The sequence below is a fragment of the Aegilops tauschii genome, chromosome 7 (genome assembly GCF_002575655.3).
Source record: "Aegilops tauschii subsp. strangulata cultivar AL8/78 chromosome 7, Aet v6.0, whole genome shotgun sequence".
Classification (NCBI taxonomy): Eukaryota; Viridiplantae; Streptophyta; class Magnoliopsida; order Poales; family Poaceae; genus Aegilops; species Aegilops tauschii.
In genome coordinates this window covers 606,406,444-606,478,532 of record NC_053041.3, presented here as the reverse complement: position 1 = coordinate 606,478,532, position 72,089 = coordinate 606,406,444, and the positions used below count along the sequence as shown (strand labels likewise).

Genomic DNA, 72,089 nt, shown 5'->3' with positions numbered 1-72,089 from the left:
TAATTTAAACACGGAGGCAGAAGCACACAGCAAGAAGACCTTCTTGATAACCATCTTATCACGCGTAGGCCATAGTCCATGTGATCGCCGCAAATACCAACTAGAAGAGGTGCCTCCTCCTACCAGTACGGTGGGCCTGGGCAATTAGAAAATCACCCAGGCTTGATACCTTCGATTCAGGCCCCAGAGCCTCACGGATAGAACACCGCAAGATCCGGGCAGCGACATATATAAGCCAAGGAGCTTCGAAAGAAAACATTGTTTACGATGTTTTTTTGTTGTCTCAACAACTAACCAATTGATGTAAGGTATGAAGGTAAATTTTATCCTAGAAAGGTTTTTTAATCATATCAGTGTTTTCTTGTAAATGTTACTCATTTGAGACATCAGAAATGCAATAGATATAGTGTGTTACAATTGGGAGACAGAAAGAGAGCTCTTAATTAGATAGCGGGGCACACATAGCCCCATTAGTAAGGCTACATAGTTTACTCAAAGTTTAGAGTCCTCATTAATTGTATGAGACATGAACCTATATTGTGCCGCTCATGTATACATAATTCTAGTGGAGGTTCTTATACTTGAACTGTACTAACCGTCTAATACTGCTAGTAGCATCAGTTTTGTGATGATGTGAGTGGAATGCTTCTTCTTATCTTGGTGAAAATAATCAAAGCACTTGCAAAAACTGTTGTATGTTTGCAATGTTCTCTTTATTATCTTATTAAGTCAATGCTACGGATAACGGCCATGGCCTTTTATGCAATGACTTTGTTTTCGTTGATATAATTATAGTATGTTAAGTTCTTATTCTAGAGATTGTGTCACTACATTCTTCGGATCATGCTATATATATGCGAAGATTTCATACAGGTTGACATCTAGTCGCGGGCCCAACTTTAAAAACAAGAATTTGGTAACAATAATCACAACATCTTTAGAGATTAATCACTGAGAGGAAACATCAGAGATTTATGTATATCGGATTTCCACATTAAATTCTAAGTTGGGGCACTGGATAAAGCAATTTTGAAGTATTGTGTAAAGATCATCCCCCACAAGGATAAGAAACGCCAAATGATCTTTTCCAAGATAATTATGTTTGATTAAAGCCGCAATCACCTAATATAACGCTTTGCTTTCCTGATGGCGACCTGCACTAAGCCCAGTGTTACTTATTCCCCTTCAAGTTAGTGACAAGAGATTTGCATCAAATCTTGTTCTACTACTCCTTTTACATGGTCCTGCTGCATGAAGCATCATCTGTTAGTTACATCATCAATTTATCTCTTATGGCGGATGATCCTAGAGCTGCTGCATAAAGATTTGGTCTTGCTTTTTAGCGTTGTTTATTCCTGTTCCCCGCAAGTGCAGGTGTCACTAGTAGCAGTGAAAGGGGCGCGCTGAAGGGGACATGACAAATTCCATGGATAATGCTCCTCTCCTTTCTTCATGTTAGGGGAAAGGGTTTTCTGCAGAATAGCAGTTGAGCACAAGGGCTGCATGATCTAGGGTTGATGTTTCGTATGCGGTATCGTATGTGGTACACTGAACGAAGTATCAATCGTTTTTCAAGGCGGTAAGTATGCGCTTGGAGTGGGTGTGGTATCTCGTTTCCTTATATGCTCCGTTCAGTGTGGCGGGAGGGGAATTCTCACACACGGCTTTACTGTTGCTAGTATATCGTTTGTTATATACTTTGTTGCAAGGTTTGTTTCCGACTGTGTGCATCTTACCAATGTATTGATCAGGTGTCGCTCATCATGTTGTATCAGCTTGATGCTATATAAATTTTTTCCAAAAAGGCTGATGCACTGGAGAAGTTTATGGTCGACGGTATGGTCGTCGTCACACATTGTGCTCGCGGCCTCGGTTCGTCATCTCGACTGTGACTGTTCATGGGAAAGGGCTACAGGGCAGCAGCCATTCCAACGGGCCGGCGACGGTGAGGCTCAGTTGCATTATGGCGCCACGATTTTCAGGTACCAAAAGGGGGGCACAAGTTGATGATGATGATGATGCAATAATGCGCCGGTGGTAGTGAATGGATCTGGACCTCTTGTGATGAGCAAAGCAGCCCTTCGCAACATGTGCAACCGCCTACTCTGGATATTGTTTTATTTCTTAACCCCAACGGGATCCTCCTGGCTGGTATCCTCTGAAGCATCAGATGCTCGCTCATTCTTTCATCATGATCAGCGAGAACTCTCCAGGAAGTCACCGGAACAGCTGTCCCCGCCACCTTTCGCTTTGCATCTGCTACAGTCTCGGAACACCTGAACACTGTTACTATGGGGAGGTTCTCATACCTGATTCCTGCAGCCCATAGAGTGATACAGCTCAGCCGCCGGCCGGGACACTACACTGGCGGGGGCCGCCGTGGATTGTTTTGGCCAGTCGATTCTCCACAGACCACTGACTGCTCCACGCTACCCAAGTCGACGCCGACACGTCGCCGTCGCGGCAGATTACTGGCCGTGTGTGCTCAAGATGTTGTCATCCAGGATGACTGTGGATCAACCCAAGACAGTGCAGTGCGGCGAGTTGCACTCGCTGGGTATTATTCTCTGGAGACAAGCTACCTAGGAAAATGACGGGACGTGGATTCAGTACATACGCCGATGGAGAATGGTGTTCGATGGGGCTCTCGCGTGCATGTTGTAGGATTCTTCGCCACAAGTGGGCGAGACATGTCGGGTTTACTGCTGCACCACCACGACCTGGAGTTCGCTGGCTCTCTCTCTCTAATTCTCTCTCTCTCTCTCTCTCTCTCTCTCTCTCTCTCTCTCTCTCTCTCTCGTCAGCAGAGCTGCATTGGCACTGGTGCTTTTATCTATTTTTCTTCTTCGCTTTTCTTTCCTTTCTGCAAGGTGGAATTTGTGGGCATAGTGCACCACAGGATATGCTAGTGAATTACCTACGGTCATGTAAAAAGTTTGTCGTTTTGGATAAGGACAGATAACAGAAGGTGTTGGTCTCAGTGACTTCTCTGACAAGCAAATAAAGTATGCACTAATCACCATCACAAAATATAGGACGGATATGGGGCGTCCGGGCACGCCTGTCATATCGGACCCGACAGCCTGACCCCGCCCCAAATTGCCCAAATTCACCACGAAGACCAACCGGATCTATTTGCTCTCTCCTCTCTTCTTCCTTCTCCGCGCCGTCCGTTTCGCGCTCCGCCGCCAGCTCCAGCAGAGCCCTCCCGTCCCCGCCGCGGGGGACGTCGTCGCCGTCCCGGACGCCACCGTGGTACGTCCGACAACTCTCCGGCTCCGGCTTGCACTTGATGTGTTCGACACATTGTCTATGTTAGGTAAACGAAGGATTTCGATGCTTCGTCGGACGAGGAGTATGGACCAATGGAGCTTGACCAAATGATTCAAGATGACTTCTTCGATTTGTCGGATTCAGACGAAGAAATGGACATGATCATGCTCATGAACATGCAAGAGGAAATGGACCGACAAGTGGAGCATATTCTCAACTTTCAAGGGCTCAATCAAAGGGAGAAGAGTGATCAACCGGGACAAGGTGTCCGGAGAAAAAATACTACACAATGACTACTTTGCTCCCAAACCAGCTTTCCCGGATGATCCATGGTTTCGTCGCCGTTTTTGCATGCGAAAACCATTGTTTTTGCGCATTGTGGAGGGAGTGGACGCACACAACGACTACTTCAAGCTCAGAAGGGATTGTTGCGGCGAACTCTCTTTCTCGGCCAAGCAGAAGTGCACGGCTGCTCTGAGGATGCTCGCACTTGGTACTGCTGCATACGCCATTGGTGAGATGGTCAGGATGGGGGAGAGCACGTGTCTGAAGGCTACTTTCAAGTTTGCCCGCGCCGTGGTGCAGGTGTTTGGACCTGAGTATCTCAGAGAACCAAATGTGCAGGACACAGAGAAGTTGTTGTCTATTAAAGAGGCAAGGGGGTTTCCATGAATGCTCGGATCAATTGATTGCATGCATTGGCAATGGAAGAATTGCCCCAAAGGTCTGCGGGGAATGTATCAAGGTCACACCAGAGAGACCGCCATCATACTAGAAGCGGTGGCATCACATGACTTATGGATTTGGCATGCTTTCTTTGGAATGCCCGGTTCTCACAACGTTATCAATGTGCTTCAACGATCTCCGGTGTCCAGGAGGCTTTACAATGGGGAATCACCGCCGTGCAACTACACCGTCAACGGCCGAGACTACAACATGGGGTACTATCTTGCCGATGGTATCTATCTCAGTGGGCAGCATTTGTGAAGACCATATCCGAGCCGTGTGGCAATAAACAAAGCCACTTTGCAATAATGCAGGAAGCGGCTAGGAAGGACGTGGAGAAGGCATTTGGTGTGCTTCAGGCTCGTTGGGGAATTTTGCGGAGCACTGCAATGATGTGGGAATCAGAAACTTTGTGGCAGCTGATGACATGTTGTGTTATTCTGCACAATATTGTCGTCGAGGATGAGGGTGATGGTGTACTCCAAACCCATGATTTCGAACCACCTGCGGAACAAGTTGAAATCCCGAAAGATCAAGATGCGGCTCAGATTATGAACTTTTTGCAGATGCATCAGAATCTTCGAGATCAGCAGGTGCACACATAGCTACTCAATGATCTTGTAGAGCACATGTGGATCCACAATGACAACCAATGCGGCAATGCTTGAGTTTGGCACTTAAAATAAATTTTATGTAAACGCTATCTATACTTGATACCAACAATTGCAATTTACGTGCGACATTATATTGCATGATCGACGTGCATGTATTTAAAAGTCTGGATTTGAGATATATGAATGCCCGAAAGGAAATATGAGAACCCGTTCGGATGCGCCCGCGGAAGTGCCCTGTTGCGTCTATGGATATTTGAGGGGCCGGATTTGCCAAGTCCGACTGTAGATACTCTAATGGGTCAAGGTTGTGCTTGCAATTGCCGTGTAGGTGGCAGCAAACTGGTGTATGTTTACCTGCGTTTTCTATTTACCTTGGTGGAAAACATAATAAAATAAGAGCATATACTCTGGAGCTCTTATGCATGATAAATTAGACCCTGATAAGGCGTGAACTTTTGTTTTTTTACCATGGCAAATGGAACATTTTGGATGGCAATTTTTGTGACCCGAGGTCTGAGGATGACAAGTCTAGTTGACACGCATGGAAAATTTGTGCTCATTGTATTTTTTGTCAGGAAATTACCGTGCGCATTAGCTAAACTTGCCATCCTCGTATCTCTAAAATTGCCATTGAAAACGTTCGCTTGATTCAGATTTAGCAGAAAGCAGTGGAAGAACAACATGGTGAAGATCCGAAGATCAAAGAAAAGGAAAAACAACATCCCTATTAGCTATAGAACGACACTACACTCATAAGGCGAAACGCCTTCCACCCACGACACAACAATGCAGCTCCGACAACGACAGAGAACTACGAAGAACTAGGCAAGGTTGGCGTCGCGGAAGATTGCCGAACGGACCACCTATCACGCGTCATCGCACACCACCCGGGGCCTCACCGGCGTAGTTTCGACTTCACAACAACAAAACGGCCGAGGCAATCCCACGGACATGCCGGAGAAGAGCCGACTACCATGACCAATGCCACGCCTTCGACCTCGCTCACCCTCATCATCGTTGCCACAGAAGCCACCGTGCACGTCCAGCCTGTAGGAAGCACCCATGAGATCCAGATCTTCAAGACGGTGCCCTAAAGCGGGGAAACAACGTTGAACACGACGCCAACCGTCCGACCCTGCAGTAGGATCTTGGCTTTCGCCCGAAGATCTTGATCCGGGAGTAGAGGTTGTGTGGATCCCGACGGCGCCTCCAAGGAGTGTGTTCTTTTAAATTCCTTATTTATTACAGACATATGGAAAAGGAAAAAGGAGCTGCTACAAGCTTGAGATATTTTGTCTTTCATACCAGCGAGATATTTGCTAGCCGAGTAGACTGGACGTCCGACGGGACGGAGGTCAGCGGTGCAGCACACACACAGGGGTGGAGGTGGCCGGCCAAGCCGTGGAATCCACCTCACGTCGGTCACGTCTTGCACAAATATATTCGGTTCATCATGCAGCGTGAGCCTGGATTAATCGGAGAGACAAACTATCGAAGAGACAGGCTAGTGGATGGTGCGTGTGATCTCATCTCACCCACCGTTGTTCCGTTGAGGTTGAGGTGGCCGCCAGCTGCTACGTGACGCCACCGTACCCGATCGACTACCCGTTCTCGTAGGCTAACCGAACCCGGCCCCTCCCTTCTCTGTTTGTGAGAACTTCTCGTAGGCTAACCTAACTAACGGCATCCCCTCTTCTTCTTTTCGCTAACGGCCTGAGACTTGGTGAGAGCCGCCATGCTATCATCATCGGCTGGCCGTCGACGTACGTGACAGCTCGGTCCCGTACTAGCCACGGACTCTGGCCGGTGGGCTCGGCGCGCATTCCGCCGTCGCCCAGCACCCCTCGGATGTGACGGGTGCTGCTGGCTTGGTGACCTGCTGCTCGCTGTTTGTGCGTGCATGCATGCACTCCACAATCATGATATGCACTCTACTCCCTCCGTTCACAAATATAAGGTGTTCTAGCGTTTTTGTTTGTCGGATAAATATACACACGTTTTAGTGTGTTTGTTCACTTTTTTTAATTTGTATGTAGTCCATATCGAAATATCCAAAACATAATGAAATATCGATAAGTTCGTATATATTTGTATGGATAAGTTTCATTTTCCCAAGGAGAAGGAATATGGTACTGTATGTACGTAAATGAAGAAAGGTTCCATAAAACTGGCAACAGATAAGGGATTGGGGACTAGCAATGTGACAGTATGGACATGCATGCCTAGCTCTAGTGTAACAGGTGTATATACTTCTGGAGAACTCGATCATCTCAGATGTGTACTCTTGTAGCCTTGTAGGAGATCCAAGATGAGACCAACTTCCAGTAGGCAACTCATGATTGGGACCTTTATATCTTATCACATTAATAAAAGACAAACATATTCTTTTCTCGGAAAAAATTGTTTTGTTGGCAGCGTCATCCTATTGGCCGGCCATTATCCGGCCGGACATGTGTATGATCTACTTTACCCAGACACGCCCTCTCATTTGAAACTGTGCCACCCCAGGGAGATTTATGCATGTACGCCTATTGATTGGTTGCCACCCTCATGTATCCACATCGAATATCTGAAAGACAAGGTATCTTCAATCCGTGTTCCTCCTGGACCCTAAGTGTTTTTGCCACGAGGTGTTCTCGTGGATCCGACCGGCCATCCAACCCCCGTTGTTGGGAATGACTCTGTGTATTGGTGTTGGCAGGGCATTCACTCCACATCCGCCTTCGCAAGAGAGGGCACCTCTTCGGTGATCATGATCACGGCATGGTGGTTCTGGAAGCAAAGTACCGCGATTATCTTCGGTGGCGTATAACCCAAGATTGCTAGCATTGTTCATACGATTAGGGTTGAGCCCGATTGTAGGTGAGAATGTGAGCATTGGCCTCATGACACTCTCCCGATGGCACTTAGCACTTAGGGGCATAGTGTTGTATGGTGTTGTAAATCCGGGTGTGTCCCATTTTCAGGCTTGTACATATTTCTCTTTTTTCTACCGATGCGTCGAGGCGTAAAGCTTATTGTGTCTTACAAAAATTTGTTTCTCTATGTCAAGGATTAGACCTGATCATACCCTAGGTCGAGATGAGCTTGGTTTTGGACTAGGCTTGACAGCTCGTTCTGAAAATCCAAAGCATGAGCCTGACTTGGCTCATTTTTTAACATCAATAAGTTATTATACCTGTTTTTTAATAAATCTTTTGAAGTTCACCCTCTTCAGGCTTTTTTCGGACTTTCCTCGAAAAAATTGAGCATGATAAGTTATTATACATATTATAATATATATGTACCCAGGACACCAGGTTAGGATGCCCATGATCAGGCATGGCTAGGATAAATGGCTGCTAGGTAAAATGCTTTGCCACCTCAGTGTGGGCTGTTTGGTTTCTAGCCACATCTTGCCACACTTTGCCACACCTCACCTTAGGCAAGTTTAACCAAGTTAGGTGGGTGTTTGGTTATAGCCACATCTAAGGCAAGATTTTTTTATGAGAAGTGAACCCCACATGTCATAGACACAAAAAGTGTGGCAAGATTCCCTTAGGCAAGCCAAAGTGTGGCTAACAATTTGAGCAACTCAAGTTAGGCAAGTATGGCAAAAATAATGTGGCAATATGTGGCAAACGTAGTCACAATCCAAACAGCCCGCCCCATGCTCCTGTCGGTCGTTCTTGACGTTAAAGAGTATGTGCTCCTAAGTGCTTCTCTCCGTCGCCCCCCTGGTGTCGATCTTCTTCCATTTGCTGTCCTTTGTATATGTTACTTACCGCCAGGCAATGGAATGAAAATAATAATCCGGTGAACTAACGCCCTGGTAGACTTTTCCAAAATAAATGTACGTAAATGAAGAAAGGTATCCACAAAACCTGCAACAGATAAGGGATTGGGCATGGACATGCATATGCATGCCTAGCTCTAGTGTAACAGGTGTATATACTTCTGGAGAGCTCGATCATCTCAGATGTCTACTATTGTTCTTGTAGCCTTGTAGGCAGTCCAAGATGAGACCAACTTCCAGTAGGCAGCCCATCATTGTACCTTTATATCTTATCACATTAATAAAAGACCAACATATTCTTTTCTCGGAAAAAAATGTTATGTTGGCAGCGTCGTCCTGTTGGCCGGCCATCATCCGGCCCGACATGTGTATGATCGACTTTACCCAGACACACCCTCTCATTTGAAATTGTGCCACCCCCGGGAGGATGATGCATGTACGCCTATTGATTGGTTGCCACCCTCATCTATCCACATCGAATATCTGAAACACAAGGTAGTAGCTTCGATCCATGCTGCTCCTAGACCCTAAGAGTTTTTGCCACGAGGTGCTCTCGTGGAACCGACCAGTCATCCAACTCCTGTTGTCGAGGATAACCCTAAGAGTTTTTGCCACATCGAATATCTGATCACGGCATGGTGGTCCTGGAAGCAAAGTACCGCGATTGTCTTCAACAGCGTATAACCTAAGACTGCTAGCCTTGTTCGTATGATTAGGGTTGAGGCCCGATTTTGGGTGAGAACGTGAGCATTGGCCTCACGACACTCTCTTGATGGCGCTTAGCACTTAGGGGCATAGTGTTGTATGGCGTTGTAAATTCGGATGTGTCCCATTTTCGGGCTTGTACATATTTCTCTTTTTTCTACTGATGCATTGAGGCGTAAAGCTTATTGCTTCTTACAAAAGATTATTTCCCTGGGTTGGGATGAGCCTGGTTTTGAGCTCGGCCTTACAGCCCATTCTGAAAATCAAAAGCCCGAGCCTGACTTGGCCCGAAACAAGTAAGCAATACACCTTTCTATTTAAGTAATCATTTTGAACATAAATACATTATCATACATGTTTTTTTAATAAATCTTTTGAAGTTCACCCTCTTCAGGCTTTTTCTGGACTTTCATGTGAAAAATTTGAGCATGACAAATTATTATACCTATTGTATTATTTTTGGACCCATGACACCAGGTTGGGATGCCCATGCTCAGGCATGGCTATGATAAATGACTGCCAGGTAAAAAGCTTTGCCACCTCATTGTAATCTTCCGCTCAGCCCGCCCCGTGCTCCTGTCGGTCGTTCTTCACGTTGTAAAGAGTATGTGCTCCTAAGTTCTTCTCTCCGTCGACCCCCGTGTGTGGATCTTCTGCCCTTTCTCGTCCATTTTATATTTTGCTTGCCGTTAAACAATGGAATGGAAAAAATTCCGGTGGACCAACCCCCCAGTAGACCTTTACAAAAAAAATGGTTGCCGGCGATGTTTAGTGGTATTAACTTCTATTCTTTTTACGGGGTTTACTTGAGAAAGGTCGGTGTTAATTGAGACCAGTTGTAAGTGAAAGTTATGATTGAATATGTGTGGTATGGTTGAAGTATATTGTATTTATCTACCCAACTGTTTCCAAATTTCTGAGAATTTAAAGCATGGATTTCTATTGTTACCAGTTGATGCCGGGTTTTTTTTACATTGTTTATTTTGAGGTTGCTTGTCACATACACCATGTGGTAGTTGATGTTGAGTTCTCGTCGCGAAAATCCCAAACATACGTTTTTGTTGGTGGACCAAGCAATGGCGCCCTATGCCCTAGACTTCCTTCTCTATGGCATTTGAAGCACGATTATGCTTGAAAATGCTCCGCGAGGCGAAAACCGCCTTAAAATCAGGCAAGAAAAAAAAACGGTCTTAAAGTTCAGTTTTTCTTTCTTTTACAGATCAACACTGGAATTCAGCTTTGCGCTCCTGCAAAGTGTCAATACGGAACGTGACCGGCGAAGTTAATTCACAGCCTGCCCAAGATGGACTTGACCTTTGCCGGATGGATGTAAACTCTGATGTAGCTCACGTGTCAAGGCCAAGTTGATGTTTCTGCGGGAGGAAAGTCAAGGCGGGCAATGATCTCAACGCCAACCGGAACCGAGCGCGACACGTACGGTGCCCAGCAACCCAATTAGCGCCCGTAACATGTGATTGAGTGAGCCCAGCAACCAGCATGCATGCATGCGCACACAAAACCCATCTCGTGATCTCCTTCCTTCCTTCCACCACTTGAACTCTTGAGCCGAAACAAAACACATCGATGGATGTTAATCAAAGCAGATTTGTGTTAACCACTACTGCGTACATACGTATGTACCAATTGGACCCCGCGAGAGTGGAGGAAAAAAGGGGTGGAATCCATCGATCGATCATGCAGACATGCACCATGGCAAAGTAACTAAAGGGAGATGCCATACTTGAGAGAATGGATTGAGGTGCCGTGGACGCATTGGTACAGCTTATAATTAATCATGGGTACTCCATTAGGGAATATGGATAGATACTTGCCGTTTTGGCTACGTACGCGACGTACTAATGGCGCGTGATATTAATTAAGTAGCTAGTAGTTGACGCTCAGAGTAGGCCATTATTCACTCATATGCAATATTAATGGACCCCAATGCAGAAAATTGATGCCCTCAGGTACGTCCCGATCGAAAGCATGGCAATTAGTCGCTGCAACATGGTAATTATTTTGACAATTTTTTACACTACATGACAATTTTATTTTAGAACATGGCAAATCCTATACAACATCATGGCAGCTTATCTGTTTTCGCATGGTGAATCTGGAGCGTTTGCTGCGAAGCATTGAAAAACTGACGTCAGATTTTTAATATTTCCCATATTAATTAATAGATGCACTGTTTTTGTAGTAGTTTCTTCTTTCTTACTTTTCGGTAGTGTAGTTCTTTCTTTGCATTGTGTTTTGCTGTATTTGCGCCTTGGCGGTTTTGTTCCAATAAATATGATGTGTATTTCGATGTGCTCGAGAAAAGAAAAATAGGCACACGAATAGAATTGCTATGCATGTGACAAATTTGGGTCCGATCTTTGTACGACATCTAACAAGAGTCATCCATCACATTTTTAGTCTAAGCTAGATGATCTGATGACACATCTTACCAACATCGGACTCAAATTCATCGTACATGCAGTATTACCAATCGTTGCTACGACTTGAAGCCTGGACTACGAAACCGACCATATTAAACCTTTGCCCTTCAAAAAACTATTTAGTCCAAACCCTATTCTAATACTGGGTGTGGTTTCACATTTTGTGTTTTTTCAAAGAATGTGAATATTTCATGGAATGCGACCGATCGGAACACCATATATATATATTTGTGCAGTGTGAAAAAAATATAATAGATGAATAGGGATTTTCATCCTCGCATTGATGAAAATTTCACCCTTTTTTCTCCGCATCTTGAATTTTCAGTTCAAATTTGGCCAAAATATTTCAAACATATGCCTTCGAAATGGCTTCAAAAAAGATCTGTACAATTCCTAGAATACTCAGGCAGCTTGCATTTCAACTTTACCAGAAATATGTGAAAACATTCAAATCCCATAAATATCTAGGGAAATAATTTTTGTTTCCTAACACGTTAGAGTAATTAGTTCTATTTACTAAAGAATTCTCACGCTCATGTAATCATAATAATAGAAAACAAATTCAAGTAGTTATCCAATAATTATATTAACTTTGTGACAAATAATCTGCAAACTATGAGATTATTAATTCATAGCCAAACCTCGATCGCAGTTTTATAATTCTAATAGGCCTTGTATATTTAGATAAAAGGTTTATTAATTTTCCCTAGGTGGCTAGCTCACATCATGTCATGTATTGAATGTACGCTGCAAATGATAGACACAAACCATACATCACGACGATAAGTGGGAGAGGTGACACAAGGAATTCCTCTGAATCATTGCCGTGATCACCATCGATATTAATTGCTAGTCCACACTTATCCTTGCTTCTAGCAACAAAATATGTACACACTAGGGCAGACACGAATCTACGCGTGCGGCTGCAGCAGGAGCCGTTCTGGAAGAGCTCACTGCACACAAGACATCATAATGTTGAGTTGGCATCCATACAAAAGACATGCATCCCTATTCAGCTAACCCCCAAACGCATGTGGTGTGTGACCCATATGTTGTTGTTTTGTCCTGGATCAGCCACCATGGCGCGGTAGCGAATGTACATTTGGGTTCGTGTGTGCACACTCGAGACATATTGCACCCCTTTTCTCCCGCGCAATCATGCACGTTGCACAAAATACTGACCTATTAGCCCGGGACCATCATTCTTTTGGCGTGGATAAGCTCACACCAAGGTAGAGCAACAGAACAATTTTTGTAGAACTTTCTATGAGCGTTCATATATATCTTGTTTTCGCTAGGCACCTTTCTGATTAGTTGATGCACTATGTGTGTTAAGGTCACATACTTTATGAGAGATGGATACTCCCTACCAAAAAGTTGGTTATGAGGGAATATGTTTTGGTTAAAAAGCAAGCTTAAAGGAGCACGACACTAACAAGTAGAGTAACTGATGGAGTTTCCTTGGATATAATCTACGGAGTAGTACCCTTCTATTGGCCATGCATCGGGCCCTCCGGCCACTCACAATATGTCACGCCAAGCATAGCTCTAGGCTAAGTAAAGCTTGCAGACGTCATCCGCATTCATTTGGTGCTGGTAAAGGTCCACTAAGCGATGGATTTAGCTAGCTAACTGGATGCTGAAGGATAAGGACGCGACATGTTATTTAGTTGTAGTAATTAACAACTTCTGCCACATGTTGATTTCAGCTAAACTTTGCACCGATGCTCTTCGCATATAAATCCACCTATCTTGATCTGATTGTTGTGTGCAATGTTTTTTTTACCGTTTCTAAAGTTGAAAGGAAGATCCTACAAATGTGCTGGTACAAATTCATATGCGTTTGGCAATGAGGCTATCATGTGTAATACTCTAGCTATTTAACCTAGCTGGAAATATTCGCCAATTATGTTGGCTAATAGGATAGTACTAATATTACCATCAACATCGGGACACATCCAGATGCTCCCCTTTATTGCTATTAACATATCTCTGACTTTACATTAATTTACTCCAAAGAAAGAAGGACGATGCTTACGTCCGGCCCAAACCATACCATTAACTTCCTTCTTGTTTCTGGTTTGGAGTCTCCTTATAATAAGTGCACAAAGTAATAATTCTTGTAGAGTCCTAGATGATCTCTCCCTCCCGTGTATCCGCGTCTATCGGTGTCACACAATCAATTAGTTTTCTTAACCCTTCGAACAAGCTTACTAAGAATATAGTAGCACCGCAATTAAGGAATCTTCTCAAGAGTTGTATCAAATACTAATTCCAATGAACTCCCCTCCAATAAAAAAGACACAAGGCCAGACTATTCACTGATTAAGGAAATGTGCACTACATAATTAAGAAGGTTTCACTTAAACTTTTGTTATTACAAGGATTTATTCACTAACACGTTGTGTAGAATCATGGCCAAACTATTCACAACCCCACACCATAGGAAACTTCTACAGTTCTAATTAATGTAGTTGTAGTGACTAGTGCATGAATGATTGGTCCACCCGACGTTCTATCTTGCCTAGTTACTTGATCCCTACGTAATATACATTGTAATTTAATTAACATATATGCTAATTCCTGACTATCAAAACTTTTACAAATCTTAGTCAGGTAAAAACATCACTAAGACCAAAATTGAAGTATTGAAAGTGCACAACTAGAGGAAAATTTACCTGATTTATATCGAAGCGCTATTAGGATAGCAATAGCCAGATGTTGATCCGAATGTCAAGCTGAGATTTACTCAATTTTAGGTAACTAATAAGTAGACGACTTCACCAATTAATGGATGGTTATCAAATATGAACTAGCCAGTCATCGCCATATGACATTGACCTGGATCCTTCGAAACCGTTTTGTTTATTTTAGAACTATGATCTTTTGCTCTAAAACAAAATCGTTTCACTGTATCTTTGAAAAAATTATGTATTAATACAAAAGAAGTTTTGAATTTTTTTTATTACTTATACTTTATGATCAAGCAATACTCCTTATTGATTTCTTCACAACAACTAGTTTTTTTTGCGAGAAAACTTCCAATCTATTCATCTTCAATCATGGCAATACAACGAACACAGGAAATAACAAAAATTACATCCAGGTCCGTAGACCATCTACCGACGACTACAAGCACTGAAGCGAGCCGAAGGTGTGCCGCCATAATCACCCCTCCCTCACCGGAGCCGGGCAAAACTAGTTGTAGTAGACAGTCGGGAAGTCGTCGTGCTAAGAGCATCTCCAGACGTTCAGCCCCCTAGGGCGCCGAAAAAGAGCGGCCTGGGGGCGAGCCGGCGCTAGATCGGCCCCTGGGGTTCGTTTATCCCCAGCCACGCCCCCAGGTGCCGCCCCCAAGGCGCCCCATATTCGAACTCCATCGTTCCCGCTCAAAGAAAAGCGATCATCGCAATAGTTCGGCGATTCAGTGCCACAGTTCGGCGATCAAATAAAAGGACACGCAGTAGTTCGGCGTACAGAAAAGGAAGGACGCGGAAGGAGTACATCAAACGTCGAGCTCAACCTCCGGCGGCGTCGTCGTCGGCGTACGCGGGCTGGAAGGAGTCGGCGCGGCTTCGGGCTGGTCGGCGTGGCTTCTGTGCTGCCGGGCGCGGCGGAGGCATCGTCGGTGGGGCTGGGCGTCGCGGAGGCATCGTCATCAGCCGCCGGGCTGGGCGGCGGCGTCGGCGTCGGCGTCGCCGGTATCTGATTCAGGATGAGGCCGCGCTCCGCCAAAAACCACGCCTTGAGCTTCTCGTCGCCGCTCTGGGGCATGTCAGCGCCACCCATCAAGAAGGCGAGGTCATTGTTCCTCTTCTTCGCGTCTTGAGCTTTGAGTTTCACGGCGCTGTTCGTCATCAAAACAGCCCACCTCGCCTCAGTTTTCTCTTCTCGCTGGGCGGCCCTGGTCTTGGCGTCGGCGAGGCAGTGTTCGATGGACTCTTGCATGCGCGAGGTAGCCGACTCGGCGTATTTCACCTTCTTGGCACCTTTGTTGCCGTCCGGTCGCCCGACAGCCGCGCCCGCGGTCGGCGCGTCCGGCTTGTACGTCTCTTTGGCTTTGGCGAGGGTGCGTCGGACGGCCGCCCATTTCTCGCACCTATCGATCCGCCTGAAGACGTGGAGGTACTTGAACTCTGCGTCGCTGTTGTCATCGCGGAACATGGCGAACATGCGTAGCAGCTGCGCCGAACGAAAGAACATCAGTCGGCGTGCTCGACGCGCACGCGGCGCGCACGAGGCGAAAGTGTGCGCGCACGGCGGAAGGCAATAGTATGAGATACCTGATCCTCGACGCTAGTGCCGCTCTTGGGCAAGCCGCGACCTCCTCGACGATCTCATGCCATTTGTTGCACGCCGTTTGGATGAGCCCCCAATGGTTCGCCATCGCCTTGGCCCATGCTTCATGTGCACGCTTTTGAAGTAGGGGTCGACGAGCTTCCGCTCGTCGAACTCGGCCTTGATGCGGTCCCAATACGTCTCGATGCTCTGGTTCGTGCCGGTGACCGGGTCGAGGCAGACGACCTTCCACGCTTCGGCGAGGCACTCCTCTTCCTTGGACGCCCACTTAATGCGTGGCTCGCCGGGCTTGGCTGCCTTCTTCTTCCTCTTCTTCTTGCCTTTCCTCGTCGGCGCCGGTTCCTCCTCCTCCTCTTCCTCCTCCTCCTCCTCCTCCGGCTCTTCCTCGCCGTAGTCGAGCTCGTCGTCCATATCGCCGAGGTCAATCGAGCCGTCCTGGGTAGTGAACCCGGGGGAGGCGGCGGCGGCAGCCGAGCCGGCTGCGATGATGTCCTCCATGTCGGCCTCCGTCGAGTCAGCGTCGCCAAGATGCGTCGAGGATGCGGCTTGCGAGTAGAGGACGCGGCGAAGAGGTGGCGTCGGTGAGGCTGCATAGTCCGGCGGCGAGTATGTGTATGGCGGGTACTGCACGCCCGCGAACGCTGGCGAGGGCGTGCGCTGGACAGGGCGCCCATGGGGGAAGGTGATGTTGGGGTTGAAGCCACCATGGGCGTCCACATCGGCGTAGCCCGGCGACGACGTGCTCCATGGGTGCGGCGACGACAAGAACCCGGCCGGAGAGCCGACGCTTTGCTGGCTCCAGGCCGCGTACGGGTGCCCACTGGGTGGATTCATCATCGCCCCGCGCACCGCCTCCGCTTGTTCCGCCGCCGCCGCAGCCGCAGCGTGCGCCGCTTTTTCCCTGGCCTTCTTGGCCCTGTTGCGCCTGTCGGCGGTGATGGCCTCCCGGCGCTCCACATCCACCTTCCACTCGGCGTTGCTCATGCCGGGGGGCTTGGATAGCGGAGCCCTCGGCTTCCTTTGCTTCGGCTGGGCGGCGGCGGCTGTGGGATCCGTCGCGGCGCGCGGCATCACGTACTTCTTCGGCGGCACGGCGGGCATTTGGCGGGAGGAGGCGAGCGTTTGGCGGGAGGAGCCGAGCGTTTGGCGGGAGGAATGGAGAAGAGAGGGGAGCCTAGGGGGAAAGTAGGAGAAAACGGGGGGAAAGGGCTTCAGTCGCCGACGGAGCGGCCCCACGCCGCTTTTCGCTTGTGCCGGCGCGCCCAGGCGACACCCGGCCGCTTGGGTTCGGGGCGGGATCGCCGGCTCTGTATTTCGCCCAGACCGGCGCTAAACGAGATCCTGGGGGCGTGACTGGGCCGATTTTCGGCCACCGGCGCTAAAAATTCGCCTGGGGGGCCTGTTGGGGGTGCGGCTGGAGATGCTCTAAGGCCCCATAGGACCAGCACAGCAGAACATCAACTGCCGCCAATGAAGAGTAGCGTAGATCGGAAGGATCCAACCTGAAGAAACACAAACATAGACGAACTACGACCAAATCCGAGCAAATCCACCAAGGATAGATCCGCCGGAGACACACCTCCACACGCCCACCAACGATGCTAGACACACCACCGGAATGGGGGCTAGGCGGTTAAGACCTTATTCCATCTTCACGGAGCCGCCGCCGTCTCGTCTTTCTGAGCAGGACATAAACCCTAACAAAACTTGAGGAAACATCTAAAACTGGAGCCCTCCCACCAGCAAGGGGCGGGATCCACCGCGCCGCCATGGTCCTAAGGCCACCGAAGACGAGGCGGATCGGCGGCGGAGCCGGCGGGAGGCAAAGGAACCCTAAACTTTTCTTACGGTATCACACCAACTAGTTATCACAAAAACCTTAGCCGATGATAAAATTGGAAACACACATAATCATCGGTAATCTTTTTTTTTTACTTATCAAATTGTCTTCGTTTTTTGCTTATACATATTTTATTTGCGGTAAAAATTGCAGTGGAGATTTTCCCGCGGTTTCACTTAAAAAAGGGGTGGTATCTAGAAACAGAGTACACACTCCAGGCAGAAAATGTCTCATTGGTCCTATGATATTCCTTGGCATCACAAATAGACAACCCTCCTATGTTTTGCAAGTAGATTTCTCCCCGGTCTCTTCCCCTATAAATACATCCTATTTCTCTCTCGCCCTTCCGCACCAGACACCACACCACCCTTGAAACAACAACAAGCACACGGAGGAGAAAAACAGAGAGAGCAGAGCAACAACAAGCACCCTGCAACTCCTCTGCTCTGCTACGCCGTGAAAGTGAAACACCAACACAACCATGAGGCCCGGAGCCGAGTTCGTCGCCATGAGCCACCGTGCGGGGGCGCCGACGGTGGCGCCAGCGCAGGGGCTGATCAACGGGACGGTGGCGCCACACTCGCCGTGGCAGTCGCCGGTGCCGTACCTCTTCGGCGGGCTGGCGGCCATGCTGGGGCTCATCGCCTTCGCGCTGCTCATCCTCGCCTGCTCCTACTGGAAGCTCTCCGGGTACCTCGACGGCGACCGGGACGGCCAGGCGACGGGGGACGCCGATGGGGAGAAGGCCTCGGCGTCCGGCGCGGCCAGGCCGGCCATGGATTTCCTGGAGCACGTGGTGGTCATCATGGCAGGCGACGAGCGGCCCACGTTCCTCGCGAAGCCGGCCGTCAGCCGGGCTGCCGAGGTGGAGCTCGCAACCGCGGCCGCGGCAGCGAGCGCGCTCGCCGGCGGTGAGGGGCAGGAGAAGAAGGTGGACGAGACGGGCACCGAGGCGAGCTCGCATCTCGGCGCTGACTCGGCGAGCCCCAGCCGTGATCACCACGACGCGACGAGCCGGAGCCACGTCCATGACCAAGACGCGGCGGGCCAGAGCCTCGACCACCACCACGATGACCAAGACGCGGCGAGCCAGAGCAGCAGCACGACGGCCCTGCAAGAAAGCTTGCAATAAAAGCAGCCGCCTTTTGTTCGCTACAGCTTTCCCTTTTTTGGGGCTGCTTTTCTCCCACCTCCTCCTTTCCCCACTCCTTCTTCCTCCTAGATTTAGGCTCGGCTGTGTAGATTCTTGGCGTGATTGGTTGAGTGAAAATTAATGGAGATATTTATGCGAGACTTGGAAATTTTGCCAATCGAAGGTCTCTTTGCACCCTAAATAATGGTTGATCGTAGCATCATGCTCTGCTTCAGTTACAGCCCTCTGAAGAAACGGACAGCACTCCACACCATTATTCCCCATCTTTCGGAAACTTACAATGAAATCCAAAGTGACTTGTGCCGGGAGACAAGAATAAATATTGATCGAATTCAGATTCTTTTGCTTTTGTGAATGCAGCTGTCCTGCAGCAAACAAGCAGCGCAACAGGGTCAAGCAACATAGGGACGGCACTAGGTCTGTAGGCCCAGCACTCACAGCCCATTTTTTTTATTACAAGGTAGGCCTCGGTCTGCTTTATACTCCCTTCACCCCATATAAAGTGTCCCTTGTATCTAGCACCGAAATACGACTAGATACGTCCGATTGAGCGACACTGAATATGAAAGGGAAGGAGTATATTCAAGAACCAAGGTGGTACGACACTGAATATGGAAGGGAAGGAGTATATTCAAGAACCAAGATGGTATGAAGCAAGCCTTGTCCAGGATACAAAAAATGGCACCATGCCAAAACATAAATAGACGATCAGCCCCATGAAGCTTAGCGATGCATCCTTTAGCGGTGCATCCGGTGTGTGCATCCTTTAGCGGTGCATCGGGTGCGTGTCACACGATATCAGCAGTTCATTGGCCACCTTTAGCGGTGCATCCGGTGTGTGCCTGCGGCTTCCACCACAATTGGTACTATATAAGGTAGAACCATGGCACAAAAATAGTATCAATAACAATTAAGCAATATTTAGAGTTGTATAAAAGTAATTGCATCTAACACAATTGATGATCCTTCCATCAACGAACAAAATTGAAGCATTGTACACACACAAATACATCAGAAGTAAAGTAATTTCTAGGTTGTAAGATAAATATAGAAACAATGATGGTGGGGGCATCGGTAAGAGGGACCAGTGGTTTTGCGGTGGTTGTGGCGGCCAGACTTCTGTGGCAACAATGATGGTTGGAGCGACGAAGGCAGCGCGACAATGGTTGCGGTAGACGGCTCTTCTCCAGCGTATCTGCGGTATTGCCACAGTTTGTTTCTTGTTGTGGGGTCGAAGCTAAGGCTCCAGGGCACTGTGGTATGTGATGACCGGCCACAGGTGGCCTGTTCGGTGATCTTCCGCAGCGCCAGCCGTGCCACGGCTGTATTTGTCCTTCTGAGCTCTCCATCGGAGTCGGAGTTGTGATTCCTGGCCACGGGTGGCTGAGTTTGGGCGTAGATCTTCATGCAGCTTCACGCATTCGCTACAATGTGGGTTGAGTCGACTATTGCATAAGGCGAAGTCAGAGTCATTTGCTCGAAGTGTAGGGATGGCGATGACGCCTCTAGGGGATGAAAGATGACGATGATGCCTGCGTGCTGTCTAGCTGAGGCCCTCTTTGGAGTGGTGTGTGTGTGTGGGGTTTCTTATTTGTGCCGCTCAGCGGTTGTAATGGTTTTCGCTTGGTCTACATAATTAACTGGGTAATCTAGTTTTTACTTGGTTTTCCCTAATTTACTGATCAACTCTTTTCTTCTTAATGAATGAAGGATAACTGCCATTTCCAAAAATATATAGAAACAATATTAGGATAAGTATGATCGGATGTTGTAGTGATGGTAACTAATAAGTAGACAGCTCCATCAATTAATGGATGGCTGTCAAATATGAACTGATATTTCATCGCCATATGGCATTGACCACGATCATCGTAAAACATTTCGAGTGCTCATTTTAGAACCACGATCTTTGACTCTAAAACAAAATCACAAAGAATTTCCGGATTAATACAATGAATATTTGGAATTTTTTATCTACTTCTGTTTTATGATCGAGCAAAACAAATCCTTGTTGATTTCTTCACGGCAACGAGCTAATACAAAGCTGAAAGGTAAATGTAAAACACATTTAATAATCCACATATACCTCTATCCACATTCCGCACACACGATCAATTTATTTTCTTAACTCCTTGAAAAAAACTTCAGTACAAATATAGTAACCCCACAATTTAGAAACTTTGTTAATTTCTATTAAAAAATAACAGCATAGGGTATTTAATGATATCCCTTAAGAATCCCCGCAAAAAAAAAAGACCTCCCTTAAGAAAAACAGGCCAAGCCCAAGCTATTCAATCAGCAGGTTTGCGGCTTAAGTTTTCTTATGTGCTTGGAATATATGCACTAACACACGTGGTAGAATCAAGGTGAAACCCAAGGCTAAACTATTCACAACCCCTTGCCAAAGGAAACTTTTAATGTTCTAGTTCTACTACTTAATACTTTAGTTGCAGTGACTAATGCATGAATGATTGGTCCATTCAATTGTCTCTCTTGCCTAGCTACTTGAACCCAACATGACATAGTGGATAACTTAGTTAACAGTATTGCCAATTCTCAACCGTTTATTTTTATTTACCTATGTTAGGTAAAAGCATAAACACTTGGTGCAAAAGTGATGTATTGAAAGCGCGCAACTATATCAAAATGTATATAATTGAATATTCTAGCAAGTAACTTATATATGGAGAGATATTAGGATAAAAGATGTTTGTAAGTTGATCAAGAAGTTATGACTGGAATTTAATCAATATTTAGCTAATTAATAAGTAATGAATCTTTAAATGAGCTTAGTTCACTTCTTGGTCAGAGTGGGTGTACAACCCAGGCATTCCAGTTCAAGTCCTCACATGCACCAAGGATGGGGTCTTATTATTGAAAAAAAGATGTAGGGCCACCCTTACCTCTTTCCTTTCCATAAAAAGTAACAACTTATGTAGTCATTGGGGACGAGGATCCCTTGCCGTATGGCAGGGTGCCATTCCACCACTGACATGTGGGTCCGCCTGGAACCTGGCCCACATGTCAGTGGCCCAACAACAGGTGTCGTGCGTCAGATGAGCTCTCTCTAGTCAATGGACGTTGTAAAATATGAACTGATGCGTCAGCAACATATGACATTTACCTGTATCGTCGGAAGCCGTTTGTAGTGCTCATTCTAGAACTTAGATTGTTGGCTCTAAAGATAGTTAAATTTATTCAGAGAGAACTTTGGATTAATCTAAAAGAAGATCTGGAGAATTTTCGTTACATCCTTTTGATAGAAATCTTTAGTGACTTCTTCTCAGTAGCTAGATTATGCAAAAAAAAGGAAGGTAAATGGATAACATACTTAATTTTCGTCATTGTGATGAATGATCTACAATTCATGGGCCCACCCCCATCATGAAATAGTGACTAACCAACCCCCCCCCCCCCCCCCCCCCTCCTAGGAAAAAATGCTGTACAAAAAGACGAAACGGGAAACCGTCTCGTCATGCCGAAATTACCCCCATATAACCACTTTCACCTCGACCATAACCCACCGGCATTCAACTCAGCCGTTTGTCTCGCCGTGCTTTTGGCTGAAACCGTGTGATGCAGTTACTAGGAGAGTCGAGCATTGTTGGCATAGAGTGGATTAAATTAACCATTTCCTCTATGAACACCATTTTTTGGAATAGAGGCAGTACCTCCGTGCGAAAATAACATGTCATTAGGAAATTCATACGGTCTTTGACATTTGATACGACAACTTGACACTGAAGGGATGTAGCTATTGCAAATATGTACGAGCAGAGTTCACAGCTCCAAACAAAAAAGATCAGTTTGGTCTTTTGATATTCCTTGGCGTCACAAATAGACAGTACCCCCTAAATAAATAAACAAATAGAGAATACTGTGATGTTCTGTGAATATTTCTTCTCCACCTCTCCTATAAATACATCCCATTTCCCTCTCACCCTTCCCAGTTCCCACACCACGCCTAGCACAAACAAGCCCCAACACAAGAGAAACAGCTAGCAGAAGCAAACTAACCAGGCGCAGCTCCTCTGATACGCTTCCGCACCAACACGACCATGAGACCCGGAGTCGAGTTCTTCTCCGTGAGCCACCGCGTGGGGGCGCCATACGGTGGCGCCAGCGCACGGGCTGATCAACGGGACGATGGCACCACACTCGCCGTGGCAGTTGCCGGTGCCGTACCTCTTCGGTGGGCTGGAAGCGATGCTGGGGCTCGTCGCCTTCACGCTGCTCATCCTCGCCTGCTCCTACTGGAAGCTCTCCAGCGGCGGGTGACGCCAACGGGGAGGAGGTCTCGGCGTCCGGAGCGTCCAAGTCGGCCCCGGATTTCCAGGAGCACGTGGTGGCCGGTCATCATGGCCGGCGACAAGCAGCCCATGTTCCTCGTCAAGCCGGTCACCAGCCGGGCTGCCGAGGTGGAGCTCGCGGCCGCAGCGGCGCCACCGAGCACGACGTCGATGGGCAAGAGAAGAAAGTGGACGAGCAACGCTGCGAGGTCAGCTCGAAGCTCCGAGGCAATGCCGCTGACGCGGAGAGCCATGACCATGAGAGCAGCAGCACGACGGCACTGCAAGAAAGACAAGAGACAAGAAAAGGAAGAGAGTATCTATAATTGCGGTAAGCTTACTCTTGAATAATTTTAAATTTATGTTAAACAATATCTCTGTCTCAGCTTTGTTTACTTCATGATTGTCCGATTTTGTGATAATACATTCATACGCAAAATGCCATGCAGTTAGGTGCGTGGTCTAGAAAGCATTCATAATAAAAATTTCAATGCTTTCAGTGCTCATATTTAGAGTGAAAGATATTAATAAATCCTTGTATCCAATATTTCAAATGCTCATGTTATCTCTGCCTTGCTTTGTAAGAGAAGTGCATGAATTCTGCGCCATTGCATAGCTGCATATATCACATTACTGTATCAAGTATTTAAGAACAAGTTGTATTTTCTCGGAAATTCGTAGGGGCATGTAAGTGCGGGGCGCATTCACCTGCCAAGCCCTGCCGCCTGCCCGATTTTCCTCGCGATTCGCGAAGTTGTTGAATCTCGCACGAGGGCACAGTAAAAAAGAAAACCCTCAAAAAGCTTTAACTTTTAATGATGAAACTTACTGTTTTTACATCAAAAAATGCCCAGTTTCAACAGGTTTTAGAGATATTATTTTAGGAAATTTTTTCTATCGTTCGTAGACACAAAATAACTGATTTTTATCGGTCACTCATACTGAGTTTCAAACATTGAAACTTCACATTTTTAAAAAAAATCATCAAAATATATTCAAAATTTATCTTATTTGAAAGCGTTGGTCGCGAGAAACACAAATATGAAATAGAACTTAATTCAAAATTTTCTTTTAAAAGATATAGATTTTTGAAAATCGAAAGAGAAAATAAAAAGCTGGTACTAGCGACCTGAGTGCTCCTGCACTTGCGTGTCGTAAATCTTCGTCCTGTATTTTCTGTATAACTACAGTGCTATAATTGGAAATGTGTTCCGTATACAATAACGTCACAAATGATATGTGATTCCACAAAAAAAAAGATATGTGATTAATATATGCACATGCACATTACAATTAGGTCTCCTTTGATTCGAAGGACTTTCGTAGGAATTTTGGAGGATTGGAATCTTTAGGAATTTTTCCCATGCTGGTTATTTGATTCATAGGATTCAGTCCTTCAGAAAATTACCTAAGGATTCTTTTGCACTGCGTTTCATATGAATTTTAGCATCCACTCAAAACTCTATGAAAGAATCCTTTGTTTTTCCTATGCAATCAAACAAGCAAAAACCCTATAGGATTGAGATGAGCCTGGCATTCCAATCCTATGTTTTTTCTGTTCCTTCATTTTTAGAATCATGTGAATCCAAGAGACCCTTAACATGGGACTAGCACCCTAGAGCGATCGAAGGAGCTCCTTTGAATCATTTTTTAGTAATATCATATACTTGCCCAGGTTTTGAAAGAACGCTTGTGACAACAACATTTCCTATTTACTAGTTAATAGTGGAAGTATTTTTCAAGTCTTTTTGCTGTATTTTTGTCCTTGGGGATTGACATACTTTTCCATCTGGCTTTAAATGTCAATGCAGAGGTTTTCCCCTTGGCTTCTAAATCATAGATGGTATGGCTCGGTTAATCCCCACATAACAATACATAATTGGAATTATGGACTATAATGTTAATTTGATTATTTCCAGATATTGTACAATAACCCCGGATATCATGATGCATTGGAGATGACAGCAAATTCATTAACGAGGAGTGCTTGTGAGTGCTTTGCTGCAAGCATGGATTCCTATATATCTCTCAAAGCAACGTCCACAGCCATACAACTAGAGCTGCAATTGTGAGTGCAAGAAAAAAATAGGCTTATTGGGGTAACAACAGAAGACATGCACCATGCTATCTGTCGACCACCTGAACACCATCCAGCATGTCTCCTAGACGGTCCCTGTCCCGCCGCTGCATAGTGGGTGGTACTACCGCAAATTTGCCAAGAATTTAAATATATAGTCGGGAGCATGTTGCAAGAAGACTCTCTTGATAACCACCTTATTACGTGGTACATAGGGTCCAATTCATCGCACTACCAGCACAAGAGCCGTCTCCTCCTACTGGTACGATGAGCCTACGCATTTAGGAAATCGCCCAGGTCTAAGGCCTACCACTCAGGCCCAGAGCCTCACGGGCAAAACTCCACAAGAACAGGGTGGTGGCATATCTAAACAAATGAACTTCCAAAAAACATAAAAGAGTGCCTGCAGTGCTTTTTCTTCCCGCAAAAAAAAAGTAGGAAGGTAATTTTTAGCTTAGTAATGTTCTGTGAAATCTTATTGGGTTTTCTTGTAAATATTATTCCCTTGACGCATCATAAATGCAATAGGTATAGTGTGTCTTTGTCTTCCAACTACTTATCTTACTATTCAGAGATAGAAACAAATCTCTTTTTTAGAGAGCAGGGTCAGTCCCATCAGTAAGGTCACATAGCTTACTCAAACTTTAGAGTTTTCATTAACTGTATGTATGAGACAGGAAGTGATATTGTGCCATGCATGTACATATAATTCTAATGGAGGTTAGTACCCTTTAGCAACTAACCGTCTACTACCTGAGTAGGTTCAATTTTGTGATGATGAGAGGCACCAATGTACGTATTGCCTAGATAACTGTGGATTAAAGTCATCATCTTTTTTACCCGAACTTATTCTAATAATATCGGCTCAAAGATTTATGCATCCCCCCCCCCCCCCCCCCCCCCCGGCCCCCTTCCCCCCGCGAAAATGATTGCCTTATCCCACTGTCCTCGTCTTGTTGTCAATTACTTCTTGTCTTGGTGAAAATAGTCACGAAGTACTTGCACAAACTGCTATTTGTCTGCATTGCTCTGTTTCATATCTTAGTAAGTGAATGTTGTGGATAACATGGCCATGATATTTTATGCAATGACTTTAATTTTGTTGATATGATTATACATTTGTAAAGTTCTTATTCTAGGGATTTTGTCACCACATTTTTCGCATCATGCCATATATGTGTGAATGTTTCTTACCGGTTGACATCTAGTCATGGGCCCAACAACAAAAGCAAGAGTTAGTTAATAATAACTGCAGCATCTTTAGAGATTTGTCACTAAGAGAAAACACCAGAGATTCATGTATCTCGGATTCCCGCAGTAAATTCTAAGTTGGAGCATTGCATAAAGCAATTTAGAAGTACAATTTAGAAGTATTGGGCAAAGATCATCCCCCACAAGGATAAGAAATCCCGAATGATCTTTTCCCAGATTATTATGTTGGATTAAAGTAGCAATCGCCTGATGGTGGCCCGCACTAAGCCCGGTGTTACTTATTCCTTTTCTTGTTGGTGACAGCAGATTTGCATAAAATCTTGTTCTGCTACTCCTCTTACATGCTCCTGATGCATGAAGCATCATCTGTTAATCTAATTACAGCATCATTTTTTCTTCTGGATGGTGATCCTAGAGCTGCTCCATAAAGATTTGGTCCTGCTTTTTTGCATTGTTTATTCCTGCTCCCCGCAAGTGCTGGTGTCACTAGCAGCAGTGAAAGGGACCTGACAAATGCCATGGATAATGCTCCTCTTCTTTTTTCAGGTTAGGGGAAGGGCTTTTCCTCGGCAGTGGTGCTGGTGCGGAGCAGTTGAGCACAAGAGAGCAGCATTATATAGGACGGGCTCCAGTTAAAAGTTTCCAAAAAATATCAATGTCTTTCTCTAAGTATGTGTAATGTTTCAATAACTGATATGTTTATTTGCAGACTACATAACAAAAAGATAAAAATCTGGCCCAGATTTTCCTCAAAGATAATCTGGCCTAGATACAACAAAGAAAAATCATATTTTAATCTATAAATTTGGCCAGTCGACCCTCGACCTCGACGCTCTCCGGTGGAACGTCGACACGTCGTCGTCGCGGTGGATTCATGGCCGTGTGTGCTTGAGATGTTGTCATCCAAGATGACTGTAGCGCAACCGAAGACAGTACGGCGAGATGCACTTGATTGGCGCGGGGGTATTATTCCGGACAGTGACTGGACGTGGATTCAGTACACTGAGTGAGAACGGTGTTCGATGGGCGTCTCTCTCTGTCTCGCGTACGCAGCAGTAGGATGATTCTTGGCCACAACGGGGCGAGACATGTTGGGTTTACTGCTGCACCACGACTCCATGGAATCTCGCTTGTCAAGAGGGCAGCATTGGCACTGTTGCTTTATCTATTTTTCATCATCACTTTTCTTTTCTTTATGCAGGGTGGAATTTGTGGGCATAGTGCACCACAGAATATGCTACTAGTGAATTGCCTACGGTCATGTACAAGTTTGTCGTTTTGGATAAGGACAGTTAACAGAAGGTGTTGGTCCTAGTCACTTCTATGACCATCAAGTAAAGCATGCACTAATCAGCATCAGAGAATGACACAATATTATCTTTTGTATTTTCGATGGGAACTATCTGTCAAAAGTAAGATCCCTCGCATGTTGATTGATTTCAGTCTGGACGAAGCGGTGGAACGAAGCGACCTCTCCGTAGAAGCTGCGGACTTTGTATCCCAGCATGCATGCACATTCAGCGTTGAACTAGGAGTAGTGTGCGCTAATCCTGCAGCTTCTGCCTTGGCTCAGACGCTGCTGCAGCTGCTGCCATGGCTGCACAATCCAAACACGGTCCAAAATAGTTGTCATTCCATGGAAAGAAAATACCGGTACAAATCTATAGGGAAAGATACATCGCTTTATTGATAAAAGGAAGAAGAAAGAGTATAATAAAGGATACAACACATGCCATGAACGCGAGAAGGCATAAGCATGGTGTCCGAAGCAGAGATAGACGGGGTGCTTGGCCCGAACAGGATGAAGGACACAACTAAACCTAAAACTAGAGGAGCAAACCAAATCAGCAGGACGCCGAATATCTTCAATTCCAATACCGGGACACCACGAGCTAGCAACATATTTGTTAGCTAAAGTAGAGTAGACTGGACGTCCGAGGGGGGGGGGGGGGGGGGGGGGGGGTGGCGGCCGTGGAATCCACCTCATGTCGGTCACGTATGTCCTGTATACATATATATGGTGTGCAGCGTGCTCGTGGAGTAATCGGAGGCAAATTATCGGAGGGTGGCGTGGACTATATAGTGGAGCGTGAGTGTGATCTCACCCGCCGCTGCTACGTGACGGCCGCTGCTACGTTGAGGTTCAGGTGTCTCGCGCCGGTTCCCCCAACTAACGGCACCCCCTCTTCTTCTCGCTGACGGCCTGAGACTGAGATAGAGCCGTCTTGCTTCTTTTTTTTATTCTTTGGATGACGGACAGGATCGAAGAGAGAGAAAGAAAGACGCTTCGGTGATCGGAACTAGCAACGGACTGTACCTACGTGACCTGCTGCTGGCTGTTTGCGCGTGCATGCATTCGATAATCGTGAGATGTACTCCCTTCCCTTCGTCTCATAATATAAGAACGTTTTTAATACTAGTGTAGTGTTAAAAACGTTTTTATATTGTGGGACGGAGGGAGTACTTATCAAGGTCAATGGTGATCGGTGAATTGCAATTGCTTTGACGTAAATTAACTCTCATTTATATATATATATATATATATATTCGTCTGGATAAGTTTTATTTTCTCAAGGAAGGTATGTACGCAAGTGAAGAAAGTTATCCACAAAACTGGCAACAGATAAGAGATAGGGGACTAGCAATGTGACAGTATGGACATGCCTTTACCTCTAGGGTAACAGGTGTATATACTTCTGAAGAATTCTGGCCATCTCACATATAGTAGGAGTACGCACGTAGGCAATGCAAGATGGGACCAACTTCCAGTAGGCAGCTCATCGTTGAGACCTTTATCTCTTGTCCTAATAATAAAAGACCAACATATTCTTTTCTTGGAAGAAAAATGGTTTCTTGGCAGCGTCATCCCATTGGCCGGCCATCATCCGGCCGGACAGGTGTGTGGATCACCTTTACCAGACACGGCAGACACGCGGTCTCATTTGAAACTGTGCCTCCAGAAGATTGATGAACACCTGTTGATTGGTTGCCACCCTCATCTATCCACATCGAATATTTGAAATCCAAGGTAGTAGCTTGGATCCATACTCCTCCTACACTCACAGCATTTTTGGCACGAGGTGTTCTCATGGATCCAATCGGCCGTTTGGTAGCGTTTGTTTTCTGTGTTTGGGCTAGCCGGACTCTTCCTTCGAGCGTTGTGAGCTGCAAAGCGTCGTGGCATCTTGATCTTTTGCCCACTTCTTCTAAGAAAACAGTACGCCATTTATGGGCATATTTGCGAAAGAAAAAGAAAATCAGGGGACTTCGGACTAGCGGTGCTCTTTGGTTAAACCAGTTCTAGAGTTCTCATGCCTGTCACCGACAGGTGAAGCCATCGGCGGATGCTACGCATAACGTCTTATGCGAAGACGTCAAGTCATGCCTGCTACTGGCTGGTGCTGCACGGTGGCTCTAACGGAGGTGTCATGTTTAGCCTGTTGATGTTGGATCGAAGGTGGTGCGATAGTATCGGGAGGCAGACGGTATGGGACGTCTTTGTCTTCCGGTGTCTTCTACAGAGGTATCCAGCTATCGAAGCGTTGGTAGCCGGATAAGGGATGATGGTACAAACGGATTCAACGACGAGTTTATGCACTCCGGTGGAAAACACATGATCTCTGATCAGGCTACGTCGATGCACGCATGCGTCGCGACCTTGCTGAAGGTGATGGATTGAAGCTTGGCTGGATGAGAATCTGGAGTTCAACCTGGTGTTGGACTCGCCATCATCGACGCACATGTGGCGATTCCCTCATGAAGGCGTAGCCTGGTAGTTGTGTATTTTTCTTTTCCGATGTCGCCTTGGAACATAGGGTTAGTGGCTACCTGGTGGAGCTACTGTCGTGAGGCATGAGGCATGAGGCATCAGGTTTTCTTTTTGCTTTTTTCGGGTCGATATTGTTCGGTTGCTGGATTCTGCATTATTAATAATATATGGTTGTATGCGTCGTCCTGATCCAGAGGCAGGGGATAATCCTCCTTTTCGAATAAAACCTACTCCCTCGATCCAAATATATAAAGGCTATCACATTTTTCGAGATTGCTTTTGTCTATGGACTAGAGCAACAAAACTCTCCAATAATATATAACATGCATGTTACAAAAATTGTATCATCAAATTCGCCTGTGAAAGGAGTTTTTTTTTTTGCGGAAATGTGAAAGGAATTTTTAATGATATATTATTAATCTTAACCGTAGCCAAAGGCAACCTCGAAATAGGCATTAGGTCTTATATATTTGGATCAAGGGAGTACTAGACTTCCATCTATATGGCCTTAAAGTTCAAGCTATGCTTAAACATGACGTGGCAAAAACTGCCTTATAATCTACCAACGATTAAAATGTGGACGTGTTTTTCTTCTTCTTTTTTTGCATGGGTGAAATAATGTATTACCCAACTCGGAAGGTTCATACAGTCAATCGTAGCTAATTCCGTAGCAACCAAAGGCCCAGAAATGTGAACGGTTTAACGAGTTTAGAATTTAGCTCCGGGCTACCTTAAAGTGTTTGAGCATCTCCAGCCGAGCCCCCAACACGCCCTCCCCAGGCGATTTTTCCGCGTCGGCGCACAAAAATCGGCCCAGCTGTGCTCCCAGAAGCCCAATTTTCACCGGCTCGGGCCGAATTTGGCGCCGGCGGACCCAGGCCGAACCCGGCGCGCTGGGGGGCGCTCGGGGGCGCCGGGCGAAACGGTTTTGGCACGAAAGAGCCGTGGGCCCGCCGAGTCAGCAACACTCGCCTCGTCGTCCTCAGAACGTCTTGGTTTCCCGCGGGGAATCAATGCCAAGGCTGCCGCCGGTCAGCCTTCCAGTGATTCCTCACGGGGCGGCGCGGCGACGCCTCACTCCCTGCCCCGCGTACACACGCCTCCCCGGCGGCTATAAGAAGCCCCCCCCCCCCCCCCCCCCCCCGCCGCTGGCCACAGACGCCGTGCTCTCTGCCTCTCTCTCTCTCTCTCCGCCGCCGAAGAACCTCTCCTCTCTCCCAGCCCCAGCCACGGCAATGTGCGAGCGGTTCCCCGGCGACGGAGCAGCGGCCAACGGCTTCGGCCGCCGCTCGCTGCAATCGTGGGAGGCGCACCTGCTTTTCGAGGCCAACATCCCGGGACATGCGCGCTGGGCCGACAAGAAGCAGAAGGCCGACGACGGCGACGAGGACGGCGGCGACGTCGGCGACTTCGCCACGCTGATCGACTTCTTCGCCCCGTAGATGCTTTTTTTAAATAATTTATGTAAACGCCGAACATGTTGAATATGAATGTCTAGTCTGCCGGATTTCAGCCGAACTTTGCCGAATTCAGATTTTTTAAAATAAAATAAAAAACGCGTCTGGGGCGACCGTGGGGCGAGTGGCTGCGAACCCGCTCGCCCCCACACCGATTTTAGCGCCGGCTTGCCCCCCGGGGGCGCGTAAAAGCACCGCCTGGGGGGCCAACGGCTGGAGATGCTCTTAGTACCGAACATGATCGCCCAAGTTCACATCCCATTTTTCTTTCCAAGAAAGTTCACTGCCTGCCAAAGATGGACTTGACCTTTGCTGGATGGATGGAAACTCTGATGGAGCTCACGTGTGGAGGTCAAGTCGATGTTTCTGCGCGGGAAAGTCAAGGCCGGCAATGATCTCAACGCCAACCGCAACCGAGCGTGACACGTACGGTGCCCCCGCATCGCCCCTGCAATCACCGCCCGCAACATGTGAGCAAGCACATGGAAGCATTGCATATGCTTGACCAAAATAAAGCAGGCCCGCGCGTGAGCATGTTCCCTTCCATCCAGCGAAAAAAGCCAAATTAAGTAATTAACTAGTGGTGCGTACGTACGTATGTACCAATTGGGTCCTGCGAGAGTGGAGCGAAAAAGGGGTGGAATTCATCGATCGATCATGATGCACCATGGCAAAGTAAAACGGAAGGGAGATGCCACACTTGAGAGAATGGATTGAGGTGCCGTGGGCGCATTGGTAGAGCCTATGATTAATCATGGATACTCCATTAGGGCCAGATACTTGCCGTTTTGGCTACGTAGGTAGTACTAATGGCACGAGATATTAACTTAGTTGATTGATTGATTGATGCTCCAGTAGGCCATTACTCACTCCAAAGCGATATCAATTACTCCCTCCGTCCCATAATATAAGATCATTGTGCAAACTAAAACAGCTTGCAAAACAATTTTATATGGGTGTGGCTAGATCTCGGACTGAGACTTAACGAATTCTTTGTCAAATGACAGAACATATAAAAAAGAAGAAATAAATTTTTTTAAGAAAATTTTACATGAATCTTCAGGTAGAATCTCACGAATATAGCATCGACTGAGACTTTGTTATGTCTTGAGATTTAGCAATCCCAATCTTATATTATGAGATTCAGCAATCCCAATCTTATATTATGGGATGGAGGAAGTAATATATAGTTTGATGTGCTCGAGAAAAGAAAAATAGGCACACAAATAGCAATGCTATACATACCTACGACAAATATTTGCCCGATCTTGGTACGACACTTAACATCAGCCATCCATCATGTTTTTAGTTTAAGCTACATGATCTGATTGCACATCGCACCAACATCAGACTAAAAAGCATTATGAACCGACCATGCTTGAACTTTCCAGAACCATTTAGTCTGAACCATATTCTAGGATTGGGCGTGGTTTTGCATTTCAAGCTTTTCAAGGAATGTGAATAATTCAGAGAACGCTACTGATAGAACATTAAAAAAAACCTGGCATGTGAAAAAAATATAAGAGATGAATAGTGATTGTCATTTTTTTATGAGATTTTTTGCCTTTTTCTCTACATCTTGAATTTTCAGTTCAAATTTGGCCAGAAATATCGTACCTTATGCCTTCGAAATGCCTGCAAAAAATGACCTAAATTTTTCCTAGAATACTCAGGTAGTTAGTTAGATTCACTAAAATGTTTCTATTTGTTCTTCTCATTTTGCATTTCTATTTCAACTTTGCCAGAAATATGTGAAAACATTCAAATCCCATAACAACAGAAGATGGTTAAAAAATCTCATTAGATTTCGGTAATTAGTTTGATTTACTAGAGAATTTCCAGTCTTTTATGTTCAATTTGAATACCTAGTTCAAACCAACATAAGTAAGAACATTCAAATTTCATAAATGGTTCATGAGGGGACATAATTCCTCTGAATTATTGCCGTGATCGCATCGATATTAATTCCAATCCATGCGTATCCTTGCTTCTAGCAACAAAATATGTACACAGTGGCCTTCCATATGCATCTATGATGGCACACACGAATCTCTACGTGTACTGTTGCAGCGGGAGCCGTTCTCAAAGAGCCCACTGCACACAAGACATTGTATTGTTGAGCTCACATGAATGGAAAAGAGGCATGCATCTGTACTGAGCTAGCTAATCCACATACACATGTGGTGATATATGTACGTGTGATCCATGGTGTTCTGGATCAGCTGCCATGACGCACTAGAAAACGTACATTGGGGTTTGTGTGTGAACTCGAGACATATTTGCACCCCCTTTTCTCCCGCGCAATCATGCACGTTGTACAAAATACTGACCTACTAGCTACCTTAGTCAGCTTGGGACCATCATACTTATGCTGTGGATAAGCTCACACCAAGCTATGGTGCAACAGAACAATTTTTCGTAGAACTTTCTATAAGTGTTCATATATATCATGTTTCCATGAGGCAGGAAAAGCACCTTTCTGATTAGTTGATGCACTGTGTGCGTTAATGTCCCATACTTAATGAAAGAGATGGATACTCCCTAACAAAAAGTGGTTTATGTGGGAGTATATGTTTTGATTAGAAAGCATGCTTAAAGGACCACTACACTAACAAGTAGATTAATTAATCCAGGGAGTAGTAACGTTCTATTGGCCACGCTTTGGGCCCTTCAGCCACTCCTAGTCTACCACGCTAAGCTAGCTCTAGGCTAGCTAAAGCTTGCAGACATAATCCACATTCATTACGTGATGGTAAAGCTCCACTGAGTGATGGATTTAGCTAGTTAACCGAATGCTCATGGATAAGGACACGGCTTGTTAATTAATTGTAGTAGTTAACAACTTGTGCGACATGTTAACGTCAGCTAAACTTTGTGACGAGGCTCTACCCATATAAATCCACCTATCTTGATCTGATTGTTGTGTGTGATATACTTTTACCGTATCTAAAGTTAAGGGGAAGATCCTACAAATGTGCCGGTACAAATTCATATGTGTTCGGTAATAAGGCTATCACGCATAATAATCTAGCTATTTAGCCTAGCTAGAAATATTCGCCAATGATTATGGTTAATAGGATAGTACTAATATTACCATCAACATCGGGACACATCCCCAAAGCTCCCTTTTATTGCTACTAACATATCTATGTCTTTTTATTAATTTAATCCAAGGAAATAAGGACGATGTGCACGTCCGGCCTAAACCATATCATGAACTTGCCTTTTGTTTCTGGTTTGGACTTGGAGTCACCCTATAATAAGCCCACAATGCAATTATTCTTGTACAGTCCTACATGATCTCCCCCTCCTGTGTATCCGCGTCTACAGGTATCCACACACAGGAGACAATCAATTAATTTTCTTAATCCCTTGGAACAAACTTACGACAAATATGATGGTACCACAATTAAGGAATCTTCTTAGAGTTGTATAAAATACTAATTACATCATAAGATCTCCCCACCAAGAGAAAAGACACAAGGCCAAACTATTCATTCATTAAGCAAATGGGTACCACATAATTAAGTAGGTTTGAGCTTAAGTTTAATTTTTGCATGGAATTTATTCACTAACACGTTAGGCCAAACTATACACAACCCCACAGCATATGAAACTTCTACTGCTCTAATTAATGTTGTTGTAGTGACTAGTGCATGAATGATTGGTCCACACCCAATGTTATATGTTTCCTAGTTACTTGAATCCTGCCTAATATACCTGCCAATTTAATTTTGGCTAATTCTTGAATACCTGAATTTTTATAAATCTTAGTCAACAAAAAGAATCACTTAAACCAAAATTGAAGTACTGAAAGCACACAGCTACAGCAAAATTTATGTGATTTCTAGGCAATAAGTTATATATATGGAAGAAATATTAGGATAGCAATGGTCGGGTGTTGATCCAAAGATTTGGCTGATATTTAATCAATTTTTAGGTAACTAATAAGTAGAAAAATCTACCAACTAATGGATGCTTGTCCAATATGAACCAATGTGTCATCGTCATATGGCATCGACCAGATCCTCTGAAACCGTTTCTCTAAACGTAAACCATTTCCTTGCACCCGCAAAGTACTTCTGGATTAATGCGAAGGAGTATTTGTTTTTTTATGAATCGCATCTATTTGTGACCAAGGAATATAATGCTTGTTGATTTCTTAGCACCAACTAGTTAATATGAAAGCCTTAGCCAGGAGGCAAATGGGAAAGATGCTTCATCATCTCCATCTACTGGTATCCACGTATTTCACACGCACAACATAATTAGTTAACTTTATTAACTCTATAAAACAAATTTGTAACCCCAAAATTTAGGAATCTTGTTAGATTTCTATAAGAAAACTAAGAGCAAGATAAGTTACTTAATCATCTCCCTCAAGAACAAAAGAATGCCCAAGGCCACTCTTCAATAACCAAGCAAATGGGTACATGATAAGCAGGTTTCCGCTTAAGCTTTCTTTATGTGCATGGAATTTATGCACCAACATATGTGGTAGAATCAAGGCCAAACCCAAGGCCAAACTACTCCCAATCCTGTAGCAAAGGAAACTTCTAAAGTTCTACTACTTACTATAGTTGCAGTGGCTAGTGCATAAATGAATGGTCCACCCAACACAACATACATGGAAACGTAATTAAAAAATTTGCTAATTCTGAAGTGCCTAATTATTATTAATCATAGTCAGCTAAATGTTAGGATGATCTCCACCATGTGGGCCCAACGGCCCACCGGGCCCTTAGATCCACGCTCTGATCGGGGGCGCTCAACCCACTATGGTTGACGGGCCCCTGTCACCTGCACTATATAAAGTGGTGGGGGCCGCGGCTCGCAACACGAGGTTCATCGTGACGCCATACAACCCACCTACATCCCCTACCGATTTAGGGTTAGTGTAGTGCTGACGGGAAGCACCGCCACTGCCCTCTCTGCCATCACCACCGTGCGCCACAGCACCACTATGGTCTCCGGCTCCAGCTCGTCAGGCCAAGCCGAAGGTAGGACTACCGAAATCCTACCCTACACGATCCCATGGATCTATCAATGGTATTAGCCACTCTGGCCTGGTCAGCCGGCCGACGGCCCAGAAGCACTTTCGACCCACTTGGCCCGGGGCGCGGCCCCGTGCTTCTGCCGTCGGCGAGAGAAAAGAAGGGGGTCGGGGCGAGGAAACAAAATGGAACGCCGATCGGGGCTCTCCCCTGTTTTGTTCTAGCGAGAACAACGGCGCGCCGTTGGATCGAGATAGACGGCCACCGTGAAACCCTAGCCCCGGCCCGGGCCAAGTGGGCTGAAAGTGCTTCTGGGTCGTCGGCCGGTTGACCAGGCCAGAGTGGCGGGCTCGCGCTGCGGGCCTTTTGGGGCCGGTTGGCGCTGCCGCGCGCGGTCGGCCGAGGCCGGCACGACTCACATTTTTTTCTGTCCAGTTTCTGGGCAAATATAATACAGTTTTTTCATTCAAATTATTCAGAGAAATTTTCTGTTTAGAAAATAGAAAAGTAAACAGAAAAAGTTTCTGAAAATGAAAATAAAATTTTTTCAGAAAAAGAAATGCTCATGAATTTTACAAAGAAAATAATAAAGTTCAGGAATTTTTATTCATGTTTTCCGCTGCAAAATAAAAATAAAAGTGTTGTTTTTAAAGTGAATAGAACTAAAGTAAAAGATTAAATTGTTGCTTCTCTAATGCAATTTTGAACCAACCGGTTAAAATTGCTTAGAGAGTAAAAGAGTACAGAATTGTTTCTGAATAGAATATTGTAAAGTTTCCGCTGCAAAGTAAAACTTTATCCTCCAATTAAATTAGAACCAGCGGGAAAATTTAATTGGTAGAACTGTTCTTAGCAATGTATTTTCCCCTGTGGGTGAAATCAGATTCAGATAGTTTTCGCTATGACATAAAAAAGATATTTGTTTTAAAGTTAAAATATGGTATTGTTATTTTTAGACCAACGTTGATGATAACAGTACTATAATTCTATGAGTCTTATGTTCAAAGCTTAAATCACTGATAAATTTTGTATCGAAGTGATCAATTTTCAGAGAACAGATAAAGATTAAGAAATGCTCTTGAGCTAGAGAAGTGTATATTTCTTGTTCCTGCTGCAATAAAGTTGATGATGATGATTATTATTTCTTAGCAAAGTTGTTTAATAGAAATACTATCATCACATTATTTATGAGTTATATGCATTATTTCCATTTCCGCCCAACGGTGATATGGAATTAATGTAGAGGGATGATGTTTTATTCTAATTCTGCCACAACGGTGATTTAGAATATAAAAAGAAAGTTTTAAAAAGTTTAATGTGCATATTTATTTAACCAGACCAACGTAGGGTTATTTTTTATGCTCATTATTGTTGATTATTGGCTAAGTTTTCTCAGACTAAAAGTTTTTCATGCTTTCTTTCGTGAAAGTGAATGGCTGGGTACTTGTGACCCAAAAGATGACCAAGAAAGGTCATAACATGAGGGAGTATGTTCTCTCTAAAGAATGGTTTCAAAAGAAAAGAGATAGATCATTGAGAGTCTTTGTTGACGAATGTCTTTCATGTACTCTCTATGAAGAAGATTTTTTTCGGTCAACATGTTTTGAAATGAAACAAGCAACATGCGTGTTTAATTTGACCAACGTCGGATCAAGAATGTGTCTCAAAGAGCATTCGGATTTATTTTCTGAATTTGATGATTGAATATGCAGTTAAAAGAGCCAATTCTGGCATTTATGTCCCTTATGGGGAATTACCCGCATAGCGGGAAAAGATGATTATGATAAAAACCGCATGGCGGGAAATGTCTGGGAAAATACATGCGTAACTGGGTAAAGTTGACATATTATTATGTCAAAATTCATGTATGGCGGGAGAAATTTAGGCAAAGGACTTATCTTGTACGACAGGAGAAAGATATGATGACTCGTGTGCGTTTAATGTGTCCCACTCTAGGAGAAAAGTATGGAGTAGCTATTATGCTTTCTTAGTATCGACCGTGCACCTTATGTGTAACGGTCATTAAGCACTCAATAAATCCAAAGAGAATAAAAGTTACAAACGAACCTAAAGATAAGAATGATATGCAAGTGTGACTTGCAAAAGTACCAATGATATAGAACTCTATTGAGTTTCTGAAATGGAATGAGGAAAAAGTACTCCCATACCAGTTAATAGATAACTTCATTTCGTATGAAGCAATCAGATAAATGAAGTAGATGATCGAAATTTTCTCAATTCACAAGAGTTATGAATGGTTTTTCGAAATATTGGCAGAAAAGTTCTTGCCACATTTCGAGGAGGAGAAAGAAATATGAAATAAATTAAGAATGATGAAACTCCCCTATACTTTAGATAATGTGGTGCACTCCTAAAGAAAATGTGATGCACTCCTAAAGTGATCCATTAATGAAGAATGTGATCGTCTAGGGGAGTACGACAGTCATAACAATACCCCTAAAGAAAAGAAATAGCCATATTCCTGGATCTTTTACACTTTCGAAAGCAGACTAAGGAATACTAAGACAATGCTTAAAGTGTCATAAAGAATAAAGTTTTAACAGAATAAACCCAAATAAAAAAGTTTAAAGATACCCCAAATTTTAGTGAAGATGGAGTAATCTGGGGGAGCATGGTATGAAAATACCTAAGACTCGAATAGATTGTATCTGGGGGAGCATGTTGTATGACCTATACAACACCTGTTGTTAGCTCTATAAAGGAGGAATGACTAAACATGGATCTTGTGATAAAGGTCCTTGTAAAACCTATTGCCTCTTGGAAATGAAAGACTATACAATTAATTTGCCTTTTGGCAATGACAGAGCAACAACAGCCCCATATGAAAGAAGTGCCAGTACCTGAGACACAGATGGTCTCAAGGAATGAGAAAATCAGATGGAGGTTGATCCCACCTCATTTAAAGCGCTCAATCGAGCTTTGAGAAGTGTATGTTTTGTCTAAATGATAAGAGACTATGTGAGATGAAATAAAATTGGTGAATCCCGACGAAGTTTGGGACTCATAAGTAATTTCCAATGGAGCCAAAACAGTAGGTTGTAAAGGGTCTACAAGGTCAATGTGACTCCAAAGGAAATATGTAAAGGTGTAAAGCGTGACTTAAATCGAAATGTTTTGTGCAAAGAGAATGAATAAATTACAATGAGTGTTAGTGGCACATCATGACCGACATCATGATCTGAGTTACATCAGATGAAAGTAAAGAACACAAGGGATACTGCTTCAAGAAGTCTTTTATGGACTAGAGCAAGTCTCTAGATGGTGGCATTTAAAGTTAGAAGAATCAGATGTTATTTTGGGTTAAAGAAAATGAGAGGACAATTGTATTCATGCAAAGTTATAGAATGAGAAATTCATTTCCTAATCCTGTGCATGTGGATGACGTCGTACTTGCTAGTGGTGATGTCAATCTACTGCAGGAGGAGAAAAGAAGTTCTTGTCCTCAAAGTTCAAAAGAATGTTCTCGGTAGAGTGTCTCTCGTTATAAATATCGAGATTCACCAAGAAAAGAATAAAATGGGGTATTAGGAATGTCGCATGGACATGGTAAGAAAGGTCTCTAAAGTATGCATGCGAGAAAACCTACGCCTGTTCTTATAGTCAAGGGTAATGGAACTGAAAACTATGGTGTTCCAAAAAGTTGATGAGAAAATATTGAAAACGGATATGGTACCATATGCTTCAGCTGCTGGAAGCTCAATATATTACCCTGACACAGTTCACGTATCCGGGTTGTTTTGGCAATGTCCAGTCCATATATAGATCACTGGAATGGTGTCAAAGATATCGGCCTCATGCTGAAAGAAATAAGTGCTCTAAAAAGATTGTGAGTACAAAGACAAGACTTGTCAAATGTATAGCGAAATCCACAATTGTCGCTAACTTTCACACTTGGAGTTTTTGTGTGGAAAAGCTCCAAAGAATGAAACAATTATCATGAATGTGATGCAAAGATATGTTATAGCTTGATATGAGGCTGAAGGACAGGCAAAATGGTTAAGAAGACCTGTACCCGGAGTTGATAATGGTTGACAACAGTGATAACCATTTTAAGTTTTTCTCTCCTATGACAACGAGTCAAGTGTTGATGCCAAACACACTGACACAGAGTTATGCGTTGTAAAGGAGAAAATCCGGAATTATGTAGAAATACTTGAAGCATAAAAGCAACAGACAAGTGTTTGCAGATCTGCTTATTAAAGGCTTACCGCCCAGTGTGTTCGGAGAACACACAGTCGACATGGGTTTTATGGTATAGTCTAAAATTTCCGGACAATAAAGGGCCCAAGGTTAAAGAATTTGTTTCAAAACAGAAAGGTACGTTGTGGCTGTCTGATTCTATCGGCAATTGAGCCGTGACGATGAAACATGTTCTATGTATTGACCTGTTATGAAACGAGTGAAGTAAAAGTATAAGGTCAAAAGTAAAAGTTGAGATCAAGGGGAAGAATGTTAGGATGATCTGCGCCCTGATCGGGGCGCTCAACGCACTATGGTAGACGGGCCCCTATCACCTGCACTATATAAAGAGGTGGGGGCCGCGGCTCGCAACACGAGGTTCGCCGCGACGCCGTACACCCTACCTACAGCCCCTATCGATCAAGGGTTAGTGCAGTGCTGACAGAAAGCACCACCACTGCCCTCTCTGTCATCACCACCGTGCGCCACAGCACCACTATGGTCCGGCTCCAGCTCGTGAGGCCAAGCCGAAGGTAGGACTACCGAAATCCTACCCTACACGATTCCATGGATCTATCACTAAAAGCATATCCTTAATAAAAAACTAAAGTATTGAAAGCCCTCACCTGTAGCTTAACAAAATGTACCTAACTGCAATTTGTAGCCAATGCATTATATTTGAAGCAACATTAGACGGAAAAAAATGGCCATAAGATGTCCAAAGCTATAACTAGGATTTAGTGATGATCCAAAGCTCTAACTGGGATTTAGTGAGGGTTGGTATCAGTCCTGCCTTAGAATAAGACCCTTAAGTCATGCACGATCTCTGACATGACAAATTGACATGACAAATACACACAAAACATTTCCCAGCGGTTTCGCCTCAAAAAGGGGTGGTATCTAAACAGAGTGCACACGTCCAGACAAGAATTTGCCCATTGGTCTTTTGATATTATACTCAGCATGACAAATAGAAAATACTCAAATGTTTTGTGAGTATTTTTCTCCGGAGGGCCTCCTCTCCTATAAATACACCCCATTTCCCACTCACCCCTCAGACAAAAACAAGCACACACACAGGAGAAAACACAGAGCAACAAAGTCATCAGGTGCAACAGACACCAACACACACCATGAGGCCCGGGGCCCAGTTCCTCACCACGAGCCACCGCGCCGGAGCGCCGACGGCGGCGCCGGCGCATGGGCTGATCAACGGGACGGCGGCGCCGCACTCGACGTGGCAGTCGCCGGTGCCGTACCTGTTCGGCGGGCTGGCGGCGATGCTCGGGCTCATCGCCTTGGCTCTGCTCATCCTCGCCTGCTCCTACTGGAAGCTCTCCGGGTACCTCGACGGTGACCGGGACGGCCAGGCCGCGGGGGACGCGGACGAGGAGAAGGGCTCGGCGTCTGGCGCGGCCAGGCCGGCCATGGATTTCCAGGAGCACGTGGTGGTCATCATGGCCGGCGACGAGCGACCAACGTTCCTCGCCAAGCCGGTCACCAGCCGGGTGGCCGAGGTGGAGGTTGGGGCCGCGGCGGCTCCTGAGGCGAGCGCGCGCGCCGGCGACGACGGGCAGGAGAAGGTGGACGAGCAGGCCTGCGAGGTGTGTTCGCATCTCGGGGCCGACTCGGCGACCCCGGGCCGTGATCACCACGACGAGGCAGGCCAGAGCTGCGACCATGACCATGACGCGGCGAGCCGGAGCCACAACCACCTCCATGACCATGACCATGAGAGCAGCGGCACGACGGCACTGCAAGAAAGCTCGCAATAAAAGCAGCCGCCTTGTTCGCTTCAGCTTTCCCTTTTTTGAGGCTGCTTTTCTTCCTCCACCTTCTTTCCCCACTCATTCCTCCCCTAGATTTAGGCTGGGCTGTGTAGATTCTTGGCGTGATTGGTTGAGTGAAAATTAATGGAGATATCTACGCGAGACTTAAGTTTTGCCAATCGAAAGATATATGGAGCATCATGCTCTGCTTCAGTTACAGCTCCCTGAAGAAATGGACAACACTCCACATCATTATTCCCCATCTTTCATTAACTTAAAGCACCTTTAAGTTGGAACAAATATTGATTACACAATGAAATCCAAAGTCACTTGTGCCGGGGGACAAGAATGAGTACTGATTGAATTCGGATTCTTTTGCCTTTCGAAAATGCAGCTGTCCTGCAGCAAATCAGCAGTCCCACGGGCTCAAGCAACGTAGGGACGGCACCAGGTCCGTCGGCCCAGCACCCGCTGCACATTTTTTGTCTGGATAAAAGGGTAGGCCAAGGTCCAAAACTTGTTCAAGAAACAAACAAGGCGGCATGAAGCAAGCCTCGTCCAGGATACAACACTCACTACACATGACAAAAATGAAAGCATGCCAAAAAAAAAAGAGGATCAGCCCCGCGACACCTAGGGCGACTCAGATGGCACCTCTAGGGAACCGCCACCAGTGCCTCCTCCTCTGCCCCTCTTCCCACGTATCCGCCGGTGCACCGCCGAGCAATCCGCGTGGTCAGTGACGGTGGGACCCTTGTTTCTGGTAAGCCGCGGAAGATTTCCCGGCGTGGGAAAGCGGGCCCTGCAAGCCATCGAGGTTCTGTGGTCTCCCCGACGGCCCCACGTAGGCACTCCGTGGAAGATGTCGAGGTGACGCAACTTTCCTGCAAGATCTGCGGGTGCGTGTCATGCCATATCAGCGGTTCGTTGGCCATGTTTAGCGGTGCATCACGTCAGTGCATATGGCTTCCACCGCAATTGGTACTATGTAAGATAGAACCATAGCAAAATTATAGTATCAATAACAATTAAGCAATCTTTGGAGTTGTATAAAAAGTAATTGCACCATAAGAAAATTGATGGTCCTTTCATCAAGGAACAAAATTGAAGTATTGGAAGCACACAAATACATCAAAAGCTATGTAATTTCTAGGTTGCAAGTTATATATAGAAGCGATATCAGGATAAGAATGATTGAATATTGAAGTGAAGGTAACTAATAAGAAGATAGCTATATCAACTAATAGATGGTTGCCAGATATGAACCAGTATGTCATTGCCGTATGTCATTGATCATGATCATCCGAAACCATTTCGAGTGCAAATTTTAGAACCACAATCTTTGGTTCTAAAATGAAATTGTTCCCGTCCATCCACGAAGAACTTCCGGATTAATATAACGTTTGGATTTTCTTTGCTACTATTTTATGATTGAGCGAAATAAATAATTGTTGATTTCATCGTGGCAACGAGTTAATACAAAGCCGGAAGGTAAATGAAAAACACATTTAACAATCCATCTCTACCTCTATCCACATTCCCCACACAAAATCAATTAATTTTCAACTCCTTCCTTGAAAAAAAAAACTTCACTAATAATATAGTAACCCCATAATTTAGGAACCTAGTTTATTTCTATTAAAAGATAATAAGATACGATATTTAATGATCTCCCTCAAGAAGCATCCCAAAACCAAACTATTCAATAAGCATGTTTGCGGCTTAAACTTTCTTATGTGCCTGGAATTTATGCACTAACACACGTGGTAGAATCAAGGCCAAACCCAAGGGTAAACTATTCACAACCCCGTTCCAAAGGAAACTTTTGAAGCTCTTAATACTTTAGTTGCAGTGACTAGTGCATGAATGATTGATCCATTCAATGGCCCCTCTTTCCTAGCTACTTGAACCCAACACGACATACTCCCTCCATTCGACAATATACGAGCGTTTTTGACACACTGAGACGGAGGGAGTAGTTGATAACTTAGTTAACAATATTGTCAATTCTCAACAGTTTATTCTTATTTGCCTCTCTTAGGTAAAAGCATCAACACTTGGTGCAAAAGTGAAGTACTGAAAGCGCGCAACTATAATAAAATGTACATAATTGAATATTCTAGCCAGTAAGTTATATATGAAGTGATATTAGGATAAAGGATGTTTGTAAGTTAATCAAGAATCAGTATTTAGCGAATTAATGGTTAACAACTCCTTAAGTCAGCTTAGTTCACTTCCTTAGGAGTGGATGTACGACCCATCGATTGAAGTTCAAGTCCTCAGATGCACGAGTTTGGGTTCTTACTATTGAAAAAAAAATGTAGGGTCACCCTTACTTCTTTCCTTTCGAAAAAAGTAACAACTTATCTAGGCAATGGACGTGTAAAATATGAACTGATGCGTCGGCAACATATGGCATTGACCCGTATCCTCGGAAGCCGTTTCTAGTGCTCATTCTAGAACTACGATTGTTGGCTCTAAATATAGTTGCATTTATCCGGAGAGAACTTTGCATTAATCTAAATATAGAAGATCTGGAGAATTTTCCTTACATATATCCGATATAAATCTTTGTTGACTTCTTCTCACCAACTAGTTTATGTGAAAATCTAAGCCGGGAGGGAAATGAATAGCATTACTTTATATTCCCCATTGTGATGAATGATCTACAATTCACCACACCAGCATCGCGAAAAAGGGACTCACCTCTCTCCGCCCCTCCTTCCAGGAAAGAACCTACCAGAAGTTGAAACTGTCTCGCCATGCCAATCTTACCCCCATATAACCACATTCCCCTCGACCATATCCCACTGGCATTCAACTCGCCCGTTTCCCTCGTCGTGCTTTTGGCCGAGATCGCCGGATGCGGTTACTGGAAGGAGAGTCAAGCATCGCTGGCACTGAGTGGATTAAATTAACCACTTCCTCTATAAACACGGGTATAACGAAAAGTTCTCCCTTCTCTCGCACCTCCGTTTGTCAGCGACGAAAAAAATCACACCATGTTTTCACGATCAGAGGCAAAATAACATGTCATCCGGAAATTGATACTGCCTTTGACATTTGATATGACAACTTGACACTAAAGGGGTGTATCTCTTGCAAATATCTAGCAACAGAGTTCACAGCTCCAAACAAGAAAAAAAGAATCCCTTTGGTCTTTTGATATTCCTTGGCGTCACAAATGGACACTACCCCGCTAAATAAATAAATGGAGAATACTGTGGTGTTTTGTAAATCTTTCTCCTCCACCTCTCCTATAAATACATCCCATTTCCCTCTCAACCCTCCCACAACACAAGAGAAACAGACAGCGGAAGCAAACTGATCGTGCAGCTCCTCTGCTACGCCTCCACACCAGCACAGCCATGAGGCCCGGAGCAGAGTTCTTCGCCGTGAGCCACCTCGCGGGGGCGCCGACGGCGACGCAGGCGCTGCACTCGGCGTGGCAGTCGCCCGTGCCGTACCTCTTCGGCGGGCTGGCGGCGATGCTGGGCCTCATCGCCTTCGCGCTGCTCATCCTCGCCTGCTCCTACTGGAAGCTCTCCGGGTTCCTCGACGGCGGCTCCGACGGCCAGGCGGCAGGGGACGCCGACGGGGAGAAGGGCTCGGCGTCCGGCGCGTCCAGGCCGGCCCCGGATTTCCAGGAGCACGTGGTGGTCATCATGGCCGGCGACGAGCGGCCCACGTTCCTCGCCAAGCCGGTCACCAGCCGGGCCGCCGAGGCGGAGCTCGCGGCCGCAGCGGCGCCTGAGGCGAGCGCGCGCGACGGAGAAGGCCAGGAGGAGACGGCGGACGAGCAGGTCAGCGAGGCGAGCTCGCACCGCGGCGCCGAGTCGGCGAGCCGAGGCCGTGATCACCACGAAGACGCGCCGAGCCAGAGCGGCGACCATGACCACGACGCGGCGAGCGGGAGCCACCACCACCATGACCGTGGCCTCGAGAGCAGCGGCACGACGGCCCTGCGAGAAAGCCGGCAATAAAAGCGGCCGGCTTTTGCTCGTCCCAGCTTACCCTTTTTCCCGGGCAGCGTTTCCTCTCTCCCCACCCCCATCATCTTCCTCCCCCCGTCCCGGTGCTGCTAGTGCTAGATTTAGGCTGGAGCGTGTAGTAGATTCATGGCGTGATTGGTTGAGCACAAAATCAATGGAGATGTATATGAGAAACTTGAGAGTTTTGGCAATCGAAAGCCGCTTTGCCCCCTGAATTTCCGGAACAAGATCACAAGCATCATCACGCTTCACACTACTACTCTGCTCCGAAGAAACGGACGGCGGCCCATCCCCATCCACGCCATCGCCCCAGCTCTCTTTCGGTAACTTGCAACAACTTTCAGCTGGATTACGATGAGTAGCTGGACTCCATTTGGTTGTATATGCGGAGAAAAGCATATGCAAATCGAACGACTCCACCTCCACTTCCACCTCTGGATTGCACTGCAGCAAACCAAACCAGCAGTGCCGCTAACGTAAGCAGACACCGTGACTTTGTGCGCGCACCAGCTTTGTCGGCCCAGCGCTCACTGAGCATGACACCTTCTTGCTTGTGGGATGCTTATCTGGAAATGGCACTGGCACTTAATGTTAGCACTGGTTAAACAAAAGAAAAATTAAACAGAATTCTGCTTCGGTGCTGATTGGATGGCGGACCGGACCTCTTTCGGTCTGCAATGGGAACGGTACGGCTCAAAAGAAGGAGAGTTCGAGGCTTACAAGCTAATGTACAGGTTGATGATCTGGATCGGCGAGTAGCGTGGCAACAAGCGTCGCCCAGGTATGAACAAAGCCAGAAAATACTACAGTACCGTGCTACCTAGGGTCTACAGGAGCAGGAGACATTGTGATGGACTCTGGTCCATGCATGCAGAGCGCAGTGGGTGGGTCAGGCAGGAGGACTCTGGCTCATGGACTCATGGTCCAGTCCAATTCTTGCCCAGATGCCAAGCTCATGGCCATGGCTGTCTCCACTCTCCACTCCCCACCACCTTGTCGCCATGGCCAAGGTAAGGTCAGTGTTCTTCCTTTTTAACCCGCCAAATCCTTAGGGATCCCCGGAGCAGATTCGCTCCGGCTTCAGTTACCGCGACACTGTTGCGTGGAGTGAAACATACGGCATGAGAATTCGTGATTCTGACAGAGAAGTGTCAAATGTGATTCATGATACATTTCCCTTTGTTCCCACGCACGACACGGTCGATTCTGCTCCTACTTGCCAGGGCATATACAGCACTCCATCCCATACGTATTCTGATGAGTGAATAGATAGATATGGACGGATGGGGGATCCTCTTCCTAGGTTCGTACGTACAGTAGTACGTGGCCGGCTTCGCTCCCACTTCCGGCCGGCCGATTCCGACGAGCGAGCGAGCTTAACTAGGAAGTAGGAACATAGTAGCATTCCCTCTCGAGAAATGTGATTCATGATCCCACTTCTTCCATTTCCCACGGACGCACGATGCTGCTACTTGCCGGGGCATATATCGCGCGCCATCCATACGAATCTACCGTGGCGAGTCAACAGGCATGGACGGACGATGGATCGGGTGATCCTTTCCTTCCCAGGTACGTGGCCGGCTTCGTCCCCACTTCCGGCAGGCCGATTCCGACGGGCTAGGAGGATCAACATGGCAGTAATATTTCCTCCGGGCGGGCGGGGGAATGGAATTTCCGTTGCGCCGGGGATTCGGATATATTCCACATTCCGGCGGTGGTGCGGTGCGGTGCCGTGCTGTCCCCGGTAGCAGTGGTTGCTTTCTTGCACTAGTGGGAGGGATGGCACCTGAAGGAGTGGCCTCCAGGAGCCTTGTCAGCTGGGTGATGATCCTTTCGGTTAGATGCCTAGCTGCCTTGGGTGCGCGCCTCTTCTCCGTCAACTTGCCGTCGCCGTGGCGGATTTGATTCGGCCGGCATCCATCGGAGTCTGAAGCTTTTTATGTTCAAACCCGCAGAAAGTGCATATAAGCTTCTCTACAGTGTAATGAAGGATTTTTACTCCATTAAATTTTGGTCGGACCTAGCCGAACTCCTAAATTTAACAGAGTAAAAACTAATTTTTCATAAGTTTAACATAGTTTCGATTTAAACAACCGAAATTCTTTTCTTTTTTGTCGGGGTAAAAAACAACCGAAATTCGGCACATAATATACATAATCATCCGCCGAAACATAGTGCAATTTTTAAACCTAAGCATGAAATTAAACTTAAAACTAAACATGAAATTAAACTGAACTAAACACCATCGTCAACCTTGTAGAGGGCGAGCCAATCCACCCGCGACATCCCACCGCCCATGGGGTTCGGCCCTGTGCCGTCGTCGCCGCAGTCGGGGAAGATATGCTGCCATTCTTCGATGCCGAAGTCCTCCTTGTTGTTGCCGCCATCATCGCCGCTGTGCTCCTCGTCGTCAGAGAGGATGATGACCTCCCGTCAACCACGCGCTCCGCGAATATCTTCCTTTCGGCCTCCACCAGCTCAAGGTACTGGCGACGGAGGTCCGCCATGTACTCTTCATCAGCGGCCTCCGTCGTGATGTGCTCTCTCGCCTCCCGGTCCTCCCTAGCCACTGCCGCACTCACCACCCCCGGTGGCGGCGGGTCGAGCTTGATGGGTGCCATCCCCCACGGGAAGTTGAGGCACGCCGCGACGCCGTACAACCAGACCTGCCACTAGTCATACTCGAGGGCGGCGAGCTGGCCATGTGGAAGGAGCCGAGCCAATATTGTGGGTGTCGTCGTAGGTGATCTCCTCCACCCACGTCCCCCAACCCCGCTCCTAGACGCCGAGGTACTTCCTCTGTGGTTGCCGCGGGGCGGGGAGTTCGGGGAAGCGGCGAGCCGGACCAGTGAGACCCACATACATTATGTGGACATATATGGTGTGAAATCGAGTTTCTACCACATCTTCCGAGACATACGAAGGATGAATAGTGTGCACTTCAGCTAGTATTTTTCTACACGGTGAATAATGCTTAGTAGAGATAAAAAAACTTACTGGCTTCTGCAAAGAAAAAAATACAAAAAATTTAGGTTAAAAACATCGAGAATCGGCAAGAACTTTCTCCAAATCACATGGTCTTCCGATGACATGGCACAAAGGCTGGCAACAGTCCCGCAAATACAAATGAGTAAAACAAGCCACAATGCAAAATCCGCGCATATCGTGGAGTCATTAAAGCAACCGCTCGACATCGACAGTAATACCAACACCACCCTCCAGGGAAAAACAAACGCCTACCACCAAGTGGGCCCATTATTGTAAAGACCACCTCTCCGGTGATAGTCGCAAGAACAATGTTGACCATGATCTATTTTGAGACGAGACCTTTAGTGTTGTACGTGTACAACTTTGATCTTCCGAAAACCAACATCAACACTCGGAAGGATATCACATCCTTAGAAGAGTGGTTGAGAAGCATTTACCCGGAACACCAATGTTGTCATCGACGATGTTGCTAGAATGAACACGGACTAAAAATAGTAACCTAAAGAAAGGAAAGACAACCCTAATTTGAAAACGATACCCACTACATCAAAATCACCATCCTCCAAATCCGGGGAGGCTCTGTTGAAGGAGAACGGACCACAATCGATTGGTGTAGAAGACCAACCCTAGCGGCACATTACGGGTTTTAGTGTTTCTCATGCCCCAAACAAGGATTAGAATTGGGCCAACCCATTATGGGTAGTGTTTTTATTTTCATCCAACTTTTCAGTTTTATCCTTTTGTATTGTGTTTCCCTTTTTGCCTCTTTTCATTCTCTGGTTTTTTTCTTTTTGGGGGGAAATACACAGAAAATTCTCTAAATTGTACGAATAGTAATCTAGTTGTGCACGAACATTTTTAAGAATTCTAAAGTTTTTTTGAGAACCTGAACAATTTTTTTGTAAACATAAGGTTTTTGTTAAATACTTGAATATTTTCTTTAAATATATTAATCTTTTTTAATAAATGAAAATTTTAAACCGGAGATAACCATTTTTGGAACATAAGGACATTCTTTATTTTCTGAAATATATTAATATGCATCTTTTTCCAAATAAAACTCGTTTATAAAGAAAATTTTCCAGAAAAAAATACTAAGTATATTGAGCTGGCCCATAGAATAAAGATATTTAACTAAATTATTTTTCCCAAATAAATTACAAAGCATATTGAGTTGGCCCATATTGTAACCTTGTGCTTTTATATATATGGTCCATCCGACCTTGCTATAAGGAGTTCCCGGTCCTCCAGCCCATAGTCATCGCCAGGGGTTCTTTCTTGCCTATTGTGAGATATCCTTCAGCATAGTCTCTAGCGATCGGCAAAGGTGTCACTCCAGCACTGTAGATCTTGTAAATGATTATAGACTGGTTTTATAGACTGTTTCAGGATGGTTTAAAAACCTTCCATGTGATTTTTTATTCTTCTTTCATTTCGATTTCTTTTTCTATCGGGTTTTTTCGCTATTTTTTGTTTTCTTCTTCTTCTTTTTTACTTTTCTTTGTTTTCCTTTTTGTTCTTTTTTTATTTTCATTTTATATCTTTTAAAACTATGTGAACAATTTGTAAATTGTATGCCACGAACATAATGTGCGAACATTATTTTTAATGTAACATTCATTTTTTGGATGGTATCCGACTTTTTTTTTAAATTATAGGAATATTTTTTAGATTGTATAAAAAATACTAAAAAAAATTGTAGCTCATACTGTTTTGAATCCCCTCAATTTTTAAAATTTCGTAAACATTTTTCTATCGCTCTGAACAAATTTTGACACTGTGCTATTTTTTACATATTTTTAAGTAAATCTATCTTTTGGAATATATGTATTTAGAATAATTTTTGAACTAACCTACATGATGTTACTTGGGCCAGCACAATTTCAGCAACGGGAAAGGAGCCGTTGAGGCGGGACCTCCTTCATCGTCGCTAGATGCTTAATGGTTCAAGTTGTTGGGGATTTGCGCCAGTGAGCCATAAGCGAACGTTAGATGGCCTGACCAATTTAGAGCTAGTTTGGTGCTGAGGAATCCAGGTTCTAGGAATCATCTGGAAGGTTCATCACTGGTTTTCGAACTTTTGGAAGGTTCCTGAACCGATTTTTCTTGCTATTTCATTTATCCGCTTTTCTAGTTTTTCATTATCTTTTACAAATTAAAATTTTCTAAAAATATTCATACTTTTTTCAAAAAACGAAACTCAGAATTTATTTTAGGATTTCTGAAATTTCTTGGGTTTTTCAAAAAAAATTAGGCAATTTCAATTTTTTTCAATCTTTCAAAAAATGTTCGCTTTTTAATAAATGTTCAAAATTGCAAAAAAGCTTCAACAATTTAAAACGTGTTTACGTTTGCCAAGAGTTATTCCTAAAAACGTGGTGAGACATATTGTGCTAAGAGATCATCTCTACTTTTTCTTATGAGTTCTCCCTTCTTCACTTCATTATTTATCCTATGTGGCACTCCTAAGATAGCACCCTACATGCCCTAATGTTGCTGGTTAAGAAACGCGTAAGAATTGTCGGCCCTGCGATCATTGAACATGACACCTTCCTTTTGCGCGAGGGATGGGATGCTTATCTGGAAATGGCATTGGCACTTAATGTTGCTGGTTAAGCAGAATTCTCCTTTGGTGTTGATCGGATGGCAGACCTCTTTCGGCATGCAATGGAGACGGTACGGCTCAAAAGGAGAGTTCGATGCTTGCAAGCTACAGTAGTACATTTCACGTGTGTGTGTGTGTGTGTGTCCCTTGACGGATGATCTGGATCGGCGAGTGGCGTGGCAACACGCGGCGGCCAGGTATGAACAGAGCCAGATAGTCGGGGTCTACAGTGGTATTACTAGACAAGTAGACATGGTGGTGGTCTCTGCCCTGTCCATGCAGAGCGCGGTGGGTCAGTGCTCAGAACTCGGGCTCATGGTCCAGACGAATTTTGGCGAGATGCCAAACTCATGGCCATGGCTGTCTCCACTCTTCACTCCCCACCACCTTTGTCGTCGCCACTTAGATGCCAAGTAAGATTAGTGTTTCTTTCTGCCTTTTAACCGCCATATCCTTACATGTCCTGGAGCAGATTCGCTCCGGCTTGAGTTACCGCGACACTGTTGCGCCGAGTGAAACATGCAACATGAGGATTCATGATGGAGAATCATGATACATTTCCCTTTGTTCCCACGCAGAATCGATGCTACTACTTGCCAGGGCATATACATCAGCACAAGCTATACGTATTCTGATGAGTCGATAGATATGGACGATGGGGGATCCTTCCTAGGTTCCTAGGTAGTACGTGGCCGGCTTCGCTCCCACTTCCGGCCGGCTGATTCCAACGAGCGAGCGAGCTAGCTGCCTAGGAAACATAGTATCCCCTCTCGAGAAATGTGATTCATGATCCCACTTCCATTTCCCACGCACGCACGAGGCAACGCCTGGGCATATGTCGCGCCATGGACATGGACGGATGGGTCGGATGATCTTTCCTAGCTACATGGCGGCCTTCGTCCCCACTTCCGGCAAGCTGATTCCGACGAGCGAGGCCAACATGGCAGCATTGCCTCCGGGCTGGCGCCTGGCGGGGGAATGGAATTACCGTTTCTCCGGGGATTCGGATATATTCCACATTCCCCTAGTGGTGCCGTGCTGTCACCGATAGCAATGGTTGCTCTTCACTAGTGGGAGGGCACCTGAAGGAGTGGCCTACCAGGAGTGGCAGTGTGCCTCAAGGAGCCTGCTGGCTGGCCTTGTCAGCTGGGAGATGCCTTGTAGCTACCTTGCTTGCGAGTGAGTGCGCGCCTCTGCTTCGTCAACTTGCCCGTTGCCGTGCCGGATTTGATTCTGCCGAAAGGGGGAGAGACCCGGCGGGGTCGCGCAGGGTCTGAGGTTTTTGATGTTCAGACCTGCAGAGAGTGCATATATGTTTCTCCCCAAGGTGCAGAGAAAGATTTTCAGCACCGCTAATAAGGCATCGATTAGGAAAGAGAAAAATTCACTACATGTCACCAAACTTGCGCTGGCGTTAACTTTAGTCCCTGTGGTTACAAATACCCGCAATACAGTCACCAAACTTGCTTTAGGGGGTCATCTACGGTCCATTATACGGTTTTGTGTACGTACGCGCTGAGCTGGCTCGAGTCAACCGATGCCAAGTGTGCTTTGACTGCCACATGTGCCCAGCTCGCTCGCAGGGAACCAGGATTTTTTTGCAAAATTGGCAGAACAAAAGATCTGCCCCCCCCCCCCACCTGGTCGCACACCTGGTCGGATCGAGCCCACCCGCGCCGACCGAGCCCACCCGCTGCCCTCTCCCAACCCTAGCTCGCAGACTCCGTCGTCGCCGCCTCCCTCCGCCGCCGCGTCCTCGCCGCCGCCGCCGCAGCCATTGCCGCCGCCCTCTCTCCACCGCCGCAGACATTGCCGCCGCCCTCCCTCCTCATGTCATCTTCGAGCTCTGTTCGATCTGGGCTACGTGGCCGCTCCGTTGTGGTTCCATTGATCCCGTGCCCGGATTGTGGCGAGCAGGTCAAGTTCTACCGCTCTGGCACCGACGAGCACGAGGGGTGGTTCTTCTACAGGTGCACCAAACACCAGGTCAAGTTCCTCTGCCTGTGTGGTAGATCTTTCTTCACTGGTTCTGCATCAGATTGATGTGTAAGACTGCATTAGGGTTTTGGGTCAGATTGAACTTAGTTAACTGGCATTAGGTTGGTACTGCATTATGTTGGTACTGCAATTGATTGGTGGTAGTTAACTGAACTTTATAGTTAACTGAACTTTTTCAGTTAACTGAATATGCTGTGTTTCCTCTGTTTTATAGGTCACCTGTGATTTCTGGCGTTGGGAGCTAGAATATGTGCAACATCTTGTTGAACATAGGGTTCTTGTTGGTGATGCTGCTGTGGATGCAATAGGAGCAGGTGAGGATAAAAGGGAGGAGCTTGAGAGGAAGAGGACTGAAGCAATGAACACAAGAAGCATAGCTGGAAGAGGCATGGCTGTGAGTGCGCGCCTCTGCTTCGTCAACTTGCCGTTGCCGGACCGGGTTTGATTCTGCCGAAAGCGGGGAAACCTGGACACGTCGGGGTCGTGCAGGGTCTGAAGTTTTTTGTGTTCAAACCTGCAGAGAGTGCCTACATGCTTCTCCCCAAGGTACAGGAAGAGGTTGTTCTTGCACCCTCTCCAATTGGGGTAGACAATGAGGAATAGGTTTCGCAGAAGTATGGACATCTTGGTCCTGGCAATGCGTAAAGCTACGAACTACACATTCTCAAGACCAACTCTAGCCGATCCCCCGATAACAGAGGAGCAAACCGACGGAGTAAAACTTAGTGGAGGACTTTTACTGCACTAAGTTCTGCTCGGACCTAGCCGAACTCCTAAATTTAGCAGAGTAAAAACAAAATTTTCATAAGTTCAACATAGATTCGATTTGAACAACCAAAATTTGACACGTAATATACATAATCATCCGCCGAAACATAGTCTAGATTTTAAACCTAAACATGAACTTAAACTTAAAACAGAAATGATTTTAAACTGAACTAAAAATCATCGTCACCCTTGTAGAGGGCGAGCCAATCCGCCCACGACATGCCACCGCCCATGGGGTCTGGCCCTGTGCCGTCGTTGCCGCGGTCGGGGAAGATGTGCTGCCATTCTTCAACGTCAAAGTCCTCCTCGTCGTTGCCGCCATCGTCGCCGTCGTGCTCCTCATCGTCGGAGAGGACGGTGACCTCACCGTCAACCGAGCGCTCCGCGAACATCTTCCGTTCCGGCACCACCAGCTCGGGGTACTGGCGGCGGAGGTCTGCCATGTACTCCTCGTCAACGGCCTCTGCCGCGATGTGCTCCCTCGCCTCCGGTCCTCCCTAGCCACCGCCACACTCACCACCCCAGCGGCGGCGGGTCGAGCTCGATGGGTGCCATCCCTCACGGGAAGTTGAGGCGCGCCGCGACGCCGTACAGCCGGACCTGCCACTAGTCGTACTCGAGGGCAGCGAGCTAGCCATGTGGAAGGAGCCGAGCCACTATCGCTTATGGGTGTCGCGGTAGGTGATCTCCGCCACCCACGCCCCCACCCCCGCTGCCAGATGCCGAGGTACTTCCTCTATGATTGTCGCGGCGTGGGGAGTTTGGCGAAGCCAGCAAGCCGGCTCAGTGAGGCCCACATAATCCCATATACATTATGTGGACATATGTTGTGTGAAAATCGAGTTTCTACCACATCTTCCGAGACATACGAAGGCTGACTAGTGTGCACTTCAGCAAGTATTCTAAACGGTGAATAATGCTTGGTAGAGATAAAAAAACTACCCAGCTTCTGCAAAGTTTTTTTTTAAATTTAGGTTAAAAACATCGAGAATCAGCAAGAACTTTCTCCAATACACATGGTCTTCCGATGACATGGCACAAAGGCTGGACAACAGTCCCGCGGATATGAATGAGTACAACAAGCCACAATACCAACACCACCCCCTCGAGAGAAACAAACCCCTACCACCAAGTGGGCCCATTATTGTAAAGACCACCTCCCTGGTGATAGCCGCAAGAAGAATGTTGAACATGATCTATTGAGACGAGATCTGAAGGGTTGTACATGTACAACTTTGATCTTCCGAAAACCAACACCAACACTCGGAAGAATATCACATCCTTAGAAGTGTGGCTGAGAAGCATTTACCAGGGACACCAATGTTGTCATCAATGATGTTGGTAGAATGAACACGGACTAAAAATAGTAACCAGAAGAAATGAGAGACTACCCTAATTTAAAAATGATACGCACTAGATCAAAATCACCATCCTCCAAATGCCGGGGAGGCTTTGCTGGAGGAGAACGAACCACACTCGATTGCCTCTTTTCATTCTCTGGTTTTTCCCTTTATTTTTTTTGGGGGGGGGGGGGGGGGGGGGGGGGTGTTAATACACAGACATTGTTTGAATACTAATATAGTTGTGCACGAACATTTTTAGGAATTCTAAAGCTTTGTTGAGAACCTGAACAAGTTTTTTTGTAAACATAAGGTTTCTGTTCAATACGTGAATATTTTCTTTAAACACATATTTTTTTTAATAAATTAGCTTTTTAGGCCGGATATAACCATTTTGGAACATATGGACATACTTTAAACACATAATTTTTTTTAAGAATAAAACTCTTTTACTAAAAAACTTTTTTCCAGAAAAAATACTAAGTATATTAGGCTGACCCATAAAATAAAGATATTTAACTAAATATTTTATTTCGAGATAAATTACAAAGCATATTGGGTTGGCCCATATTGTAACCTTGTGCTTTATATGGTCCATTCGACCTTGCTGGAGTTCCCAGTCCTCCAGCCCATCGTCGTCGCCAGGGTTATTTCTCGCCTATTCTGAGATATCTTTCACCATCGTCTCTAGCGATCGACAAAGGTGTCAGCCCAACACTGTAAATCCTGTAAATGGTTCTGTAGACCGTTTCAGACCAGTTTTAAAACCTCCCGTGTGATTTTTTTATTGTTCTTTCATTTCGATGTGTTTTTCTATCGGGTTTTTTCACTATTTTTTGGTTTTCTTCTTTTTTTTACTTTTCTTTGGTTTCCTTTATTTCTTTTTTCTTTTTTCATTACATATTTAGTTTTTCAACACAGGTTGTACATTTTCCGTGTACATCGCAAACATCTTTTTATACACATTGAACATATTTCAAATATATGATTTTCTTTTAAATTATTTTCTGAAGATTTTTTCCATATGTGTTTTTTTTGAATATACGCTAAAACAATTTTTTTTGAATGATATGGAATATCTTTTGAAACTATGTGAACAGTTTGTATATTGTATGCCACGAACAGAATGTGCAAAAATTATTTAAATGTAGCATTCATTTTTTGGATGGTATCTGACTTTTTTATAATTATAAGAACTTTTTTACATTGAACAAAGAATATTAAAAAATGTAACCGATATTTTTGAATCCCCTGAATTTCTAAAATTTCGTAAACATTTTTCTGTCACTATCAACAAATTTTTTATATTATGCTATTTTTCCACATATTTTTAAGTAAATCTATATTTTGGAATATGTATTTAGAATATTTTTTGAACTAACCGACAGGATGTTACTTGGGCCGGCACAATAACAGTGACGGGAAGGGAGCCATTGAGGCGAGACCTCCTTCATCGTCACTAGATGCTTAATGGTTCAAGTTGTCAGGGATTTGCACCGGTGAGCCATAAGCGAACGTTAGATGGGCTGACCAATTTAGAGCTAGTTTGATGCTGAGGAATCCAGGTTCTAGGAATCTTTTTAATAAATGTTCAAAATTGCAAAAAAAAGGTCAATAAATTTAATAAATGTTTATGTTTGCTAAAATGTTCACTTGTTTTAATTGTTTTATGTTTCTTTACAACTGAATGTAAAAAAAAAAACCTCTACAGCCGCCAGTCTGCTACTTTAGTTTTTTCTGGGAAATTTGCTACAGTAGCTGCTTTGCTGCCATCGGCCACCAAGTCGAGGCACTCCACAGTGCGGGAGCTCGATTGTTTGCCACGTCGAGTGGCATATAGGAGGTCCCCGTATCACAAGACCTCCTATTTGATGCCCATAGGCGTAAATTCGGTGAGGACATACCTATAAGAAGGTGTAAATGAACCGGTTCAATTGGACAAGTTCACTTGAGCTGGTTTTTTCTTTTTCGGTTTTCTATGTGATTTTTTTAACTATTATTCAATTTTGTTTATAGAGCTTAAATATATAAAGTACTATTAAAAAATATTTTTAAAAATGTTAAGTCTATATTTTATAAAATTCATCATATATATTAAAAACAGTTCATCATATGTAAAAAAGGGTCACCGTTGATTTAGTAATAGTTAAGTATATATATAAATATTCATCTTATACTACAAAATATTAATTTTATATTAAAAAATCACTGCATAAGAATTGTTCATCATATATTAGAAAATGTTTACAATATAGAAAAGTATAAAAAATAGAAACACATAAGAATTGTCGGCCGTGCGTTCACTGAACATGACACCTTCCTTGTGCGCAAGGGATGGGATGCTTATCTGGAAATGGCACTGGCACTTAATGTAAACAGAATTCTGCTCTGGTGTTGATTGGATGGCGGGCCTCTTTCGGCATGCAATGGAAATGGTACGGTTCGAAAGAAGAAGACTTGGATGCTTAGAAGCTATAGTACTCCCTTCGTTCACTTTTGTAAGTCATTTCAGATAACTCAAAATGGATTGTTTTGCACGTTCTTTGAAATACCTTTAAGGTCTTATGAAGATGAACAGAGGGAGTAGTAAATTTCACGCGTGTGTGTGTGCGCGTGCTCGCACGCACGCGTCCCTTGAGGGATGATCTGGATCGGCGAGTAGCGTGGCAACACGCGTCGGCCAGGTATGAACAGAGCCAGATAGTCGGGGTCTACAGTGGTGACGGCGCCACGATAGGGGCGACTATGGTCGGCCGCCCCGGGTCGCCGAAACCACCGTATACGAAAAATACGATTCGTTTGGTATATGGGCTGATACAAGTGGGGACTTGCACTGGATTGCACGGTCAAACACAAGCCCAGTAGCAGCCCATAGCCCCAATCTCTGTTAGCGGCCGCGCCCCAATCCAACGAACACGTACAGGCAATCCCAGTAAATCCCCAAACCTAGCCATGCAGCCAGCGCCCAACGAGACCAACCTAGCCGCCGCCGGCTCGCCGCCACAGAGTTCCGCCTCACCGGACCCTGAGCCGCCGGGCACCTGATCCAGATCCAGATCCCTGGATGGGGCGAACCAAAAGAAGATGCCCCGGGTCTGGGAGGAGGCAGCGGCGGCAGAGCATTTAGCTCGTGCAAACGTGCAGCTACAATTTGCAAAATCAGCAAGCGGAATCAGCAGGTAGTCCAACTCCAATCCATTTCCTTCTGTTGTTGATCTTCAATGTGTACCCAACTACATATTGCTGCTTATTTTGTAGAAGATCTTGTTCATGAACCTGAACTATCTAATCAGGGTTCTCATGATAACACTTTGCAAACTTCTATTCTAATTCAACCTGATCCGGGACTCCGAAAACAAATTTGTGATTATTCTACTCCAGAATTCAGAGATGCAGTGAGGAGGGAATATTTGAAGAAAGGCCCATGTCAGCAGTATGGTCATGATTTCCCACGCAGCATGTTCATGTTAGATTTTGTGATTTTTGGTGGTTACATCACCTAGTTGTCGAGAATCTTGAACTGTCCTAAATCATTGGTTATGTTAATTTTAGGGTGCATCTAGCTTCATATTTGAATTTTATGAGATTTGGTTCAGCGTACTTGCATTTGTCAATGAAAAATTTTGCACCTCAAATATTCCGCCCCGGCTAAGTTCAATTTCTGGATCCGCCACTGGTGGTACCGGACATGGTGGTGGTCTCTGCCCTGTCCATGCAGAGCGTGGTGGGTCAGTGCTCAGGACTCGGGCTCATGGTCCATACGTATTTCGGCATGACGCCAAAGCTCATGGCCATGGCTGTCTCCGCTCTCCACTACCCACCACCTTTGTTGCCATGACCACGTTGGTGCCACCGTGCCATCCGCCAGGTAGTAAGGCCAACTCCAGCACATGACCCAATCCTGTCCGTCCCGTGTTCGTTTGGAGCAAAACGGACAAACCCCACGGCCCAGCGCGCGACGGCCTGGACGCATCTTGTCCATTTTGTGTCTGGCCCGACCCATTTCCAGCGCAAACATGCGTCCGGTTTGGATCCAGGCGGACAGCGAACAGACGCGTTTCTCGTCCGCATCAGGGCCGCGTGGCAGGCGGCCACCTACCTCCCATCGCTCAAATTAACTGCGCACGTGCGGTTGGCCCCACCTGTCATCCGCCCAGGCGAGCGGTCGTCGTCCTTCTTAATGGGAAGCCGTCGACCGGTCGGAGTCCATGCTCCCACTCCAGTCCTGCTGCCTCCTCGAAACCCGACACCCAAACCCTAGTTCTCCCCTCCCCTTCCTCGAGCTCGCCGGCCGCCGCCAGCCATGGTGTGGTGGAGCACCGGCCGCAAGGGGGCGCTGTTGGAGATATGCCCTAGAGGCAATCATGTATGATGATATTTCCTATGTGTTTATGAATAAAGATAGTCCTTGGACATTATCAATGATGTGTATCAGCAAGTACGTGACTTGTTTGTGGGACTATGCATTGTATGATGACTGTCCTAAAAGGTCCCTAGTCGAAAGGGCTATGTGGACGCGCAGCCGACTAGATTAGCATATGACACGGTCGATGGCTTGGTCTCACTAGCCATGGAGCATTGGATGCTAACCGGATAATATGGACTTGGAAAGGTCTGGTCGGATTCGACATAGTCGGATCCGAGTCGAGATAAGGTCCGAGTCGGACAGACCCAACTATGAGACGCAGCGATATGTCATCTATGAGTCTCTAGTACAACATACGTTCTATGTCCTAAGACCTGAGCTGACACATGTACTCGGGATGGTGACAGACTTGCTTTGGGCCGACCAAACGCTACTCCGTGACTGGGTAGTTACAAAGGTAGGTTTCAGGCTTGTGCAGACCCATGCTGCGAGACGTGGTCGAGCAAGATGGGATTTGCCCCTCCGATTAGGAGAGATATACTCTGGGCCCCTTGTGTGATCCGACCAGGATAAGCATGTCCATGCGACAAGGATTATGAGATAATCCGGATAGTGGTCGGCATCACTGGAACGAGAAAGAGGTCGGGCTAGCAAAAGGATGACAGACTCGCCTTGAGCCCGACAACATATATCGTGTGGCAAAAGGAATGGAAGTGTGATGTACAGGTTTGCCTAACCAGCTTCATAGTCTGCTTGGTGTTCGGCATGCCTTGCTAGAGGCCGCTACCAACTGTGCAGTTCGGAGGTGATCCGAACTGCGACCAAGTCGGATTGAACCTAAGGGGTCGCGCGCTTAAAGGAAGGAACCTACGAGGTCGGATCCGAGGACACTGGTCGGATGTGATCCGAGCTGTATTCGGATTGTGGCCGAGTAGACTTATGGGCTTTATGGTACGTGCGAGGCCCAAGTGTTGAGCCCGCGACGGACGCCTATATAAAGTGGAGGTGCGGCACACTCATGCGGTTGATCACTTCGGCGCTGTCACTAGGGTTTGCATGTGTTGCAAATAGACACCTCCACTCGCCGTCGGTTGTGTGATCGGACCTAGCAGTCCGTCGCACGACGTTCCTCCTGCACGCGCGGATACCGTTAGAGGCGGTGCACTTGCGCCGCTCCGGCGAACCTGTACGTGGGAACCGACGACCGGCTGCTCGAGGGAGATCAGACGAGGAGGAGACGATTCACGCAGACGCGCTGCCCCAACTCTTCTTCTGCTGCACGGCACTGCGTGTCTAGTGGTAACGAACTGTGATCCATCTCCCGTAGCATGTTCTTGGCTATTCTGCGCGTAGGAAATTTTAATTTGCAGTCGACACACCCTACCGTAGGATCCAACAGGCGCACGACCACGAGGCTGGTTCGTCCTCCGGTCGCTGCTGCACCGCCAGCTCAGGGCCCGCACCTCCCCCATGGAGGGCCCCCGCACGCCCGCATTCGCCATCGCCCCTCCGGCCGCCGGGGCGCGCGACCGGCACTACATCCAGGCGAATGTTTGCCGACGTTATTGGGAAACACGGACGCTGCTCCCTTGGAGCGACGTTCACCTGCCCAATAACTGGCATCTGTCCGCGGATCGGGTGCCGATCCCGCCGATCCCGATGAGCGGCCGTGCCCGCCGCGAGGAGATCGACCACCGCCGCCGCCACCTGCCTGACGACCTGTACTACGACCCAAGGTGCGTCGTCGATTCCGCGATGTAGGGCACTTGGTTTCGGGACGAGCACGGCGTGTGGGGCGCGTCATACTTTGTTGGGGACCCAGCTAGCCCGCGGTGGCCACGTACAGAGCGCCGAGCGCGTGCTTCGAGCCCTCCCAGGTGCGCGGCATCACGCCGACTGAAGGAAATATGCCCTAGAGGCAATAATAAAGTTGTTATTTATATTTCCTTATATCATGTAAATGTTTATTATTCATTCTAGAATTGTATTAACCGGAAACTTAGTACATGTGTGAATACATAGACAAACAGAGTGTCCCTAGTATGCCTCTACTTGACTAGCTCGTTAATCAAAAGATGGTTAAGTTTCCTGACCATAGACATGTGTTGTCATTTGATCAACAGGATCACATCATTAGAGAATGATGTGATGGACAAGACCCATCCGTTAGCTTAGCATAATGATCGTTTAGATTTATTGCTATTGCTTTCTTCATGACTTATACATATTCCTCTGACTATGAGATTATGCAACTCTTGAATACCGGAGGAACACTTTGTGTGCTATCAAACGTCACAACATAACTAGGTGATTATAAAGATGCTCTACAGGTGTCTCCAAAGTGTTTGTTGAGTTGGCATAGATCAAGATTAGGATTTGTCTCTCCGTGTATCGGAGAGGTATCTTTGGGCCCTCTCTGTAATGCACATCACTATAAGCCTTGCAAGCAATGTGACTAATGAGTTAGTTACAGGATAATGCATTACGGAATGAGAAAAGAGACTTGCCGGTAACGAGATTGAACTAGGTATGATGATACCGACGATCAAATATCGGGCAAGTAACATACCGATGACAAAGGGAATGACGTATGTTGTTATGCGGTTTGACCGATAAAGATCTTCGTAGAATATGTAGGAGCCAATATGAGCATCTAGGTTCCGCTATTGGTTATTGACCGGAGATGTGTCTCGGTCATGTCTACATAGTTCTCGAACCCATAGGGTCCGCACGCTTAACGTTCGATGATGATTTGTATTATGAGTTATGTGTTTTTGTGACCGAAGTTTGTTCGGAGTCCCGGATGAGATCATGGACATGACGAGGAGTCTCGAAATGGTCGAGAGGTAAAGATTCATATATTGGAAGGTTATATACGGACACCAAAATGGTTCGAAAGATGATCGGGGATTTTTCGGAGTACCGGGAGGTTACCGGAACCCCATGGGAAAGTTAATGGGCCTATTGGGCCATAGTGGAGGAGAGGAGGTAGGCCACGAGAGGTGGCGCGCCCCCCCCTTTCCCAATCCGAATTGGACAAGGGGAGGGGGCGCGGCCCCCCTCTTTCCTTCTCCCTCTCCCTCCTTTCCCCTTTCCCCCTCTCCGTTGGAAGGAAAAGGGGGGGCCAAATCCTACTAGGAACGAAGTCCTAGTAGGACTCCCCCCTCTTGGTGCCCCCCTTGGGCCGGCCTCCTCCTCCCCCCTCCTTTATATACGTGGGCAGGGGGGCACCCCAAAGGTACAACCGTTGTTTCTTAGCCATGTGCGGTGCCCCCCTCCACAGTTTACTCCTCCGGTCATAGTGTCGTAGTGCTTGGGCGAAGCCCTGCGCGAATCACATCACCAACACCGTCGCCACGCCGTCGTGCTGACGGAACTCTCCCTCGACCCTCTACTGGATCAAGAGCTCGAGGAACGTCATCGAGCTGAACGTGTGCTGAACACGGAGGTGCCGTACGTTCAGTACTTGGATCGGTTGGATCGTGAAGACGTTCGACTACATCCACCGCGTTAACATAATGCTTCCGCTTTCGGTCTACGAGGGTACATGGACACACTCTTCCCGTCTTGTTGATATGCATCTCCTAGATAGATCTTGCATGATCGTAGGATTTTTTTTTGAATTTACGTTCCCCAACAATGGTATCAGAGTTAGGTCTATGCGTAGATGATATGCATGAGTAGAACATAATGAGTTGTGGGCGATAATATTCATACTGCTTACCACCAACGTCTTCCTTTGATTCGGCGATATTGTTGGATGAAGCGGCCCGGACCGACATTGCATGACCGCGTTCATGAGACTGGTTCTACCTACGTGCTTCACACACAGGTGGCTGGCGGGTGTCTGTTTCTCCAACTTTAGTTGAATCGAGTTTGACTACGGCCTGTCCTTGTTGAAGTTTAAAACAACACACTTGACGAAAAATCGTTGTGGTTTTGATGCGTAGGTAAGAATGGTTCTTGCTAGAAGCCCGTAGCAGCCACGTAAAACTTGCAACAACAAAGTAGAGAACGTCTAACTTGTTTTTGGAGGGCATGTTTTGATGTGATATGGTCAGGACGTGATGAGATATAAATTGTTGTATGAGATGATCATGTTTTGTAAAAGTTATCGGCAACTGGCAGGAGCCTTATGGTTGTCGCTTTATTGTATGAAATGCAATCACCATGTAATTGCTTTAATTTATCACTAAGCAGTAGCGATAGTCGTAGAAGCAATAGTTGGCGAGACGACAACGACGCTACGATGGAGATCAAGGTGTCCAGCCGGTGATGATGAAGATCAGGACGATGCTTTGGAGATGAAGATCAAAGGAACAAGATGATGATGGCCATATCATGTCACATATTTTGATTGCATGTGATGTTTATCTTTTATGCATATTATTTTGCTTAGTACGGCGGTAGCATTATAAGATGATCCCTCACTAAATTTCAAGGTATAAGTGTTCTCCCTGAGTATGCTCCGTTGCTACAGTTCGTCGTGCCGAGACACCACATGATGATCGGGTGTGATAAGCTCTGCGTTCACATACAACGGGTGCAAGTCAGGTCTTGATAACCCACAAGTATAGGGGATCGCAACAGATTTCGAGGGTATAGTATTCAACCCAAATTTATAGATTCGACACAAGGGGAGCCAAATAATATTTGAAGGTATTAGCAGGTGAGCTGTCAATTCAACCACACCTGGAGATTAATTATCTGCAGCAAAGTGATCAGTAGCACAGTAGTTTGATAGTTTTGATAGTAGTAGCAGCAGTAACGGTAACAGTAGCAGTGATAGCAGTATTTTGTAACAAGTGTAACAGTGATGATAGCAATAGTAGCGCGGGAAGATCAATATAAATAAATTCGTAGGCATTGGATTGGTGACTTGTTGGATGATATCCATCATGTGACAGTTATAACCTAGGGTGATACGACACTAGCTCCAGTTCATCGATATAATGTAGGCATGTATTCCATAAATAGTCATATGTGCTTTATTAAAAGAACTTGCTTGGCATCTTTTGTCCTACCCTCCCCTGGCAGCGGGGTCCATATTGGAAACTAAGGGATATTACGGCCTCCTTTTAATAGAGAACCGGGACAAAGCATTAACACATAATGAATACATGAACTCCTCAAACTACGGTCATCACCGAGAGTGGGCCCGGTTTTTGTCACCCCGGGGTTGTCGGATCATAACACGTAGTAGGTGACTATAACTTGCAAGATCGGATCTAAAACATGGATATAATGATGAATACATAAACGGTTCAGATCTGAGTTCATGGCACCCGGGCCCAAAGTGACAAGCATTAAGCATAGCAAAGTCATAGCAACATCAATCTAAGAACATAGTGGATACTAGGGATCAGGCCCTAACAAAACTAACTCGATTACATGATGAATCTCATCCAACTCCTCACCGACCAGCGAGCCTACTACGAAGGAATTACTCACTCCCGGTGGGGAGCATCATGGAATTGGCGATGGAGATTGGTTGGTGATGACGAAGAACGAAGATCCCCCTCTCCGGAGCCCCAAACGGACTCCAGATTTGCCCTCCCGAGGAAGAACAGGGCTTGGCGGCGGCTCCGTCTCGTGAAACATGATAATTCTTTCTCCTTGATTTTTTTCTTGAAATATGTGATTTTATAGCGTCAGGGTTGAGGTCTGCGGGGCCACCAGGTGGGTACAACACACCTGGGCGCGCCAGGAGAGGGGGCCCCGCCCTGGTGGGTTGTGCCCACCCAGGTGCCCCTCTCCGGCAGGTCTTGGCTCCAGAATTTCTTATTATTGATATAAAAAATCCTCAAAAAGTTTCGTTCCGTTCCGAGAACTTTTATTTGTGCACAAAAACAACACCATGGTAGTTGTACTGAAAACATCGTCAGTCCGGGGTTAGTTTCATTCAAATCATGCAAATTAGAGTCCAAAACAAGAGGAAAAGCATGAGAAAAAGTAGATACGTTGGAGACATATCAACTCCCCCAAGCTTAAACCTTTGCTTGTCCTCAAGCAATTCAGTTGATAAATTGAAAGTGAGAAAGAAAAACTTTTACGAACTCTTTTGCTCTTGTTTGCATAGATAAGCTTAAACAGCACCCAGGTTTTCAGCCAGCATTATAACTAACCATGTCAACAATAACATTTAAAGATTATATTGACTCATATCAATGACATAATCAGCTAGCAAGCAATAATAATATATCTCAAATAGCAACATGTTGTCAAAACAACCATGATATAATATGACAATAGTGGTATCTCGCTAGCCCTTTCTGAGACAGCAAAACATAAATGCAGAGCACCTCCAAAGTTCAAGCAGCGACTAAACATTGTAATTAATGGTAGAAAAGATCCAGTCATGATGCACCAAATATTAGCTATACACAATGCATAAATCATGACAGTTGTGCACTACTCAGTTTCTGGCGCTTGTTTGAGAAGGTGATGACACAACATAAAAATAAATAGAAAGTCCCTTCGCAGAGGGAAGCAGTGATTTGCAGAGGTGCCAGAGCTCAGTTTTTAAAACAGAGATAAATAATATTTTGAAACATGCACCCTTCTTATTCACTTCACGACCATCAGTTATCAACATCTTCCATGCTAAGCACGCTAGTGGCGGTTCCCAAGCGATAAAAGTAAGGTTTACTCCCCCTCCACCATCAATCACACTCCACGGCTTGTCCGAAACAACGGGTGCCTTCCATACCAACATCAGTCTCGGGGGAGTTTTGTTTAATTATTTGCAATTTTTAGTTCGGGACTGGGAATCCCTATTACCGCCCATTTTCTCGTGTGATGGCGAGTGAATAAACACTCGACCTGAGAATAACCCGCTTAGCATGGAAGATATCGACCACCTCATGTCGTTCCATGAACGATCCAGGCACACAAAAAGGATAATTTTTAGAAGTTTTTAGAGGTGGCACATGCAAATTTACTTAGGACGGCAGGGTAATACCGCATATAGGTAGGTATGGTGGACTCATTTGGAATAACTTTGGGTTCAAGATTTTTGATGTACAATCAGAGTTCCCACTTAGTACAGGCGAAGGCTAGCAATTAAGATTGAGAAGCGGCCAGCTAGAGAGCAACAACGATCATAACCAGGCATTATGCATAAGTAACATTGGACACTAGCATGAGTAGGATATGAAAACCATGAACATAAATATTATAGATGATATGTTGGTTTTGATTCAACTACATGCATGAACATGTGCCAAGTCAAGCCACTCGAACATTTAGAGGAGGATACCATATCATCATACTACATCACAATCATTTTAACGCTATGTGATATCCAAGATAAATCATTATTCACTCCCAGCTACTTATGCATGGCATGAGAAACTATAATCTCTAATTGTCATTGCAAACATGTTTAATCATAATGGGATGAATCATGGATACTAGGTTAAACATATTTACACAAACAGGACAAGTCGAGTTCATACCGGTTTCTCTTTGCCACGGCCAGTTCATCGAATATCGTCATTATTGCCTTTCACTTGCACGACCGAATGATATGAAAATAATAATAGTGCAAGAGTGCCATGGACTAAGCTGGAATCTGCAAGACATTTTATTCAACAGGAGAAGACAAGGTAAAATGGGCTCTTTATTAGTTCAACAATTATTCATATGAGAGCCACTCAACATTTTCATCGTGGTCTTCTCCTCGGTAAGACTCGAATAGGAAGAAAAGAAATTCAGAGAATCACACTGAAATATTTTTGGAGTTTTTGGTTTTCTTGAACAAGCAAATGAAAAGGGAAAAGCAAAAACAAGAAAAATTATTTACACGAGAAAGCTCCCAACAAGCAAAAGAAGAACAAGGAAATCTTTTTGGATTTTCTTTTTAGTTCTACTACTAAGCATGCATAGAAAGTAAATTACTACAACTATTTTTTTTGGTTTTTCTAAAGTTTTTCAAACACACAAGAGGAAAGCAAGAAAATAAATCTAAGCATGGATGATACAATGAAAAAGTGTGAACACCGACAAGTAGAATGATATGAGAACATGAATATAATGTCGGTGAGAAACACGTACTCCCCCAAGCTTAGGCTTTTGGCCTAACTTGGTAGTCGATCAGTAGCCTAGAGGATAGTAGGGATCCTGAGGAGCGGGCATCCACTCATCCCACTGCTGAGGTGCCTGTGTAGCCTCTGCAGCAGCGTGAGCGTTCCAGTAGGCGAGGATGTCTGCAGGCATAATCCGGTATCCGCCCATGGCAACAGAATCAAACAAAGCAGGCGCAGGCAATGGAATAACATCATGAGTTTCAATGCTATAGACCAGGTTATAAGGGATGGCAATGTTAGGACGATCATGTGCAAGAAAGTGATGATGTAGCATGGCTGCACGGTCTAGTTAAACCTTAGTCAGGGGGTAATCATGAGGGCGTATCTCAACCTCAAAGTGAGTCACCGAACGAGTAGCAAAAATACCACCATGTATTTTACCCTGGGATTTATTAAGGTGGAGGCGACGAGCCACAATAGCTCCCAAGCTATAAGTGTTGTCGCCTTCTAATGCACGACGCAAAACAGCAAGGTCTGGTGAACTGAGCGCACCCACCTTCTCCCTAGCAAGCAAGCATTTGGTAATGAAATATGCAAAGTAACGAACAGCAGGAAAATGTAAGCCACCGGCAGTGATGGCTGCCACTTTCCTCTCATCACCCACTGTCAAAGTACGACATAAGCCCTCAAACTCAGCCGGCCTAGGCTCAGCCAAGCTCCCATCAGAAGGGATCATGCATATGTTACAAAACTCAGTAAGTGGTATCTGATGATTTTCAGCATATAAGTCAAAGCTCACTTCGGGAGGATTATTTCTAGGCAGGAAATTAAAACTTTGAACAAACATGTTTGTGAGAATTTGGTGTTGGTCACACTCATCTGCGATGAAGTCGGTGAGACCGGCATTGGCAATAAATTGCATGAACTCCTCGTGAATTCCAGCCTCTTGTAGGAACGGGATGTGCGGCCATTCGCATGGCCGTACCTCCGCCAACCTCCGAGGGTGGAGATCACTGTTAGAAGACTCCTCAATAACACCCTTGGAGTTCTTCTTAGAGCCAAACTTCCTGAAGATATTCATGTCCGCGTACAATTTTTCCTATGAACAAAAATCTGAATTTTTAGTTCACAAAATTTTCTCAACAAAACTTCACAAAAGTGATAGCAACTACTCATAGGGATACATAGAGGCCATAGCAAGCATTCAAACTACTTAGAACACTAAGAATTCAACATGCAAGCTCATCTACAGCAGCACCACACTACTAGGGAAAACCTTATACACAGAGATATAGCAGTAGCGCTGGCCAAAACTAAGCGCTACTGATACTTAGTGGTAGCGCGTGTCAGGAAAGCACGCTACAACTATAATTGTAGCAGTAGCGCGTCTGCACAAAAAGCGCTACTACTATAATTCTCACACTGATGCCCGTAGGCTAGGAATAGTAGTAGCGAGCCTGAGCAAAACACGCGATTGCTAAGTGCCTTGTAGCAGCGCGTTTCTTCTGTAGAGCACTACTGCTAAGAAAAAGAAAATAAGTAGAAAAATAAATAGAAAAGTCAATGAAAATAAAAGAAATAGAAAAAAGGAGAAATAAAAAAAACAAAAAGAAGAAAAATAGTGGAGAAAGGCATAGCAGTAGCGCTTGTCCTGACAAAGCGCTATAGCTACATTAGCAGTAGCGCATTTCGTTATCCCGCGCTATAGCTAAGTTCCTTAGATAAAAGAAAAATTAAAAGGAAAATAAATAGCTACTTCCTGTAGCAGTAGCGTGTTTTGCTAAAACGCGATGTAGCTAACTTAGCTATAGCACATTTTACCGGCCATCGCTACTGCTAGTTTGACTTAACCGCGGGCTCAAAATTTTGCTAAGTCCTTTTCCCCCCTCTCCCCTTCTCCCCCACTCGATCCGTCGCCGCCGTGGATCACCCTGCGCCCGAGCCGTGGAACCCCGGAGCGACCCTCATCCGCTCCTCGCCTTCCCTGCTCCCTCGTCGCGCTGCCTCCGTCGCCGTCATCGGAGCCGCGCGCCATCGCCGCCCCTGCTCCCTTCATTGCCGTCACCGGAGCCGCGCGCCATCGCTGCCCCTGGAGCCACCCTCGTCCACTCCTCACCACCCTTGCCTCCCTTGACGCCCCTGCCTCCCGGCAACCGTTCCCCCGAGCCACCCTCAACGCCCTCCTCTCTGTAAGCCCCAACCCTCCTCTCTAGGTTAATTAACTTAGGTGAATTTAGTTATGAACCCTAGGAATTAGCAGTAGTGGTACTAGTAGATGTTAATTAGATTAACTTAGGTGAATTTAGTTATGAACCCTAGGAATTAGTAGTAGTGGTACTAGTAGATGTTAATTAGATTAATTTAGGTTAATTAGGTTAGGGCAGTAGAGCAGCAGCATATAACAGGACCCTAGGAATTAACTTAGGTTAATTAGGTTAGGGCAGTACTGGTACTAGTAGATGTTAATTAGATGTTTTTTAGTTAGGGAAGTAGGGTTTACTAGGTTAATTAGGTGAAGTTAAATGAATGACCTAAATGAATGAAATTAGTAGTTAACTGAATTTTTAGGACAAATGTGTATATGCTTAAGTACTTATTGAAATATTATTTTTAGGACAAACTTGTATATGCTTAAGTAGTTAACTAAATATATTATAGGGTTGTATATATAGTTGCTTAAGTACTTATATAGTTGTTCCGCACCCAATGTATGCTTAAGTAGTTTCTCATGTACATACTCTTAAGTGGTCATGTTATATCTTTTCATTGAAGTGGTTCGATTGTGCCCAAGTGGCCTTTTGTTGTTTCCAAGGAATGAAGCCGAGTGGCCTATGTTTTGCCGGAATGTTGATTCATTTCCGTTCCGGCAAATTTCAGGTGCTCGATTTGTCCACTTTTTAGCAAAGGTCATGTCAAAATTTTCCATGAATTTTGGTATGACTTGTGCTACAAACTAGGACATATCGAGTGCCCGGGATTTGCCGCACCGGGAAGGAATCAATGTTCCTGCAAAACATAGGCCTTTATTTCTATCATTATTCATTTTATTAGGTCTAGAATTAATTGACTAGATTTAATCATAGGAAACATGGCTAGCAACGATGAAGGACAGTGTTCTGGTGATTGCGACAACGTCTACCTGGCGGCAGACGAATTTTGGAGCTTTGCCGACGATCAACGGTTGATGTTGCTGGGCCCACCTGTCACATCGGAGACTGATGCCGACATCGACACCGGCGCTGAGACTGAGACCGGCATCGAGACCGGCACCGGTACAGAACCGAAAGCAAAGAGGCAATGGTGCCCAAACCAGCTCATGACTACTAGACTGGTGGTCACGGAGATGGACGACGGCATTTTTGAGCCAAAAGCGCCCGCGGAAGCGCGCGCGTGCTACGGCAATCAAATAGGC

The 72,089-nt window shown here is 45.6% G+C and overlaps 3 protein-coding genes and 1 long non-coding RNA gene across 4 annotated transcripts; all 4 read left to right on the top strand.

The window, feature by feature from the left end:
- The first annotated feature begins 17,936 nt into the window (after window positions 1-17,936).
- On the top strand, window positions 17,937-18,974 carry LOC109759206 (uncharacterized). Its single transcript, XM_020318030.4, has one exon. It carries the CDS (start codon window positions 18,155-18,157, stop codon window positions 18,803-18,805), a length of 651 nt encoding a protein of 216 aa, XP_020173619.1. The 5' UTR covers window positions 17,937-18,154; the 3' UTR covers window positions 18,806-18,974.
- Window positions 18,975-22,764: 3,790 nt separating this feature from the next.
- Window positions 22,765-25,925, top strand: LOC120968320 (uncharacterized). The gene is made up of 3 exons (XR_012189828.1): window positions 22,765-23,446; window positions 24,927-24,958; window positions 25,035-25,925. It is a non-coding gene; the product is annotated as an uncharacterized lncRNA (long non-coding RNA).
- A 15,780-nt stretch (window positions 25,926-41,705) lies between these two features.
- Window positions 41,706-42,810, top strand: LOC109759207 (uncharacterized). The gene has a single exon (XM_020318031.4). It carries the CDS (start codon window positions 41,958-41,960, stop codon window positions 42,597-42,599), a length of 642 nt encoding a protein of 213 aa, XP_020173620.1. The 5' UTR covers window positions 41,706-41,957; the 3' UTR covers window positions 42,600-42,810.
- Window positions 42,811-45,674: 2,864 nt separating this feature from the next.
- Window positions 45,675-46,800, top strand: LOC109759209 (uncharacterized). The gene has a single exon (XM_020318033.4). It carries the CDS (start codon window positions 45,962-45,964, stop codon window positions 46,574-46,576), a length of 615 nt encoding a protein of 204 aa, XP_020173622.1. The 5' UTR covers window positions 45,675-45,961; the 3' UTR covers window positions 46,577-46,800.
- Window positions 46,801-72,089: the final 25,289 nt, after the last annotated feature.

Coding starts and splice junctions, on each gene's coding strand:
- LOC109759206 (XM_020318030.4), top strand. CDS start 18,155: ATGAGGCCCGGAGCCGAGTTCGTCGCCATGAGCCACCGTGCGGGGGCG.
- LOC109759207 (XM_020318031.4), top strand. CDS start 41,958: ATGAGGCCCGGGGCCCAGTTCCTCACCACGAGCCACCGCGCCGGAGCG.
- LOC109759209 (XM_020318033.4), top strand. CDS start 45,962: ATGAGGCCCGGAGCAGAGTTCTTCGCCGTGAGCCACCTCGCGGGGGCG.